Source organism: Dendroctonus ponderosae, unplaced genomic scaffold, assembly GCF_020466585.1.
Source record: "Dendroctonus ponderosae isolate FM_Combo_2020 unplaced genomic scaffold, Dpon_F_20191213v2 Dpon_F_20191213_84, whole genome shotgun sequence".
Lineage (NCBI taxonomy): Eukaryota > Metazoa > Arthropoda > Insecta > Coleoptera > Curculionidae > Dendroctonus > Dendroctonus ponderosae.
In genome coordinates, this window is record NW_026019055.1 from 1 (window position 1) to 57,808 (window position 57,808).

Here is a 57,808-nt window from a genome sequence, read left to right on the forward strand (position 1 = left end):
CAGAATATCTTTAATTTTGATACATTGAATGCGTTTTCTTTTGGGGTTTTTGTTTCAAAGAAAAGATTTTCCATCCTTTTCCAGTTAAATTGATGCATAGCCCGACAATAACTCATCATCTTTAATTTAAATTTAGGACAGTCGACCACTACTGAATTCATTCTGAGAGGAATCGGCACAGGAAAAACCAAGCGGAACATGCAAAACACTGAACAATCGGACAGCACAACTGAAGAAATCGTACTCAAACTAATGCAAAATTAGATTTATCATTGCATAGTTCTTCAATCCAATTACTACATGAACGTACAAATATGATGAAAATATCAGAAAAAAACTGAAACACCAGACAAAATGAAAAAAAAACAACTATTACAAGACGAATTTACATGTCTAAATAAGTGTCGAGAAACTGTAAATTCCCCACGAAGAAAAGAACAAATTAACCATCTTCCACTTTTATCTCCATGTTTTGGTTTTCGAGATACAGGGTGTGGAAACAAATTGTTTTTCTGTTTTTTTGCCAATAGGTTAGGAATTGTTTGAATTATAGGTAGCAGGTTTTGTACATACTAGTAATAGCTACTTTTTTAAACCTTTCTAGAATTTATTGAATGTGCCCGTGCTGGAGATTTTTAAGTATTGTGTAGGTTTTTCCTTAATTTATACGCCACTGTAAGTACAAAATGCAAATACTAAAGGGCCAATAAAATATACACAAAAATATTTACCGTAGCTTGTTCTAAAGTTAATCGTTTTTGAGGAAAGTAGCATTTTATGAAAAAAATTAAACATTTTGCAAACGACATCCATCCAAGATCTTAAATTCCGGCCCAAATATTTCCCATCACTGGCACATGATGTAGCGAACAACAGCTCAGTTCTGTAGTTCAAATATACACAAAATAGAAATTAATTTTTGTACACTATGTATCTCGGAAACAAATACACGGAAAAAAAATGGAGGAAAATACCATTTTTGAGAAATTGAAAAAACAACTTTCTCATTATCTTGCAAATGCATAAGACTTTAAATAAAGTGAGTCAGTTTTTAGTAGCACAACTTTAACGGTAGATATAAAATCCAATTTTACGATGAAAATATTATACAGCCTTTGTGCGTGGCACTAATACGTAGGTAAACCCGGCCTAAGATATTTAGAGAGCCATCTTCTCTAGATGTACTTAGGCAATAGGGTGTTTTCACTTTCTTTTAAATGTTAATATATAGAAAGTAGTTATGGCAAACATTACACTAATACAATTTTTTTTGCAAAAAAAGTCTCCATAATAATTTTAAAGCGAATTTAAATGCAAATCAGATATTTTCCGCCAAAAACGCCGAATCCGTATTGTCGGTTGCCTATCCCGATTGTGACGTAGCAGGTCATATCAACAAAGTGTCGCGTGTTTATTTTCTTGTTTTCGCAGCTTTGTTTTATTATTATTATTATCTTGCATAATGGAAAATAGTGACATTTATGGATCACAAAATAAGGGGTGTTTTGTGCCAGGATGCAAGAATACCTCAATAAGTGCTCCAAACAAACTGTTATGATGTATGTAAAGTTTTATGGTTCCAAGCAGCTCGACGTGATGTTCCTAAATCAAAATCAATGTTTTTTTGTTGCGAGGATCATTTTAATGAAAGTACGCACAAAAATCTAATGATGAGGCAGACAGAATATGCCTTCGATCGTACTCTGTGCTCTGGGCAAATTCTACCTTGTACAGTGCACAAAGAACCCTCGCGTTTCAATTCTACATATCCGATATTACCATATTGTTCTCGTGATGCACTGCAAAATATAAATTTAAGAGTTTATTTTACTTTTAAAGCATCCTTGTGTATAGGTTAGGTTAAGTTGAATAAGTGAAATTCTATATATTATTTACCTAATTTAAACCAATACAGACTTGTTGACGCTTTAAGGTATCCTTCTGAAGCCATTTTTTAGTTTAACACAAAATATAAATGATTTAAATTCACAAAATAATTAATTAAACACAACCAAAGAATTAAACACTATGCACAAAACGTAAACGATCCGCCATTTATATGACCATAGACGTCACAACCAATAGCGTTTTAGAGATTCATGAATAATTTGAAATTGAGCTGAATTTGTTTATTAAATATTTAACAAAATTGCAATATATAGATAGTATAAACTTATTTATTCTTTCATTCAAGTTTATTTATTATTAATTTGTAAGCAATTACGAATACTGCATTTTTCTATGCGTCAGTGAACCACCCTAATCGGCATTGAATATTCACGATATTGCAAAGTAAATCTACCATCCGGCATTGTTCTACTCGAACATTTCCTAAGCATTCAATGTAAATAAAAATATTTGTTACCGGCTTTCAGTTTCGAAATAAGCTTAATTTGCCTGTATTTAGCATGCAGTGATTGCAACTTTACAAGGAAAACATATTAAGAAATTAGAATCAAATACACAATTTTTTTCGCTGCATAATTACCATCGAGATGCTGTTATTTTTTCTCTTAGTTGTTGCTAAACTACATTAGATGGGCGTTTTTATTATATAATATTTTTTTTGAAATAGTCGATGGAATTCAGGTCAGCACCTGAAGAAGTACGTTACTTTTACGCGACTCATCATCGAGATTTTATTAATTTTAAGGTCATTGTAATGGCTTAATACTTATTCTATTAGTTTACTGTCGTAAGTCACAGCACGATGTTGGTAAATAATTTTTAGTTTCTTTGTACTTGGTATAGTTTAGAAGCCTTTCAATTTTTAAATTATGGTCAAGTGGAATAATAAGCAATTGAAGGTGAGGAAAGTTGCGGCATTTTTATTAGGAAATAATTCAGAAGCAAGTTAAACTAGTATGTCGTTTTAATTGAGAAAAGTTAACAAGGTATGTAGTTGTAAAATTGCTGGAATGCTGAACGTTTGATTGAAATATCCGTGGTCATAAATTAAATCAACTGTTTATATATAAAATGAATTGATGTCATATACCCGGTAGCTTTGAACTTTGCTATTAGATAACAGACTTTGGCATGAGAAATGCTTTGAATGGTGGATTTTCTAACGTAAAATTTTGAAAAACATATTTGCGTTGAAAGTAGGCGACATAGACCAGTCTAAGGAGTGGTTATTAATCTCACACTCATGTAAGTTAAAGTAATAGATAGACACCGGATGCTTGATTGAGTTACACAACAGAAATTAGACAAGAACGTGCTTGTGCGGTACAGGAAAGAAAGTCCTAATGATGAAATATGGACTAATATTTATTTGCATATAATTAAAAATAGCTAGTCATCAACTGGTCCAATATTGGTTTAGGTTTTGAAAGCTTTTTAAATCGATTTTTTTTGCAATTATGAACGTGCTGTTTTGTGCGGCTTTAGGTATGCAAAAATCTAGTTGAATTTTTAACCATGATGTTCGAACACAGTATGCAGATTAGCCGGTGAAAGGATTAACATGGGACCATATGAAGAACACGATTATATTCGCAAGTGCTTTTAGCAAGTAGTGTATGCGTACCTTGTGATGTTTCTGGTTTTTCACTTACGCTCTTAACCGATCTTGGATAATGGTTACGAAACATGCAACGGATATACCTACGTGAAGATATGGTTCGCTTCAAGCGCCTGCTGTATGGTCAACCAAACGAATAAAAATCGACGGAAAAATAAAAAAAATTCTAGCAAGAATAGCTTTTGAGTCGCGAAAAATGCCGGCCTAAATTTGAGTGAAATTCCACAAGGTTGTAGCTGAAAGGTTCGTTAAGAGTCTGCGAATCTGCAGATTCGAACTGATTTTTTTTGCTTTGAAAAATGCACTTTCCAGACCTTAGTTTGCATATCGCCAAAAAAAATCAAAACTTAGCCCTGAATTTTAGTGAGATTCTATACGACTGCAACTTAAGGCCTCATTAATTGTTTGCAGATTTTGCGGATCCGATTTTTTCTGCTGTTCTTAAAATGATAATTTCTATTTTGACTAGTTGCTTGCTTCAAAAACCGTACTTTTTAGAAGTCGTTGAAAAATCGACACCAACCTGGATTTCTATAACATGCGGTTCTGTAGTACCTTTAAGGCTCAACAGTTTATCCATTGAGCAAATATTAATTTTACTTGTTTCGAAATCACAAGTTGTTTTCAACATTGACTAATTTTTTTCAATTTATTTTTAAGCACAAGTTGGAAAGTCGATCAGAAATCAGTGCTGGCTTGGATTTGGATGGAGTGTGTAGATACTAATTAATCGTTTATAGTGCGGCTGTTTATTGAATTTCTTCCAAAACCGCACTTTTCAGGCTCAGGTTTGAAAGTGAGTGAAAAATCCACACTAGCATGGATATGTTTGAAATTTAATACTGTTTCAGCTTAAAAAATCGATAATCTTTTGTAGGGTTTGAAGACCTGGACTGCTGCTGTTCGGAACTAATTTTTTGCCCGACCGGTTGCTTATTTCAAAAACTATTTTCTCCAGGATCAAGTTTGAAAATCGACGAAAAATCAACGCAAACCTGGAGTTAAGTGTAATTCACGGCCTTGAAAGCTTAACAACCTAAATTTTTACTTCTTTGGAAATTCGAATTTGTTTGCAGACTGGTTCCTCGCTTCATGAGCCGCACTTTTCAGACTTGAGTTTGAAAGTCGGTAAAAAATCAGCACAATTTTTGTCGAAATGAGTAAGTTTTCTCGACTGATTGCGCAATATTTTTCTCATACTCTCCAACTGAGCCCCTAGAACCTCTTGAAAGGAGTGCCGCCAACTTTGAGTCAATCTATATAAATAAATACGTAAGATTTTTTTGTACGGTTACAATTAATTACGAAATGGTTCCATATTAAGTAATGTTTACACCAACGGCTTGTCCCTTCATTTCTTCTCTTTGCAGTATTTAGCTTCTAAATAGCTCCATTGTTCAATAAGCCCAAATTCATTCTTTTCTTTTTCATCAAAAAACGTGAATTTTCCCCCAACTTTTACCAAAGTAGATACATTCATAAATGCATAACTGTTCTTCACAAAGCTGATTTGCCCAAACAATTTCCCAGTTAAATGAGGCATGATATTGCTTACCTAACCAACTGAATTTACCAAGCACATATTTGCACAATACGCAAAGACGATTTTATTAAATAGTAATCAAGCACTCGGACTCTCTGATTACACTACTTGATATTAACCATAATGTCCATAATGTAGGTCATAAATAAAAACACGTTCTTAGCGCAAAATGACCATAGCAAATAGATTTGGTTGCTCAATTTACGCATCATTAGATAATAATAATGCATTATATAAGCTAGACAGGCATTGATTTGCCCGTTGAATGGAATAGTAATAAACACTTAAAGTAATAGTAGGACGTAACAAGAATGGTTCAATTTGCCAAATTTAATTTGGTTGGAAAATGTGGGTCAACGAATGCAAGGTGGATAAATGGCCAACTAAATTAGCTGAATTGGTTTGAACTGATTTCAAAAGATCTGTAGTTCAAACTATGAAAAAACATATAGAGTTTTGACTTTACCGTAATTTTATAACAAAGATCTTGCTCTATAAGTGTTAAAACTTGCAAATTTGCATAAGATTTGGCAATTTTGTTGGAAATTTTTCAAACACATATAACCTATTTATATATAGGAATATAACGTCATTTATTGGGCTAATTTTGGACAGAGATTTGGCGCTAACGCCATTTGATAGAAAATATATTCTGCTATAAGAAATAAAATTTTCGCATTTTACGCAATTTTTCGTTACATTTAAGGAAATTTTGAAACACATAACTAGGGTATGGACTTATATAAAACCGCTGGTAACCGCAGAATTTTATCATCAATWTTTTTTCAGTCTGGCCAWTTTTCTTCCTGAAATTTTATTATTTCAAAATTAATTGATTTCTAATTRTTTCGTAAGTTTTGRATGRAWTTCCAAAYTARAAAYCAACTAAWYTRGWRRATTTATGAATWRATGTTTGATGATGAAAAAAATTACAGATAGAAAACATTGATATGGGGTAGAATAGCGAAATTYCTAATCAGCACCCAAATGAGAAAATCTCAAAATAATTTCTCATAGTGATTTTCAAGTGCATAGAGAAAGGTAATTAGCAAGGAAAATGAAATCTTCTTTGCGTGTATTCATAGATTTCCGGTTTCCCACCAATTGCGCAATGCGTGAGGCATGGAAACCACTAATTAGCGTTTATTTGTTCAGTTTGCTTTTATTGCACAATAATGACATTATAGTTAATGGTAGAATGTAATTGATACGCAAACTGCTAAAAATTTATTTTATACAATGATCATCTGACCAATTTAAATAAGAAAGGCAACTGATCATAATGAATGGTTCTACTTAAACATAGTTTTTGTTAATTCATTCTTGGAAATGAATGCATTTTACAGCCGGTTGTTTATGAAGCTATATAAAAATAAGAAATTTATTGGAATATTTCTGCTTAAACCAAGAAAAATAAGCAACACATTAAGATAAACTTGAGCAACACAGAAACTTTTGCCACCATCCAAGTCGTTAAAGAGTTCTGATGTACGTAAATCCATTTTTTCCTGCTTTTTACCAGTATAAATTATTTTATCTTATACTCTTACTTTAATACGCAGGCGAAACAGTGGTTGCAATATCGGGTTCAACATGAGATAAAACTACTCACTACATTGCCCTAGCAAAATGTAGATGTAAATCATCATCCATCATTAATTTCCATTTCCTTACATGCAAAATACCAAAACTGAAGCTTATAAATTTTGCTATCAATAAGGTTCCGTTAAAAGAAGCGCGCCAAGAAATTAAAATACTACAATACATATACATACAAGAAAATATAATAGTTGACAATGGACAATAATCTAAGCTGTTAAAAGCAAAAATACGTAAATTAAACTACTTTATCTACGAGATATTTTGTGTTTCAAGAACATAATAATTATAGACTTACAAACCTTTAGTATTCAAGATACTCAAAATTAAGTTTAAAAAACAGCAGATGTGGGGCAAAAATTACAACTTAATTTTTTAATTATTTGCCGACGTTTCGACCTTTATTGGAGTGTGCTTCAGAGTTAAGAGAGCGTCAAGAACAGTTACACCATTTAAGGTGTAAATAAAATTGACAGTTAGCTTAACGGTAAAATAAATAAATAAAAACAAAAATTCATAAATATACATGGAAAGATTAAAGTTTAGATCTATTGCTTTCATCTCAGTCTGCATGACTGACATGAGATAAGTTTTCCTTTGCCATTTTCTTTGTCATATAAATGTTAATAGCACATTTCCAATATGGAAGGCGTTCTTCTCAGCAGTTTTGAAGACACACACGATTTTCTTTTGTTTCTTGAGGTTCTTCCCGAATCAGGAGTTTCCTCAAGCTTGAAGTAGTTTTACAGTTTGACTGGCGTCAAAATTTATGCTCCTTCGGGAAACAATATTCATTGAACTATTTCTTAATTTTCTCTGACCTTCCAGCGTTAAGAAGCTGTGGACCTGATTCAATAATATTTGAAAAATGTTACTTTTGTGCATGAGATTAATTTAACACATCTCCAATTCTGTATTTACATCAGATAATATCGTACGTGTATTTTGTTGGTACTGTTTCCTCAAGTGCTGGTTTACTACCGAAATTTTATTAGCAACAAACGTACAGCAAAAACCATTTATTGCGTAAATTAAAACAAGGTTTATATGCCATTAAACTTCCGTTGAGTGAAAACTAGATTAATAAGGAAGTGCGAAATTGTCATCAAACCGGTGGTAAGTACATTCCAAAAGTTTAATGTCTTATTTCCTTGTCGTCCGTCCTTTTAGCACCCAAGCAATGCTAATATGTTGGTACTACAGTAGCCAAAATAATGTATTGTAGACTGAATTGAGCAATTAAAGAAACAGTAATCAGCTTCCCAATAGCTCCAGGAGAAGCAATTCTTAAAATATTCAAAGAATAGTTCAATAACAACAAGCTAATTTTCCAGGTAATGGTAGATGAAGAGTATTAAAGGTCGAACTGAATATACTTTCACTCTATCAGTTCGTGCGATATGGCTAGTCAAAATCTCGGGCTGTGTGAAAGGTTAAACAGCATCAAACATTTGGCAGAGAAAGGATGTGACCTTTCACTTTCGGTTTCACATTGCTGTTATAGAAGAATATGTCGGAGAGTCACTGAAATTTAATTAACAATACTTTTATATACAATAACTATATAATAATAAAAAACAGCAGCAAGCTTAATTATACTAAGTTAAAGATTTAGTCAAAATGTTTTGTGTCCACTGTATGATGTAAATGAAGTTGTATTTTAAAAGAAAACCGTTTTTTTCACTGAAACTTTAAAATATTTCCAAACACCACTTTTTATTGATAAATCGGCGTTTCTTCACATCTAATTATGGCTAATCCGCTCACAGTAATAACAAGCTTGAAACTACTAAACCTGCCCTGTTGCTCCAAAAAGTGTTCTCAAGAACGGGTAAAAGTGTAAATTTTTGCGTACTTTTCAAAATTTGTCAAATATCTTAACAGTGTATTAAATTTGAATATTTTGCAACACTTTTAGTAAATGGCACCTTTAATATTAAAAAATCAACTTCTGGGAAAAGAAATCGTCCAAATTTCGACAATTTCTTCAACAAAACATAAAACGAATATTTTTTTAGATTTCTGGGTGTCCATTTTTCTTTACTATTTGTTTAAGCAAATTTACTATTTATCCATGTTTTTTATAATCGAGTTTGCTGATTTGGAACAAAAACTAAAATACTCTTACCAAATTTACACATTTTACGTAATTTTTTGTCAATATTTCCTTTAGTCGAGCTGCATTCAATCATAGCAAAAACAGTAAAAGTAAAATGAGTCAGAAGAAGTAAATTAAAGCAAATGTACAAAACTTTCAAAATTGGTGTTATTTTTTGTAAATACTTTTACTAATAACGTAAATACTATACACTTTTGAAGTCAGTGTTCCTGATCACCCTTTCAAGACTTTTAGATCACGTTGATTGATTCTAAAACTAGAATTAATGTAAATGATGATGATAAAAAAAAGCTGAATTAATATTATTATTGCTAGATATTATACGATCTATTTAATTAACATCAAGCCAATAAAAAGTTGAGAATTTTTTTAAAACTAATGTATAAAATGGGGTCATAAGAAATGGATGGCTGCCATTGACAATAAATTATCAAGTTTTACTATATCTAGTTCGTTAACTAAACAAATTTTTATGAGATAAATTTCAAAAAGTCGTCCTTAATTTTTACAAAACGTTTAAGTAATTTTAATTATTTCCAAGCTTTCTTTAATAATAAGTAATACACTAAGATGAACTAATGCTAATACTTTTGAGCTCATTCGTCCACAAATTAAACCAAGATTTTTAAAAATCCTCTTAAGAACTGGTTCTGCTTGTTGAAATCTCGACTTTAAATTTGAATTTGAATTGCAATTCTTATTTATAGCAAAGTAAATTTCTGATTGAGTGCAAAAATAGCATTTTGTAGTTTTTGATAGAAAAATAATTGTGTTCTTTTTCGTCAATTTTAAAATGTTTATTTTATAATTAATTTGTTTTATACATTAAAAATGTATAAAATATAAATAAAACAACTTGAAAATTTAGTAACAATGTTTTGTGTGTGAACTGGAGCGATAGAAAGCGAAATTAAACAAGTTTTCAACGGAAAGTTTAAAATTTTGTCGAACAAACTCTTTTTTACATATGCGACGACAACGGCGTGTTTTCACATCTAATTATGGCAAAACTGATGTTAATTGGGAGAAAATGTAAATAGATCACATTCAATGTAGACTCATTCATTCATAACCTTTTTAAATATACGTTCACAATAATAACTTAAACTATTAAACTTGCCATGATTCTCCTATTTTATTTCCAAAAAGTGTTCTAGAGACGAAACACAATGTTTATTTTATTGTGTTTTCTTTTCGCACTTTTAGGAAATTAGCAGATCTTAAGAGTGCCTCAAATTTGCAGATTTTGAATTACTTTCAGTAAGTTGCACATACCGGGTGTTTTTTAGTTAGTATTTGATATTTTACAGCGTAAATCTCAAGTATTTTTAAGACAATAAGTTGATATAGGCATCGGTCCGTAAGGTCTTACTTTTACAGGGTGTTACATGTAATTTAATTTTTGTAAATTATTTCTCAATTTTTGCTCACAACGAAAATTAATAATGAAGAGTCCTTAATTGTATGCTAAGATAATTAAATTTAAATTTAAATAACTTTAAAAAGTGAGTTGCAAAACTAGTTTTGCTTTTGGCAAAACGAAAGAGTCGATTATTTTCAATCAAAATATCTCAAACAGGGATGTTTATAACGATTTTTATAGAACACCGTTTTTACCTACTTACCAGTCTTGCTGACAAATTTGATACAACCATGCACGACAAAGTTATGACTCTTTTATGGAAAAGCCAACAAAACATATTTAAATTTCTCATGTTATAGAACCCCCAAATATCAAATGTCGTCTAAATATCGATTGTAAATAAAAAATAACTGGAAAAAAAAAACAAAAAGTGAAGTTAAGTTTTTCACACCCTTTAGCTCGATAAGTAAAGTCTTACGCGCACGTGCCTATAGGGACTTTTCAATCCTAGAAATACCCGAGAAATCGCCATACCAAATACATACTACAAAACTCCCAGTAGGTATCAACTTCTGAAACAATAAATCATCCAAATTGTTACCTTTTTGTCAGCTTTTGTCATTGAAGGGCGTCTTGAGCAAATATTTAAAGATATTTATTATGTCGTCAATTTTTCTTTGTTATTTGTTTCAGCAAATTTGCCATTTATTATTCAGAAAATCAGTTTTTAATATTTTTTTATAATCAAATTTGTTTATTTAAACACGAAGTGTGCAAGTAAACTTAAGTAAAAACTATGCACGGAATGGAATTTAACAAACAGAAAACGAAACGATAAAATATTGTAAGTATTTGGAAAACTCTCCAAATTAATGAACTTCATAGGGATTCTGTATGGTAGACCAAACATTTTAACGGTCTAGTAAAACTCATTTACAGTCTAGCCATTTCTTGTGCAGAAGCAATCGTTTCGTCCTCGTTGTTATGGCCTGTTAAATTCCGATTTGTCTATTTGTATTTACTTCACACTTTTACTATCATTTGTGTTAAACGTTGCGTGAGCATTACTCAAGCGTATCAAATTCCTCGATAAAATGGGTTAAGTTTATTGATGTTTTGATTTGCTTTTTAATAACCTTCCTTGTTTTAAATTAAATAATAATGTTAATTCTACTCGAGATTTTTTTCCTTTCATTGCATAATGTTTCCATTTAGATCGGTTGCTTGGTCTACCTGAATAGCTACTCGTCAACACCTACGAGCGTATGTTTTTCAACTGAAATCGAATATTTACTTTATAATAATAGTAATTACATAATTCGAAAACAGTATTTACTAACATATGCATTTCATATTTTAGATCTTGTATACTTTTACTTCCCATATTCAGCAGATTTCCTCAGATTGCTGGTGATCAATGAGATGTCCCTGTCGAGGAATTGCTTGAAGCTTACGCCTACCTACTAAAAAAAAATGTCAGCTTAACTGATTTAAAACCAAATGAAGCCTGAAATCTCAAGTTGCAAAATCTTTCAATTTGCTTCCCAAATTATTTCGAATGTTTTAAAAAATGTGCACAGAGCTGCCAACTTGAGCTTGAAATGGATTTTATTATCAATGATATTTAGTTTGCTGTATTGTTGACAGATTTTATATGTTCACTAGGACATGAACACTGAAAAGTTCTCATTAATGTAGATTTGAAACATGTTGAAACGAGCTGCTTTAAACCATTTTCTCCAGCTAAAGTAACAATCTACAAGTACCAGCTTTACCTCCTAAAAAGCCAATTGAATCCTTTCTATAGAACTTATTATTATTGGTAAATATTTCATTTTGTTGAAGAGTGTACGTTAAACATTTTTTTCATGGCATAATTCCGTCCAACTGTTGTTGAGTACAATTAATTACTTAGCAAGTTTCTAAAGTGGCTTCTTCTACGCTATGACAACTAAATGATCTCAAGTAATCGCCTTCTAGTATTAATTAGAAAATATTTTTTCTTCCTACTGGACAGTGTAATTATTCTTATATAAACGGAGCCATAAATAGCAACATATCCGCAGTGCTGTATAATCTCGATTATGTAAGGATTGGCATGAAGATCTCGACGATTACCCACATTTATTGCTGGCTCATCATCCCACAATAAATTTCTTCTCGGCTTCAGTTTCACTTTCCTTAGATAGAAGATGCCTACAGTGGCAAGTGGAATTCGTAGTTGAAAGATGAAGCATTGTTTCCTGACGGGTTTTCTTGCGTTTCTAATCTGTTTGATTGATATGGAGGAAGTTGCAAAGCAAGTTTAGTTTAACGTGAAAATGATGTCTATTTTCTGTCTAGTTTTAATGATGAGTTAACTTCGTCGGAAACGTTTCAGTACGTCTTCTTGTCAAACATATATATTTGCCCATAATATATTTTGCTATTGGAAAGCTATTTCTGTATCTATTGTTGTGCAACCGTAATGGAATGTATTTTCTAAATGTGCAAAACCCAAAAAGTGTGTCACTGAACGCAGCCAATTTGTTGAAATTTTCGGCACATCAATGCGAAAGAGACGCATGAGAGTCGCTTGAATTAAGGCCTGAGAGTGTGTTTTTCTATGGACGAAGTGCGTAAATAATAAGAACTAGAAGGAAAATTAAATATGTAGTTAAGCTTTCCAGCAAGATACTACGCAGATCTTTATAAATTTTTTCTATGTATATGTTTTTATTTTATATTAGCTAAGTAATCTGCAAAAAGCTAATTATTAAGGCTTTAAGTCAGCTTAATAATGCTACAGTTCGCTTGAGATAATTTTCTTAAATGTGCGAAACATTCAGGAAAGTTTCCCATCATTCATTTTTAGTTCACTGTAGATAAGAAAATGTTAATAATATAAATTAATTTTAAATACAATATCATTTACAATTCATCAAACAATGTTGCTGAAATTTACGATTAAATAGGAGATAGTGATATTTAGGTGGACATTTTCTTATTCGTTCACTAATTGTTAAACAAAACATTCGCCTGTTCTCAAATGTTATTAAAAAAAATTGCCGAATGCGCCAGTTTTATTGTTTTTGCTTTCTCTTTTACATTTCTTCGTGGAATTCCAGGCACAAGAATATACATTGGGCAAAAAGCGTGCTATTTATAAAGTGTAAATTTTAATTTTTGAAATAATTACAAATTTAATTATTTTACTCCTATCGTATAATTTGGTTTTTTTCAATGTGTACAGTCCAACAAAATCAGTTATACATCAAGTTTCGTAGTTGAGGCGATAAGATTTTTGTTACTTGCTGTCATAAGTTACTTTGTATTGAGTTGGGCATTAAACTGAAAAAAATTAAGGTAAAAGCTGTAAAAAATATCTATAGTAAATTTCGTAACACGGAGAAGTAAGTTAAAATAATTTGATGAAATTTCCACGTTTAACATTAATTTTTATAATTATTTTTTTTTATCATTGTGCACGAAAGGACGGAATCAGCTTTCAAGTCAGGGGGGGTCATGGAGTAGCACTTTAAACAATAAACGAAAACGATGCAATGAAAAGTGGCAATTTGCTCCAAATTTTACTCTTAAGTGAATAATTTGCACATTTTCAATTTTCCAAAATTTCGAAATTTCTTGAACAAAAAATTTATTGCAAAATTTTTTGTCAACCATTTAGTTTTTCCTAAAAATACATTTTGGGGTTAAAAAATTTTGGTACGCCGCCAAACTTGAGAACAAGAACAACCGGCGCTTCAGATCTTTGAAAATTTGAACCCTGGAGCTGAAACGGTGACCAAAATGAACATTCCTGAACGGCTCTGAAACAACTTTTTACCCAAACTCTATGGGGATTTCAAGACTTTTAGAATTTGTGAAAAATTTTGATAACTGACCGAGTTACAGGGTAAAGAGTGGAAGTTTGAGAGTTTTACGCTTGCCAATATTTAAAGTCTTCCTTTCAAACTCAAACTTCAAACAAGTTTTCTTACATATAGTGAATGTGTGAATAATACATTTTAAATCGGCGCAATATTAAGGGTTATGTAGAAAATTTCTACAGACAAAATACTGTTTTCTTCAAAAAAAAATTACAAATTAAATCTACAAAGGAAACATTGATCGATTACATTTGTCTTGAAAAATCGCCTTTTCAACCTTCAAACTTTTATGACTTTCAAGTTTCTCAACCGATTTCAATGTTGCAAAGTACGATTTTTAGACAAAATCACTCACTTTAGAAAGAATTTTCAATAATCCAAATCGGGCCCACTTAATTATAATAACAGCATTATATTCATAATATGCCTGCCATTCCCGTGCGTGTTTTCCATCACACAAAGTATTTATTTTCTTAAATTGTCTATTAAATTAGAAAAATTATCATTAGTCGACATAAAGCCCGCACAAGGGGGTGCACTCGTCCTTCAATAATTAACCCTCTAATCGTTCATTAACTAGCCAAATTTTTGTGACGAAAATTCCACTCAATTACCTACCTACGCATATTTTTTTGTTCATCCTTATTAATTGTTCTACAATTTTTAATTAATTTTCATGGATTTCTGTTATAGTAATACTCTTATTTCATATAATTCACCAATTTTCAACTCAGTAATCAACACAATACCCCGAATGATCTTTAAAACTCTCTTTAAGGAGCTCATTACGCTGCTTGAAATCACGCCTTTAAAGTTGAAATTAAAATTAAATTTTTATTTATAATAAACTCATTTTATATTTTCCGTTATTGAGAAAGTAATTTTTGTCGTCTTTCATAAAAAAAATCCTTTTTTTCTATCATTCACAACCATTGCGTAATTTTTTAAAATGTGTAAGTATAGATATATGTATTTGTTATTTTGCAACGCTGAACATTTTGACTAACAATTTTGAGGCAAATACAACATAAAACCGACGTTGATTATGTAATTAATTAATGTAACTCTAGCGATTTTCTAAATAACAAGCGGTATAAAAGGAACAATTTAAATATTCCATTGAAACAATAAAGATATCAAATATTACTCTTTGATAGATGATTACTCTCTGATTTATTTGTTATATAATGTTTTCAAATTTGCTTTTAAATAATATTGTTTTGCCCTGTATATCTTATATTCGATTTTAGATTTTACTGGTTCCTTTGCGTTTTTTGGCAATCGCTTATTGAATCGTTTTATACTTATGACTTTGTAATGATTTTTATTATTAATTGGTTTGTTTGTAAATTATGTTTTGGTCCTTACTGTTTTACTGTTATCTTTGTCTTTTAGAGCCTTCAGCATGATCGAAGAAAAATAACGTTTTATTTTCTGCCGTTTTTTATTGGCCGATAAAGCCAAGCACCTAAACATGTTTCACCAAAAAGAATAAAATTACGAGTTTTGCAAAATGCTGCAAGCCTTAAAAGTTCAGCGATTTTTATATAGAGCTTCTAAAAAATTATGTTTTATGTCAATGTGAAAACATCTTACATCTATCAAAAATGTGAAATTAAGGAAAGTAAAACAATATTTAACAGTATAGAATTGTTTTTTTACTTAAAAATTAGAGACTAACAATTGACATTTAAAACTAGGCAACGTTAACTGGTAATAAGCAGGACACAGATGGAGGGAACTACATAGACTTACAGCTACAGCAGTAGAGACATCTTGCACTTTCCTTCCAAAAGTTGGCTGCTAAAACACCTGAAAGCATTAAAGTTTAGTAAATAAATAACAAAATAATGTATGTGTTATGTTATGTTAATGTTATTACGATTTAACTACCATGTTTTCACCCGTTTACAGATTTTAGTTCTAGCTGCAGCTTAGCTGCGGCAAAATCTTGAAGGTTTTACAGTTTTGTAAAGGAAGGATTTTTTTTGAATGGAAACTTTACTATTCCGCTGGTAAATTAGCACATTTTTCAAGTGAAGTAACGGTAACTGTTGTGTGAAGTTACAGCTCACTTTAAAGTTATTTTATTAAATTCTTCTTCAAGAGAGCGCAGCTGAATTTACTTACTTATTTGGATGTTCTTTGTACAGATAAGCTGGCGCTTCTTCTAGATTACCACCAACCTCCATGGACCTCTTCATGAATATCATGATGACTGTGATGGGTTTCAATCGGAATGAAGATCTTCTTAACGACGGGAACTGGCACATGCACTGGTACGTGAACTTTTTCAATGTGATGATGATGGACCGTATGATGGTATGATGGCACAATAATCTTCACGTGTTTACTGTAAAGAAAATCATATAGGGTTTCAAATGCATTCATCCTAAAGAGCAAGTAATAATAAATAATTATAAATTGTAAGGTTGAGAAATTCATTTGTCTGATTGGGAAAAACTAGATGAAAAGACCGAAAAGAAAGATTTTGAAAATTTTGGAAGGAGGAATAGGTATTATCAGAAATTTCGAAATATTTTCATGAAAATAGTCACTAATGTGTAAAATGAACAACACAATGTTTGAACTCAATGAGTAATTGTTGAGTTAAATATGATAAATTAGAACTTTTGTCTTTGAGTGAAAATAAAAATAACAGAAATACACATAACTAGTAGATATGAAAATTAACTTCAGAAACTACAGTACGGTAAAATTAAAACTGGCGATAAATAAATTGGGTGTTAAACCTATATTTTTAATTATTTATTAATAATTAATAACTTACTGGGATGAATATCCTGGTGCTGCACATGCCAAACCAAGGATGACCGATAGCATCACGACCTAAAAATCAGAAGATTGTTTTTAAACGGCTGCTGAAACTTTGTCAAAATTGATTAGACAAATCTTCACTAAATAAAAAAGTAACCAAAATAAAAAACTTACGAAAACCCGAATGGAGATCATGATAATGTCGTTGATAATCTAATTAACCAGGTCACTAGAACACCAGAAAGTGATACCGAACATGCCGAAATGATTCAGTTTATATATGAAGTGGCAGCATTTTCCCCTACCGAATTAGCTGCATTATGAGTCCAAACTGGTATCAGGTATTACATAAAGCCGAAAATTCCTTTTTAACTTACCCGAACAAAAATACATTTTCGTCAGATTGGTTTGTGTGTGTGTTGTAAAGTGAGAGTCCAAATGTGGCAATTTTACTTGACGGAACGCCATCGGTAGTCCAAGCACGGGAAAAGACACTAGCTATTAGGCGATGTGTTTGTTTAATGGACATTAATTAGGTTCGATTAATATGCATTATTTTTAAATTTGCTTTATTCTTTGTTTACGATTGTGCAATGGTGAGTAAAATGCTGTAATTTTTGCACATCAGGAAGCCGCCATTGTTGCAAATTGCAGTTTTGCTTAAAAAAGCAATATGTCGAAAAACAGTTTTATTGCATAGAGATTTATTATTATAGCAATTGAACTCAAATTTTGAGATTAATTTGTACTGTTTTTTTCTTATTTCTAGTCACATTCTAGGAAACTGTGGGAAACGAAATCAATATTTATCATTTAATTTAAGCGGTTAAGTTAAGTTCATTTGGAGCATTTTGTTCCAATTTTATTCCAGTCAGATAAGACTTTAAAAGGCCTGTTTCGGGTAATAAATAGATGAAGGTAGAAGATTATTGCAAGTGGTTCGGAAAGATGTCAAAATAGTGGGACAATAGTTTGAGCCCGATTTTCGGCTGTGGAAGATTGTTTAAATAATTAAAGAAAGTGCAAAAAACCGTTTTTTTGCGCACAACCTTGGAACATTTCATGCCATTGAAAAACAGTTTTATAATTCTTTTCAAGTATTATAAATACCTACAAGATGAGACAAAGTAAATTAAAATCCGTTCATTTGTTTACTCGAAAAACCGAAATAAAAAAACGCCGATTTAAGGGTTTTTATCAATTATCTATAATTACTTTAATTTTGTTTAAAAAAATCGTACTATAACTGTATACTGTAGGAAGGTCTTTGTATACTTTAAGTAAGTGGTATAAATTTTAGCTTAAAATATTGATTTTTCGTTCATTCCTATTTGTTGTTAAAAAAATGCTCTTGCTAGATTCTAAATAAGTTTTTTTTGAGACGTCGGAGCGACTGCTCTAAAGCTATATTTTACTCGTAAAGAGTTATACTACAGCTTACAGTAAACGAAAAGTTGATTAATAAATGGTAAATTGTTTAAACATTAAGTTGAAAATTCAACCGCGCCAAACTTCAGCCGCGGGGCAACTGCGAGCCCGGCCCACACAGATTCCTGATTTTCAACTTAATGTTTAAATAACTGACCATTTAGCAAAGAAATTGCCCTTTATTGTACGTTGTGGTATAACTCTTTACGCGTAAAATACAGCCTCAAAGAAGTCTCTCCGACGTCTCAAGAACAAATGGACAACATAACAAAAGGCAATGAACAAAAAGGATTGAATATTTTAAGCCAACGTTTATACCACTTATTATTACAAAGGCCTTCAAAAAAAGTTACAGTGATATTTTTTGAAGCAAAACTAAATCAATTATAATTTAAAAAAAATCAGTTTTCGTTTTTTGAGTAAACAAATGAACGGATTTGAATTTATTTTTTGTCTCATATTGTAGGTATTTCAAATATTTAAAAAAAGGTATAATTTTGTTTTAAAAACATCGACGGTCCTGAAGTTATGCGGAGAAAACTGTTTTTCGCACTTTCTTGCTAACTAAATTTTTTATCCGACTGACTATTTGGGCATTTTAAAATAATTTCTTAAAATCTACCTCGTATATGTCAAAACATGTCGATTTGCCTTTTTTAATTGTTTTCTCTATTTTTTAAGTGTAAACCTGTAAAACTGTTTTTCAAAATGTATTTCAGATGATTGTTTCATTAGCAGCTTATTGAACTTTTTTCTAAAAATGTTTATTTTCGAAGTTTTCTTCGCTGCAATACTTTCCAAAATTCCTCAATGCATCTTCAGATGTTTTATGAAAATTCCAGATCGGAGAAAAACTTCATACTCGTCAACAATGACTTTGCGTTTTCTGAAGTAAGCCAAGTTACATAAAAAGACATAACCGTTTATCTTAAACTCTCTTTCCTCTGAATAAATTTCAGATCTCCTTCCCGAACTGACCTTTCAATATTTCAGCTGTAACCAGATGCCCGGATGATTATCAACATAGTTTTATAATCGGATTGTATTTCTTTGGTTGGCATACATTAATGCAATAATTAATATTTTACATAACTTGATCCAACGTTTATTAAAAAAAAAAGGATTGAAAAAAGAGTAACGAATATGAATATTGAGGTTTAAGCAATATGACAACTATTAGTGATAACGGAAAATTAAAAATTCGTGTTACAAACTAGCAGGAAAAGAACATATGATCGTTTGAACCAAAAAAAAAATAGATATGGGTGAATTTAACAGTCATATTGATACTAGAGCTATTTTGCAAACTGCATTTTTTACCAAAAAAAAATAAATTTTAAACTATAAATTCAGTTAATAAGTTAAACTCCTAAACGCCATCCAGTGAAGACAAACATTGTTGCTTAATATCGACAAAGTTAGTAATAGATAATGGTCATCTCAAAAACAGTATGGAAACGGCACTTTTTACAAAAATAAATTAAAAAATATTAAATCAGTCAATAAGTTAAAGTCTAATAAAACTAAAATAACATTTTATTTGGCAATCACATACGATTGATGCCATAAATTCTAAATATTTGTGTAAACGACGGAACTCTTATGAAATAATGAATATTTCAATAACGTTTGAGCCTATTGGACGAACCAAAACGATTTCCCGCTTTAGTTGTGTTCGATTAAATAAGCTGAGAATGAGAATTTTATGTAATACAGGCCATTTTGACTGAAGTAATACTCATCTGAATATTAAGACATGAATATATTAGGCAAAACACCATCGAGAATTAATTAAAGTAATCGATTACTTAAGAAAAGTTTCCACAGTTTATTGGTTATAAATAGTGGATAGCTCGTTTCCAACTTGTGGGTGTTCATTTTCTGATATTTTAGAACTTCCGAACGTTAGAAACGTTTTAGCTTGCAATTATCAAATTTTGAAATAATTAATATCTTTCACAACTGGACCATTTGGTTAAGTTTTTTTGCGAAAACTTAATTATTACTCGAAGTGCATCGGCTATTTTACTGTGTCAACAGGCCAAAAACTGAGATAATATTTGCAATAAAATAATTTTAATATGGCATTCTATATTGTCAAGAAAATGGTTAATTAATGAGAAGTTTCCTATTTCGCATTAAAAGAGCTTTGCGGCCATTGATTGCAACTGGTCCGTTTTTCGGGCGTTCAGACCGCCATCGAAAGAATTTCTGTTGGTGAAGGTTTTCTCTGAGAGGCTTTTACTTTTTTTCACGAAAGCTCAAAGCTTGGCATTTTTTCCACTTCGGAAAATCGGCTCTTAATTGGGCTTGTTTTGAGGTAAAAAGTGTGGAGGATTTCTGAAAGCTTCCAGTGTAAATAAATTCGTCTGTAGCTTTGCTTTCTTAAGAAACTTCAATTATATTGAAACCTGCCTTCCAAAACTGGAGAACCGAACGCTCTTCAGTTTTTCAAAACTACGCGCTTTCTCAGTAAAATCTGACTGTAGCTGCGCAGTTTTAGTGAGTTTCCGGTGTTTCCGCAATCTGCGTTATCCTCACTATTTCAAACTTTGAAAATTGGCCATTCACTAGGGTTTGTGCGATGTGAATAGTATGGATGGATGTTTCCGAAAAAAATCTGCTATAGTCTCAATGTCTTCTTGAAGCTCCCCTGTCGGAAGGCGACTTTCAAAAACGTGCAATTTTCTTTTCCCGCAATTTTTTTAATTTTCAAAATCATTCCTTAATTGAAGTCTTCACAAGCCAAAAGACGGGAGTGTTTAAAAAATAGACAAATCCGGCTATGCTTTCTGCGGCTTTGGGAACTTTTGACATCTTAAGGCTCAAAACCTTCGTTTCTTCTGTATTTTTGAAAAATCGACGATGAAACTCAATTGAGCTCGTTTTGAGATGAGCAGTGTAGATGATTCGAACATCAAACTTTGCGCTGTAAATTAGGCTGTAGTGGAGAGTGAGAAGTGTATCGGAACGCAAACTTTCCAGAACAAATCTGGCTGTAACATCGATGTTTTAGAAACCTGTATTCGAAAAGCAAAAGTCCGTGCGTTTTCCAATTTTTTTCAAAAAATTCAAATTTCAAAAGTTTTTCAAATTAAAAATTCGGCCCTTCATTCGTTTCGTCTTGTGGTGAAGGGTGTGGAAAGTTTCAAAAAAACACTTTACTGAACTTATCCGGATGTAGTTTTACTGTCTAAGAGTTGCTGGCTTCTAAAGTCGATAATATTTGCTTTCTTCAGTTCTTAGAAATTTCAAAATCGGCCCATAATTGCGCTGGTTCTTATGTGGAGAGTTTAGAAAGTTTACACAAATTTCTCGAAATAAATCCGGGTGTATTTTAGGAATTTTAAGAAACTTGCGGTGTCTGAAACCTGCTTCTTTCTGAAATCTGCACTCTTTCATCAGTTTTTTTATGTTTGAAAATCTGCTGTTAATTGGCTCGTTTCGAGGTGAGGTTTTAAACAAACATTTCCGGATTAATCTTTAAAAGTTGTCGATTAATGGCGCTCGCTTTAAAGTGAAGAGTGCGGAGGGTTTCAACAAGCTAACGTTCCCGGATTAATCCGCCCGTAGTTCCCGTTGATTTACGAACTTCTTTCATATGAACTATAAGAACAAGAGCACAGAATTTTTGCATTTTTGGGATTTTTTGAAATTTTAAAACAGGGCCTTATCTGGGCGTGGAACAATGTGGACAGTTTCAAAAACTTCTTCAACCGAGCTTTCTTCAGTTTTAGAAAACTACACCGTTTTCCAGTAAAATCGCTGTGGCTGCGCTGCTTTAATGAGTTTCAGAGACTTCCTTCACTAACTCAAAATTTTAAAATCGGCCATTGACTAGGGTTCTTGCTAGGTGAATAGTATGGATGGTTTGAAAAAAAATCTGCCATAGTCTCAGCGACTTCCTGAAGCTCCGCCTTCGGAAGAAGAAAAAAGGAGCAAAAAATAATTTCTAGCGGACAAATCCGGATATGTTTTCTGCGGCTTTATGAACTTTTGACATCTTAAAGCTCAAAACCTTCGCTTTCTCCTGTATTTTTATAATTTCGAACCGGAACATCAATTGAGCTCGTTTTGAGGTGAGGAGTATAGATTATTCGAACAACAAACTTGCTGTTGCAAATTAGGCTGTAGTATCCACGCTGCAAGAAACTTGGATATTTTGCTTTTCTTCATTTTTTGAAAGCTTCAAATTCCACCCTGAATTGCGCCCTGAAGAGTGAGGAGTGTATAGGATCGCAAACTTTCCAGAACACGTCTGGCTGTAGCTGCTCTGTTTTCGAAAACTTCCTGGTTTAGAAACCTGCATTCGAAAAGCAAAAGTATGTGCCTTTTCCAGCTTTTTTAGAAAAAAGTTTAGAAAACCGACCTTACCGCAGTTATCCGACTGTAGTTTTACCACGTTTTACTGTCTTTAAGAGCTGCTGGCTACTGAGCTGGATACAAACTTTCAAAATCGTCCTATAGTTGCGCTTGTGCCGATATGAGGAGTATGGAGAGAGACAAAAAACAAACTTTCCGGAATAAATCCGGCTATAGTTCAGGAGTTGTAAGAAACTTGCGGTTTCCGAAAGCTCGAAGCGTTCGAAAGCTGCACCAGTGCTCTTTCTTCAGTTTTTTTAAGTTCTGCCAGAGAAACTGCTGTTAATTAGACTCGCTTCAAGGAAAGGTTTTAAGAAACAAATATTTCCGGATTAATCCGACTTGAATTTCCACATCTTTACATACTTTCAACAGCCGAACACTGCATTCGAAGCCCGAAACTGTCACTTTTTTTTGAGTTGTTCAAATTTAAAATGCGTCGATTAATTGCGTAATCTTTAAAGTGAAGAGTGCGGACGGTTTCAAAAAACAACCATTCCCGGATTATTCCGCCCGTAGTTAGCGCTGCTTTTCGAACTTGTTTCATATGAAACATGCGTTCAAAAGGCCCGAATTTGATTGAAAATGAAAAAAAAAATTGAAAATTCGAGAAGACTCGATTTTAGGGAAGATTGAGAGTTCTAGAATATAAGATCTGGGCCAGTTTTGTGTGGAACAATGTAGACGGTTTAAAAAAAACGCTCTTCCCTGGTAATATCGGCGCTGTAGTTTGGCGGTTATAAAAACTTGCCATATCTGATACCTACAGCCGAAAGTTCGAAACTTTTAGTTTGTCCAGTTCTTTGAAATTTGAAATTCAGGCTTTAATTTGATTAGTTTTGAGACGTGAAGTTTCAAGTGATTTTTGGTTTATTTGCCTTCTTGAAATTTCAAAATCGGCTCATTATTGGGCTCGTGACAACGTAAAGAGTGTGGAGGGTCTCCAAAAACGACCGTCTTATTATTTATTATCTCCACAAGCACATTTTTTTTTCTTGCAACCATCTTCCAGTAAAAAAAAGAAGTTACAAAGGTTCTTTTTCCTGCGATCCGTTTTCTTCTTCCAAAGATTTTCTTTTCGGCAAAAATTTGCGGCTCAAAACCCACTCCATATTAAGGAGTACCTGACCGAGAATAAATATTTAAAATGAATAACCCTCAAATAGCTTCAGGTGTTCGTGGTGAAAATAGTATATTACGGTACAAGCGACGGAAGTTCCGCCACTGCTTGAAATTGACTTCATGCACAGCACAAGCTAGACAAGAGCATTTTCTTTTACACGAGAGATTTGCTATCCGCAAGACCCTTGTGGTCAACAAATAATTTCTGGTGGTGCCAATATCATATTTAAATCACCTCATAACAAACTTCTACTCTATAGTTAAACCATAGAGTCCTTACAAATTTAATAAGCTCCCATTTGTTGCTTAATTGGCAGTAGGAGAGTGCGACTCCTTATGATATCCTTCCATAGCGAGATGGTTCAGTCAACCAAAGAATGTTACGCAAATAAGAAAAAATCAAATGTCGAACATGCCTCCTTTTATAAGCGTTATTTGGTATATGTAATTGACTAAAAATGTAATTCGAACATAAAGTTATATCTGTATATATTTGCATCAAGCAAACACCCGATTAACTGAGCAATTAATAATTTTCAGAACTCAATTCACGCATTAAACAAACATTTAGCAAAACTACAAAGTAATTTAAAAGGCGTTTACCGTGGCAATTTCACTCTCAGTCTCAATGTCGTGCCGGAAGGGAAAGAGAAAAGAAGTTATTATGTTTTCGCAAACTTGAAACGTAATCTTGAACCAGTCGCTCCAATTACGCAAAAAGTGCAGCAAACCGTATTGATATTGTTTTATTGCTGCATAATTACGCAACTGTAGGTTCAAATGCAACCGATTTTTCCCAATATTACTGAATTCGCTTTGGGCGTAGATCCGACATACATTTCCTAATTAGTCGAATTTATTGTCTGTGCTATGGCTTACATAGCTATCTTATTCTAATGGCTATTTAGCCTTTTTGTTCATATTTTATTTTATTACTTATGATGATTTTATATACGCTGCAATTGAACAAATTGCGTGTTTTATTAGAAATAGTTTACAAAATTGATTTAATCAGTTGATCTTACTTGCCTAAAGCTGTGCTAAACAAAATAGACGTTACACTGACCAATTTCGATAAATTTGGGATCCGGATAAATTCTGATCCATCAGAGCGAGTTCATTTCTGTCCGAAGCGTTATTTAGTGCAATCCTTTTTCTGTTAGCGCGTGTACTTTTCAAAAAAATTAGTGGTCTATATAAAGTTTCTACGGAATGGTAAATGAAACAATGCAAAATTGGCGAAAGTTCCACTTGTTCTCAGTTGGACACGAAGACGGTTTTTTTAGATCTCATCACCTCATGCATTGCACGAGGTTTAGCTCGAAAAAAGTTTTCGAACTTTTCGATCATCCCGTTTAATTACAGAGTGGTGGCAAAGAAATGAACAGGTTTTGGCCTTTTAGGGATACATTTTTTTCTCTTCAGCCGATTTTCAAAATCTAGGGTTTATGGTGAAGTTGGATTAGCGAAAAAAATTCCGTATGTCAAGTTGTATAAATTAACGACATATTTGAATCTGAACTTAACTTTAGGTGAAAGTCTGCTAGAATCACATATTTCGGTGTGAATTTTCATTTGAGCCATTATTCATGCAACTTTCTTCTCTTATCTATCTTCTTGTCATGTCTTAGCATGTCTATGAAGATTTCGCTTCATCATAGGCTCAAGATCCTCAAAATCCATCAAAGAGCAGAAAAGTTACAGCTACAAGACCAAAACTAAAACAGGATTTATAGAAACCACCCTGTAAATAGAAGAGATATTTATATCTTTAAACATTTGGCGCTGAAATCCAAAAAACATTTTTTATGTCCAACTAGGAGCATGCCGCGATAGATATTTTAATACGTGTTAATAAACAGCACTGAATTTTAAATAGTATACACAAGGAAGTAAATGGTCCCAATTAAGTGAAATAAAAAATGTTTGGAATCGCAACATTAAAACCCGTTAAAATCATAAATAATTCCTATTCATGCTTGGTTCCTAAAAGTTTATTTAATAAAATTACAAAAATTTTAAATTACTATTTACAAAACGTCCTGGTTTTCACTCATATTTTCTGCTGATTTTTCAAAGCACCTTTCAAGCTTTGTTACAGTCCAAATATCAATTATTTATAAATAAATATTTTCCTAAACTACCAACATTGCAAACTAAAAGGCCTGCTTAAGGCCTATGAAATTTATATGGATATCGTTGAACTATTCTCCTTTTCTTGATTGGGCGCTTAGTTTCATGGACGGAATGATGGGCATTTCTCTTCTTCTTGTAGAACGCAGAATTTTCCGACTCCGACCAGACTTCGTCTTCGTGATCATCATCATCATCTTGAATCACAATTGAATGATGGTCCTCTTTGGGTGGCTCTTTTTCAATAATGATTTTTTCCTTCTCGTGAAAATGATGATGGTGTTCGGGGACTTTGATTATTTTCGTGTGGTAAATTGTCTTGATTTTTTGCGGCACGTGAATTCTGTGATGGACGCTGAAAGCATAAAGATTATTAGATTTTTTTAAGATAAAGAATTGTTATTCAACAGACGGTTAAACAAACAAAGTGTGTTTCCTTTCCCAACATAATTTAAATTAATTAAAAGAAGACGGATGATATTAAATGAAAAGATATGTTACTCAAAGGAATGCGTAAAAAATGTCTTCAATATATCATCAAAATTAAATTTCATGTCAATTATTCTCTAAACATGGATTCTCCTTTCCAAATTTTGAAATCTGTTGATAATCGAAATGGTAAGCGTTAAAGTGAAATGACCGAGTTACTAAAGTTACGTAAACATTTAAAGGCAAATAAGGATAAGCATTTCGAGACCATTTCCAATTATTTGGTTAAAAATATCATTAAACATGTAAAGAATGTCGCTTTGCGTTCTTTATAGGACCATTCCGATGGTTTTAAGGCCGTTCAGGAATTTCTATAGCAAGTTCTTAGAAGAAAAATCTTTAGGCAAAGTTACACATATTGGGTCAGAAGACATTGTGGCCACAAGTGTGTTTTCGCACATCATTTTTAAAGTAGCCGAAATAACTTTCTTTAAAAATCTTTGAAAAGATACAATGGAATTTTTTTTAATAATATTGGTATTATGTCTGAAACATTTTTTTGGAGACAAAAATACGGGCATTTAATTGGATTCATTTGCTTGAGCAAGAATCCTTATTACGAATAAGACCTAACTTCGTCTGGGTAAACAACATGGAACTTCATAATTTTGTTCCTCTGTTTATCTGAATTTTATATAGATTTAAATTTTTTACGAACCATATTGAATATATCATGATTAGCTTTAATAGCTTGAAATATATAGAACAATTGTTGCTTTCGGTTTTTGGGCCCTGAGCGTGAACGAGTATCGCTTTAGTTATTTTCATCTACCGAAGTTAACTGGGGAAATTTAACTTTATTTTTGCAATAATTTGTCAAGATATTTTGTGAAACTTCAAGTTATTTTTAATGTTTCAAAATTAAATGAAAATATCGACAATACAATCAGTGAATTTAATGCTTTTGCCACTTAATTAGGCAGAAACGTCGATTCTAGTTCGGATAGTATCAAAAACCGCATAGATCTCGTTTACTTTTTTTTGTTGGTGCATTTTTCTATTTTCTATTCTCTTACTTTCCAATTTACTTTCTACCCATTTTCACATAAGTATATGTAACGAATAACAAGCCAATAAACTGAAGATGTTGTTTGGCAATTTCAATAACCACTTAGGAGAAAATTTTCCAATTTATTTAGTTAATTCATGTATTTAGAAAACCCAACTCTCGCTACGTAGTCAATAACAAAAATATAATGACTCGTTTTACAAATTTACCTACCCATTACCGATAGGCAACAGCATCAATTCGAAATATTAACATTAACATTGAAGTGGAAGAAGTCAATCTTACGCTTGCCATATGTTGCCTGGTCTTGTTAAAAATGGTCACATTATTAATTTCAATGAAGGGATTTGTCAATTGTTGCGTAATATGTGCAATAACTTTCGCTAAAAGAAAGTGTCTGTGTTGTTATTGCTTCTGCATATTTGAAAAATGTTTAAAGTAGCTTAAGTTACTAAAAAGTTTATGGTTTTTACTGCATGATCTTCTCCACTTCTTTGAAGTTAGTTGAAATTACATTGAATTAATATAAATGTTAAGATTCTCACTAAGATCAGTCACGCTCTAAGATCAGTTTTTTTTTCATATTGGAATAGTGAAATAATAATAAGATAAATATGTTGATTTCATTGCACTTTCGCAATCTTGCCTAGTTAATTTTAATTGTTCCTTAGTTGATTAGTTGAATTTTTATTTGTCTCTAGATTGATCTCTTTTAATTATTGTTCGATAATAGTTATACTTCTTCAGCAAGCAGAGTTTTTTTAGATAATTTCCTGCTTTTTAATTATGCCATGGTTTCTAAACTATCACTTAATTTGTGGACTGTTTGAATCTCAGTTTTAGGTCTAATGTGAATGTTTGTACTTACTGGTATGATCCACCTGCAGGCAGTGAATTTACCACAGCAAAGCCCACAGTTGCCATAAAAATTACCTAAAAATCATATAAGAAATAAGAAAAGTTTGTTTTCAGGAAACGCATAACAACAAAATTTAGTAATAGATATGAAATTAATAAATTTGGTTTTTTAAGTAACTCTCCAAAATCTATACCCTAGAACTGCTTCTTGCTAGTTATTTTGCAATGATCTTCAAATATAATAGAAGTTGCAGTAAATAACCTTTATTTGTTATGCAAAAGCGCTATCGACCTATACAGGTCTTTCGGTTTTATTCAAATTTATTTTTGCTTTATGCCGCTTTTAGCTCTGTTTATTTGAGCTAGGCAGCAATGAAGATCGTTCTTAAACTAACAGAGAAATATCAAAGAAGCAAAACTATTAAATCAGTCCATATCTAAATTATATACTTATTTATTAAGCACATTATATACATTATTTATTAATTTTACTTACAAAACTCTGTAATTAACCCAGGGCAAAAAGACCGATAGCATTTGCTAACAAATAAACATTTTTACTACAACTAAATCAGTTGCAAGATTTAAAAAATACATATTGTGCATAGACGATAATAGAATCGAATCGAAATCGTCGCTCTTTCGCATATGCTTTAGAAACAAAATTTGCCCAACATGTTTTTCTTATATCATTTGAAGCGTAAGGCGTAAGTATTTATGATATAACGAAAATTATTTATAGTACATTTGATTAAGACCGAGTTCTATGAGAGAATAAATTTCGGGCTTAGTTAAACCTGTCCTAGTAAATACTTCGAAATCCAATCATTCATAAACTGAAATAAATTGAATATTAGATACTTGTAGTAATCCACTTTAGCCATTACCAATATCAATTGTCTTTCGTCCATTTTCAATTTTAGTGCTTTAATTAAATGGACGAACACATATTTCTATCTAACTAATTAATCACTTGAAAATGTAAAAGATCAAGCATTTAGCTTTTACTGGTAAAACAACATCTCAACTGCCTTTCTTTCTTCATGTACAGTGCCAACATCTTTAAATTAAATTAGCAATTCTCTTGCGAATTTGATCGATAGAGATTTAGATACTAAAAGTGAAACACATATGTAATTAACAATTCACTGCCACACGAAATGTGGGAATGTAAAAAGTCGTGAGTTTGCAAAAATATTATTTTGCTAGTGAAATAGCATTAATCATATTTCTCTCTTAAAGTTACTCTTAAAATTATATAGAAATCAACCTAAGAATTTGTTAAAATTTAAAAATTTACATTAAGCGCAATAAGAAAAGATAAATAATTCAAGCAAATAGAAAAGTTGCTAACAGTGTCAGGACTGATATGAAAATAAACTCTCAAAAAGTATTTAAATATGATACCGAATAGAAAAGCAAAAAGAAGAAAAAATTACACGATCTTACAAGCACATACTTAAAAAATGCAGCTCTTTTACGCGTTTTACAAATAAAAATGATGAAGTTTCATGTTCTAGAGCATTATTTTATAAAAAAGTTATGAAGTAACTAAATATGGAAAACCATTTTATTAAGATCATTTAAACTAAAATAATTATTGAATTATTAATATTTTGATAACGTTTTTTGACGCTGAAGAAACTGAAGGAATCTTTAATTAGTTTTTCGTTTCAATTCGGCAATTTGTAGAAAATATGAAATTTTCTCGCCAAACTATTAGTGAAAATTTGGTGTTAATTACAATTTTCGCATTTTTTTGTAAAGAAAACATGTTCTAAGCGTGTGCATCTGCATTTCATATCAAGACGTTACCATCGGGTCTCAATCAATCAATCAATCAGTCAACATGTACAACTTTGGAAGAAATTGGCAAACACCGTATTTGTAAAAAGATAATTAATTTGCTCAATTGGACATCGATAAGTTCTAAAAGATCAGCTTTTAAATCGGGTTTTGCTTGATTGTAAGTTGAAACATACATTACTAAAATATTTGACGCAGTTCTTCAGCTTTTGCAACTAAGTTTTAATTTATTACTAACATAATAATATAAAAAGCAGCCGTGAGAAAGGCCAATTCCATTTAAACTCACACACCTTTTATTAGATACAAACTTTTTAAAACCCTTGCATTTGTTTAAATTTGTCGGTATCTTATATAATAAGATAAGAGCTAAATTAGCCAAAAAACCAGATCAAGTAGCAAATTCCAAAAAAAAATCCAAAATTAACAAACAAATCAATAATAGATCGACACTGGAAAACAGGACCATTAATCAAAACAATATAAAGTGATTTCTTAACGTCTGACAAATGGGCAACAGGTGCACGATAAACGAAGAATGTTAATTACTTACTCTAATAAGCGTCATGCTGAATCAAATATCCTTGAAAAGACACAAGACCAAGAAAACCGGCACTGACGATTTCTCTGGCTATTATCAAGAAACTCGTCTTATACTTTCCTATAAATAAATTCGGAACTAACTCTTATAGTGGGGCTGTGGCTGATTTTGCGAGAACAAACTATTTCCTGCATTAAGCTGTTATTTCGTAGAAAAAATTGAAATTTTTACTTTTAACGCACTGATTATGTTCTGGCAATTCTACATACAAATTAACAGCAGACTGATTTTTTTAAGCTGAAGCATTGCTATCTGCGGACTGATTGAATCTCACCGACTTCCGAGAGAAATGTTCAATCGGAAAGTGTTCTAGATTAATGCATGCAAAATTTTGCAGAATTAAATTTCAAACGTTTAACAAAGTTTCAAAACGTTACATGGTTTTTTTTGTATGTATATGCTTCTAAATTATCAGAAAATTGTATTAAAGTGTTTTTATTATGCCTCAGTATGCCCAAAAATAAATCAAATAGGAATACTTTCATTACTATTACTATTTAAACCGATTAAAATTAAATTTAAATCAATGATTTTTTATTTTATATTTAGTTGTAAATAGCTCCGTTAATCGTAACTAATAAATTTGTTTAAATAAGTGATGGGCTCGAAGTCTAACTGAGTCTTTTTGCTTTTTCTTATAACTTTTCATCTGTGTTAAGGAAATTTAGGAGCTTATTAATTAATTCCCTGCTCACATTGAAAAATTCTTCAAATATTAAAGCATCTGGAAAAATTTTAATATAATATAAGTAGCTTTCGAATTTAAGTTTTATTTTATTCAGTATGTACCTAACCATTCCTATTATTAATCATTAACATATTTTGCGTATGAATTATCTTTAATTCAAAAGAAATTCCTGGGTTCCAGTCAATTTTTCTGTTTACCATTTAAAATGTCACAAAAACGTTTCGGTGTTTTTCTCCACCATCATCAGTTTGTATGTATGGTTGTTTCTTCCTTCACATTTGGCAAGCCACTGAGGAGAAAAACACCGAAACGTTTTGTGACATTTTAAATAGTAAACAATAAAATTGACTGGAACCCAGGAATTTATTTTGAATTAAGTTGAAATACAGTCAGGAAAATATACACAATGAATTATCTTTAATACAAAAAATTACATGGATGCTAACAGAAGCAAATAAGCAGGAAAGTTCATCAAACTACAGTAAACTTTGCAACCTTCAACAATTTCTATCAAAAACAGCCGGAAAAAATAAAATGTATACAACAAAGTAAATTTTGCTATTGTTGCATATCGAAAGAAAGTCCTGCTATTATCATTGATCGTGTCTATCTAAAGTGTTTCCATCCGTAAATCAGAATAGATCAAGCAACGAAATGTAGTAGAAAATTACATGTTATTCTAGGAACAATTACATGTTAAATCGAGCATAATGACAAACTACTGCGCGGAAGAAACTTTCTGCATTTTTACTACTCAAAGAGAGACGAATTTACTTTCTTTGCAATTAGAATACGTATTTTGCATAATTGTTAGAAATATACGCTTTACTGCCATTGTGCGTGTCAGTAGTTTAAAGGTTTTCCAACTTTATCTGTAGAAGTAATATCAGACAAAGGACAGTCAATTAATCAAAATTTGCTAGATGTTGCCTGAGCAAAATGCGTTAACTTTTCCTTAATTCTACAGAGATTTTTTCTTCCCTAAGTTGGGTGAAAATTTGCCAACATATTACAAATCAATATTGTACTATTTTTTATTAAAGAACAATGAAATACTATTTTTTCAGTCCTGCAGGCGCCAAACCCTTTTCCCACCACCCAAATAAATAAACCATTCGTATAAAAAATATAATAATTTTATTTAACATAATTAACATCCTTAAACGTAATATTTACAGATATAAGTAATAACAACGGACACATTCGCAACCTAATATTTACAAAAAGATGGTATAATATACAATCACAATGAGCTACAGCGGCATTAAGTGTAGTTCTGACCTAAGCAACTTTAATTTGATTATTTTAGAGAGCATTTAGTGTGGTGTTTTTGGGATATCTGAACAACTTTAAGGCGAACCACTTATAAATATGAAGAATTAAACCTGAAAATACATACGCAAAACCAAAAATATACACTCAAACAATGTTTTAGTAGACAGTCCAAATTATAAATTTTCCAGTATGCGCTTAGAGTGTTCAAATTATTTATATTAATACTGACACGACTTGAAAGAACTTGTTTAGAGGTAGAGCTATTTCCGATCCCAACCTCCTCCATGTCCGCCTCCTCCTCCACCACCTCCGTGGCCTCCGCCTCCTCCATATCCTCCACCACCGCCTCCGTATCCACCGCCTCCACCTCCATGGTGATCGTCGTGACCTCCAAATCCGCCGCCTCCTCCTCCATATCCTCCTCCACCACCGCCTCCATATCCACCTCCTCCAATACCGTGATCATCATGGCCACCTCCGAGTCCGCCGCCTGGTTTAATTTTTTCTATGAATTATCGAGTTCTTATTACTTAAGGAAATTGTTAAAGTTACCTCCTCCAAAGCCACCGCCTCCTCCGTATCCGCCCCCACCAGCTCCATGGTCATGACCGCCTCCAAAACCACCGCCTGAAAGCACAACTTATTTTTTTATCTGAGGTATTAATAATTTATTTTACTTTAGCACGAGTTGTGCTTCAAAACTTACCTCCTCCAAAGCCGCCGCCTCCTCCACCTCCGTGATGATCATCGTGGCCTCCTCCAAAACCTCCGCCTGAAAATACAATTTTGTTTCAGCCTTGTTAAGTGTTTTATTTTTTTTTCTGTTTATTTCATTATCTAGTGGAATTCTACCTGTGTTCATGTAATTATTTTAAAGAAAAACAGAATCAGCCAATTAAATGCTGCTTGTTTCGAGCGAGAACATTTTTTTAAGCAGATTTTGTAGATTAAATTTAAAATTTGATTGTATTTGTTTTTAATGTTAAGGTTAAGGCTAATGGTTATTGGTGTTGAGTTTAATAAATTTGTTGCTTTTTAAATATATTTCTTTTTTTTGTCTACCTTTATAGGGTTTATGCACTGTTTAGAAATACTAATTTAAAAAAGGCCAGATGAAAAATGAAGCATTCGGTACAGCATCTTGAATCATTCATCATAATTCAGCATATCACTTAGCAGTCATCCGATAAATATGAAATACATTTTAGCTAGCAAAACTTTGAAACATCTTTACTTTTTCAATTCAAGTAAATGTTTTTCCGAGCTGTTACGGCGTTTGGGACTGCCGTTTACTAATAGGACTTAATGTGAAAATGGAATTCTCAAAGCCAAACAAGAGTGTTGAGTAATTTTTTAAGAATAGAAACAATTCAAACCTCCGCCAAATCCGCCGCCGCCGCCGTAACCTCCTCCGCCACTTCCGTGGTGATCGTCACCTCCGAAGCCTCCACCTAGAATGAAACAAAATGTATAACAGTCAATAACATATTTATAATGAAATTCATAATTAATTTTGAATAGAAAATATTTTCAGAAGAAGTCTTACCGCCTCCGAAACCACCGCCGCCTCCATATCCGCCTCCACCACCGCCGTGGTGGTCGTCACCTCCAAAACCTCCTCCTACGGATACACAAGAAACTGTATGAACGCAATTCAGTTTGCTCATGTAAAGTAAATTTTATTGGCATCAAAAATTGCTCAAGAACTTACCTCCGCCAAATCCGCCGCCGCCTCCATATCCTCCTCCACCGCCACCATGGTGGTCGTCTAAACCTCCACCAAATCCACCTTAATTTAAGAGAAATCGTTCAAAAGTCAAATAGAAAGTAGTAGTAAATTATCAACAATTTAATGTTAAATATCATAAAATTTTAAATGTAATAACTGAAAATGAACAGCCGTAAAGTACCAACCTCCGCCTCCAAAGCCTCCGCCGCCTCCTCCATGGTGATCATCATGGCCGCCGCCTACTCCAAATCCTCCACCTCCTCCATATCCTCCACCTCCTCCATATCCTCCACCTAAAAATAATAAAAGGTTTTCATTGCGGGAAACATTAAGCTATTGCATCCGCAATCTTATCGAGAAAAACTGCAAATGTCATGCGATGGAGAAGTAAGTAGTTATTGCTTGAAAATTTCTCAAAATTCAGTTACCTCCACTAGGTAGAGGATCTCCACCGTGTAACTGAATTAGTTGGATATCGCCACCACCGCCATGACCACCTCCATGGCCTCCTCCATGTCCTCCACCACCACCATATCCTCCACCTCCACCATAGCCGCCTCCATGACCACCGCCGTGACCACCTCCATATCCTCCGCCTCCTCCTCCACCACCTCCATGATCTTTCAACGCAATTGTATAGGTTACACTGTCTCCATGGCCACCTCCGCCTCCTCCTAAAATTTCAAATTACTTTGTTAATTAAAATTTGTTTTTTTTTTGCTTCTAGTAAAAAATGCAGTGTACCTCCTCCTCCGTAACCACCGCCGCCTCCATGATGGTCACTGTGACCGCCACCAAATCCTCCATCGCCAAATCCACCGCCACCTCCAAATCCGCCGCCACCGTGGTGGTCATCAAATCCTCCACCGAATCCGCCGCCTCCTCCGTAACCACCTCCACCTCCGCCGCCGTGGTGGTCTTCAAATCCTCCTCCAAAACCTCCTTAAAACCAAAATTTTATAATAATTTTAAGTTTGCTGATGTTGCCTTATAGGGAGTTCTACTTCATTGAGAGTGAATCACCCCCTCAAAACCTTTTGCCTCCGAGAATTTTTTCTATCGAAAAATTAGCTGTTACCTCCAAATCCACCACCACCGCCTCCTCCGTGATGATCATCGTGTCCTCCGCCAATTCCTCCACCTCCTCCATATCCTCCACCACCTCCTCCTCCTCCGCCATGTCCTCCGCCATGATCATGAATCACTATTTGCTTAACGACTTTGTGGCTGGAGGCTGGCTCGGGAACGTGGATTTTAATATGCACACTGTAAAATAAAAATGTTCATATTTCCTTTAAAGATTGTTTGCATACGGTGTTCTCGAAATTTGTTTGTCATTTTTTTCATAGAGCATTATTTTTTGCGGTAAAAATAAAACATAAAGTTTTGAACAATGTCGCTTTTTCTTGCTTCTTCTTAGATTTTCCTAACTTGAGTTACCAGTAAAGTAACTTTGATTTAACTCCGAACTGAACTTGTATTTTCGTTGTGATTTCAGAAGCAAAAAATGTATTAAACAACTCGAAGTTATAGCTTAAAGTACCAACATTTATAGAAGTTCATATTTGGTGTTCAATAAAAATACTTTAATGCATTAGAAAGCGCCTTTTAAATGCCTTGCTAATAATGACTCTTAAGGCGCTTCATTACAAGTATCTTACCATTTATGGGCTTCTTTTGAGTCAACAATGGGAGGAAAAACCCGTGAGAGAATCACGTAAATTTGATTCGTAATTCAGCGCAAACTTTCTTTCTTAATTGCCTTGGGGATCACCAGATTATATATGAAATGTTTGCTTCTGTTTATAATTTACCGTTTAAGTTATATCAATTTATCCATTTGGCAATGTTTTGCCATAACGACTGACTTTAATTTCTAATTAATTTTTTAATCACTTACACTGCTTTAACCGATAATAAGCAGTTGGTAGAAAGTTGCTGCTCTAGAACACATGTGTTGAAGTTTCTAATTATTTCGTGTTGTAAACTTGATAATTATAAGTTACGAATCATAGAAACAGGAATTAACAATTATCATCGATTAGCTGCAACGAAACATAAGTTTCCGCAAGGAAAGTGAAAACGTGACAGATTTTCTTTTCTACTCGTATCTTTTGCTCGTTGTTGGCGATTTTATATTATTTAAATTATAATAAATTATAATCTATAGAGCACTTTTTAGTTTAATTTTATTTTCAAAATTTAGTGTTTGATTTACCCTGCGGAGCTATTGAAAAATGAATGTTAAGGAAACTTTATTTGCTTGCAGTGCAGGATTTGCATTTAAACATTTCGAAAGTCATTCACAATTTGCATAATTATTTTGCGAAAAATTATTCGGTATCTAACTTTAACAATTTTGTTGTTTTCTTTGATTTCTAATCAACTAAAACTAAATAATTTATTAATCGTTATAAATTAGTTTATAATTTTCCTATTAATTTTGAAAAGTTAAGCTTAAGTTTAATTCTGGTAAAAACTAGTGAAAATATCAATTAAACTTACTGTTCTTTCCCACCAAAAGTAGCTCCGGAATAAACCACAACCGTACAAAGCAGTAGTGCGCCCTGAAAAAAATGTTGATTGAAAATTGTTAAGGTAAATAAAATGGTTCAAAAAATGTATCTAAACTAGATCGAAAAACAAAATTAACAGTTAACACATTTTTTTAAACAGCGACTTTTAATTTGAAAAACTATTTACTATTCTACTGTGTAAGTAAAATAAAAATGTATTAAATGTGGAGTTGATTGAGAATTGAGTAAAAAATAATGTTGGCAAAAAAAATCGGCTACATAAACAAGACACAACTAATCTTCACAAAAAATAAAAACTTACAAAAATAATTGAAGCCATGGTGCGTATGACTCTGGGCGCACCTTCGCGTTTTTGCTCGCTGAATGCGGTGACCAAAGAAATCCACCTCGGATTTATATAAATGGCCAAAACAAGAGACAACACCCCGTATAATTTTACTTAAGATGTGGGGATGGGAGCAGTATGACTACTTAGTAGTATTTTCGCGCGCCTTCTTACTATATCTTCTTAAGTACCGCAGTGTTGCACAATTGCATACTTAAGACACTGAAGATGGTAAATAAACAACAAATTTTCTATTTGAAAATAGAAAATTGTGAGAGTGTTTATTTGCCCCATTGCTCCAGTGATAAGGAAAACGCGTGCTCACTTAAATCATCATAATCCAAAAAAAACAAAAACATCTTGCATTTTAAATGTATCTATTTCATGTTAAACTGCTTTGTTAGAGTTTCAAATTGTGTTTTATTTGGTTGTTATAGTAACAGTTTGAAAAATAGAAATTTTTTTAAATTTTAATAATTTTTTTCAAACATTGCTTCTTGTTTACTTTAATTAATATTACCTCTGCCAATACTCCCTTAAATTAGCTGTATTATTAATGTTTTTATTATATTTTGCATGTAAAGTCCTAATAATTTAGTCAATAAGTTGAAAGAAACAAATTAAAATAAGTAACAAACAAACTATTTTGATATTATAACATTGATTTCAATCAAATAACACTTATTTCTAACTATAGAGCCATAAAAAGTGGATATTTAACAAACATGTTTGTTGAGACAGTTGCATGAAAAGTTGCGACATTTGCATAAAATGGTAGTTTAAAGAGAAATTTACTGAGAAACAAATTGACATCAATAAACTAACCGATTACTTTAAAACATCCAAAAGTGTCTTCCTTTGTTAGCGTTAGTTCGAATCAATGCTATGAAAGAGTGACGGCAGTTGAGCTTCCGTGTGCAAAGTTTGCTTTAATTGAAAACTTCAAATTACTTTTATTCCTCCTTTTTAGTCATTTTTTTTAATGATTTATCTAATGCTGCTTTACTTAAATTGATCCTGAGTGTTATTCCAAAGAGCTTGATGGACGCGCTATACGTAAATACTTCTAGATCAGCTTATGACCGAGAACATAATATATTTTTTGTTAAAATAATGATAATATTAATAATAATAAATTAAACTCAACTGGCAACATGGTTGCTGGCAGTGACCCAGAGTCATGTTAGAATCTCTGCAAGAGTGAAAGGGTTCAAATTGCCGACATCATTGACAACAGACGTGTCTGCACACCGGCAGCAGGAAACACTTTCTTCCAAGGCTAACTTCCACGTGCATAGATAATGTGGGAATTTACCACTTGAAATTGTTAATATTAACTTTAACTAACAGACTTTTTACATTTCTTTTGACCTCAACAGTATAAAATAAAAATTTTAAATCTTTTAGTACGAGTTTCTCTTAATAAATTAACCCTTCAAATTTAGTAAAAATATTCTTCAAATTCTTTGATTTCAATCCACTTACGGAAAATTAGGAGTTCTTCTAATGTCAACGGTAACTCGCTAAGCGAAATGCTAAAGAGTTTAATAGTCGCATAGGCACGCAACTTTATTGTTTAGGTTGAGACGGTTGAGAAAGCACACCGAATCTAAATTCATTTGTAAATATTTTTTTGGAATTATAACATTTTATCAGGGTTTTTATTATTATATCAAATATATCATAATCACCCCTTTATCCCCATTAAATATCTTAAATATCAATTGGAGCTTTCATAAACCCAATAATTTCAATTGGAATCTGTTTAATAGGAACTTTTCTGGATTTTGTTTTTTTTATGGTGATTTTAATTTGCTTTAATATATTTTACGAATATTTTTAATTTCAAAAATTTCAGTTTTTTATTAATGTTTTTTTCGCTAATAAGTAGGACTAAGTTAAAAAGTGTATTTTTTCGCTCTTTTCAACGTGTTAACCATGTGCATGAGAAAAAGTTTAGCAAATTAAATTAGCTGTTATTGCTTTAAATTGGCCTTTCGACTCTGTTTTTCTCATGAATTAGTTTCTTGAAAATTCCAATTTTATGGAGTTTCTACCTCTTTGCGAAATACTTTCGTTTTTAAACATGAATATTATTGCTAAAAATGCACTAATCATATCATTTACTTTCTGATTTTCAATTTTTTACTTACCCTATTTTATTCCTTTACATTTATTGCTACTTTTTAATATTCCTTCTTTGCCTTCTGGTGTTACCCTTAGTTATCCTACTAGTTATTGCTACTTTTATCGTTATTAATATTATTACTAAGTATGTATTGGTCAATTATCCTCTGCCTTCCGGTGTTAAAACTTAAAGGATTTTGCCAAATTTAATTATATTTTTTCGCTTATTCAAGATATTTAAATTCGTTTTTACTTGAACCCCGTAAAATTTCGTTAAAAATATTTTTAGTTCATTCGTCTTAAAAAAAAATTCTTATGAAAAATTAATAAAAAGTTTCAAGTAAAACTTCCACGGCCCAAAACTTTACTGTTTTAATGGGAAAATCATATATCAACATATGTTTGTCGTTTAATAAATCAGATAGATTTTTTTAAATATCAAGTAAATAAACATATATTTATAAAAATCTGTAAATATTAAAATAAAGCGAAGAGGATTTAATAATCTTTAAACTTAAAAAAAATTAAACATGTCTGAGAAATTTCAGATTTCATTGAAATAAATCCAAAAACATCTTCAAACCTTTGACTGAAAATTGCGACAAGACAATAAAAAATGCGCATTTCTGAAAATATTTAACATTTCACGTCATGTCATTTATAATCAAAGAAAATGGCTTTTAGTTAACACTATTTTAATTCAAGTTAATCTTTAAAATCCTCAAAAAGCATATAATATTTTCAATTAAAGAACATCAGGAAAGATCAACAGACACACAGACCAGTAATTTATGGGATCACCGCTCATTAAGAGGCATTGCAGTTCACTGATATCATATAAAGAAAATTCGTGGAAATATACAAACATGAAATTTGACTAAGAGATAACAAATTATATAAATTTTCCATGATTTCCTGAAAACATTCGAAATAACAAACTCTTGCACGCGAATTACCATAAATTATGATTATTCGACTTAAACAAACACATCTACATAAAACAAGTCGTCTTATTTGTCAATTAAACAAAAGAGTTTAAAAATGTGTTAATAGTTTTCTCCAATACCTTAAGGCTCAAGCGGTTCTTTGAGACATTTGTCAATCAGATTTCCTCACTGGCGGTCAGTCAATAAAAGTAAAAGTCCTGTTTTAAGCGAAATTGTTATTGCATTATCGTGTATACATTAAAGTGCTACGGAGAAGTACTTATGGACGTACGAAGTAAATAAATAAATTGATGCTCTGAAAGTGTCGCATGTTTGAAGCATATTTTTTGCATGCATTGTTTCTATAAAAAGTAGACCAAAAATTGGCGAAAGTATTAATCACAGTTTCACTAAAAAATTATTTCAGTTTAGGTCTAATTTAAACAATTATTGTATTTGAATTAGTTTATACGGATGGTAAGACAACAGAGGTTTTCAAAAGATCAATTTTAAGTAGTAGGTTTTGATTAAGAAAAAAGAAAAAAATCGCATCTTTTGTCAAGTAGATATAATTAATAAATCACGTTGCCAAATATTTCAGGCAAGATACTAAATTATATTATATAAAACATATATTTACATTGATGCCATTACATTTTTTCACGAAGAAAATAAGCTCAACAACTTCATGACAAGACTTAGTTTAATATTTATTTTTACTCAAACCGGACAATAAGACGTTTTACCGAATGAATAAAAGTTCAAGAAGCTTTATAATTTTAAACAAAGTTTTATGGAAACTCCAAACAGTAATTCTATACTAACAAATACTTGAAAAGGTAAATTTTGACCATGATGAACATTCAGATGACATTGAACTTTCTCTTGTAATAGATAATTTACAAAAATAATAATAGTGGTCCAAAAAGTAATTCACGTGATACAAATAAAAAAAACGAGATACAGTAACTTAGATAATGAGAGAGTTGAAGGAAATACAGTGATAAGAAAATTACCGAAGTGATTTACCAGATGAGAGACATGAAAACGATGAAAATTGCAACTTTGAGGAAAAAAAGACTCGGACAACCGAATAAAAAACGCAAACACAATAAAAGCCGACTATGTAAGGTGACGGCCGGAAACAGATGAAACAGTAATAGAAGAAAAGATAATTAGAAAAAAGTAATAGGAAAGAAAAGGAATCAGATTTACAGTAAATAATGCAGAAAAGGAATAAAAATCGTTCCATATTTTCAAAAAAAGTTACGATAAGCGCTACAAAATTAAAGAGGAAAACCAGAGAACGCATTTTCAGAAAATTCTGAATTTTTCATTTTAGATTTAAGAGCAACAAGAGCGAAAACCGCCAAAAATTACAGTGTAAGCCGAAAAACTACATCCAACAGTTAGTTATATTCGAGTGCAATTCCAGTTTTTCGGAGCAATTCTAGTTCTGTTTGGAGACTTTTAATGAATTAGGACCACGAGTAATTTTATTCCATTAATTAATTACGATTTTACTTTTACAGTTTTTTACACTCGGGGCGATTGGCGATTCGTTCTGATGCATCAATAATTTTTATCGGAATTTTACGTTCTCCGATTGGAGCCAAATAAAAAGGAATGTTTCGGATCCATGACTGATTTAACATATACTTCCTACTACGGTCTTAAAAAACGCATCCACGGGTGCAATCGAAGCATAAACAATTCGACAAACGAGGGAGACGGCAAAATCGAGCTAGAATTTGACGAAAATTGGGTTATTTTGGCATGGAATCCTGGTCGCACCTTTTGTCCAAACTAAAAAAAAACTTTACGCATTCTAAACTAGAAGGTATAGAGGTTGTCAGAAAGTTGACCTAAATATGAAAAACACTTCTAACCAGGTATAAATGTGATCTGAATCTTAAATTTATGAACTATTGTCGCTCAGTTTCAGAATACTCAGGCAAAATTTTGGACAGAAAAGGAATCACATTTACAGCTAAAAATGCAGAAAAGGTATAAAAACCTTTGCATGTTAAAAAAAATGCGTTAAATGCTACAGAGTTAAACAGAGCTGATGAATGTTTTAACGCTTTATAAATTATAGCTTTTATAGAACATGTTTGAATTGTGAATTGGTGTTTGCAGTTTGTGTCAATTTTAAATCTGATGATGGCGCTGTTGCCTCGCCGAAACGTAACCGCCCCTGGACCCAGGAAGAATAAGAATATAATAAAAATTAAAGGGGAAAACCAGACAACGCATTTTCAAAAAATTATCAATTTTTTCTTGGAAGGAAAAGCTGATATGTGTTTTAGAAAGAACTACGGTATCAGAAACAACAATAGCTAAAATGGCAAAAATGACGGTGTAAGCCTAAAAACTGCATTCAGCAGTTATATTCCAGTGCAACTCCAGTTTGTCGGAGAAATTCTCGYTCTTTTTGGAGACTTTTAATGAATAAGAACCAGGAGTTATTTTATTTTATTWATTAATGTCTTAGATTTTACTTTTGTGTTTCCAYCACTAYRCACYGAATTTTAACAAAAAAGTTGGACCTTTATGTGTACAAAGTTGAATTGGCTCAAGAGCTAAAGCGGGAAGATCATGGGCACCATTTTTCTTCGAAAATGCAGTTGGTCAAGCATCAACCGTGAGTGGTGTTCGTTATCGTGAAATGTTAACTAACTTATTTGTGCCAAAATTGCAAAATATGGATCTCAACAGTATGTTGTATCAACAGGACGGTGCAACATGCCATACAGGCAGAGAAACTGTTGAGTTACTACACGAGTAATTTCCTGGTAGTGTAATTTCTCGTTTTGGAGATCGGCATTGGCCGCCCAGATAATGCGATTTAACGCCTTTGGACTTTTGTATCTGGGGGTTTTTAAAGCCACAAGTTTAGGCGAACAAACCAACAACGATTGAAGCCATAAAAGATTAAATTCAACGCTATATCTCTGAAATACTGCAAAATTAATGCGCAACAGTCCTTGAAAATCCTCCTATATACTCCGCTAATTATAATTTTCCCTTGCCTTTCTTTTTCGATTGTGACAATGCACATATATCTATATTATCGTTATTGAGCTCTATTATTATTTCTTGCTCTGTAGTCATTAGTCTTGTGGCATTCCAAGTGGATATTCCTAGGTGTTCTCYTTTCCAAAATCGTCTTTTTCTTAATCTCGCYGGRTCGACWTAAGTTTTTTCCGTCCTCTCCGAGGCTACTCTCTTTGATCTGTTAGCCTTTTTCAGTTTGTTACTCAAGGTAGGTTGCTAGTCTCACCTCAAAACCCTCCTCACTTTATCCGGGCTTAAGACCCTACACAACATGGCTGCTGAGCTACTCAAGTCACCCAACAGACATGCAGGCAGAGGCAATACTTTTTCCATTCCACTTCAAAAAAATGGCAAAAATTGGCCAGGCCGCAACAGATTATTAGGTTGTAAGGAAAACCACTGAGAGTATTTGCTGGCTATTAAATTGGCACTCAGAACTCTTCATAATGCTGTTACATCAGTATATTTACATTCAGGGAAGACTATCCCGCTATGCTAGTGAAAGGACTATCAAGGAACACTTCAGCTTTTCTTATTATTAAAATACGTGTGTGCTTTGTCGTCTTGAGCAAATGATGCAACGAAGTCGCAACATACGAGAAATGCGTTTCACCTAAACCACAAGCGTGAGAAGATCATAGATAACGGGAGTAATGGGAACGGCCGGCATAAACAATAATATAATCACGGTTTTTGATTATATATTTTTTTACTAATAACCCCAGCCTATAAATATCCATTAAACACTTTTTATAAAGATGGTTTAGACGAAGTTTCGTTATTTTCAGAGAATTAACTACAAAATCTAAGAAAATGGCCTCAGGCGTTTAAAACTTACAATCCTTAATGATGTCCTGAAAGCGATAGAAGAACTAAAAGAAACGTTTTCCCATTTAATTATCATTTATAAGCATCTTTCAATATTTATGTCATTTTAATAGTTTCCTATTGTTTTTGCTCAGTGTGAAAAATTCTCGAAAGCAACAACTAATACTTTCACTTAGCAATTACGCACTTGAAACAATTAAACTCTTTTGGTGCAATTGTTCTTCAGAGAACAAAATTGTTCACTTTATTGCGTAAAAAAACAACAAATCAGCTGCAGAACTGTGAGCGGGAAAAGTTCAAATTTTTAAAAACCAAAACGTTAATCCATGCTTTGAAAAACGAAAATCGATGCCTACCTAAATGCGCGAATAAAGGAAAAAGAAAGTAATAGAGGTTAAAGGCTAAGAAGATGCATATATTTCCTGCTTAGTTTTAGTCTGGTCTTTGCTCTCTAATTGCGTATAAATCCTTTCACCTCATCATTCTTAGGAAGAAATTACTGTATTGGCGGGATTTACATAATCATTGATAAATTTGAAAACTAATCATTATTTAATTGCAACTGACACGTTTGGCTCAAACCGTGTAAAACCGAAATACCTATGCGTATACAATTTTTATTATACTTGCGTATTTCTTCTCATTGTAATGTATTTTTATTATACTTTTTAGCACCTATTGGCTTGATCTTTCTATCAATATTCTCAATATCTCCAATTGCCCAAAGCATACGCAAATCCTTTCAAATCTTCAAGTGTCCATTAGCATGCATATAACACAGCTATTTCTATTTGCATTGCGAATTCATTGTAATGGTTGCATCTAAAATTTAAATTTCCGCAAACTACACTTATGTACATATATATCATCACGTGAAAGTGAGTTCGAAGATTAATCTGACATTTCTTGAATAATCAACGTTTTAAGAATTTCCTCAGGTAAATCACCAATTCAACTGATACTCTTCGAGGAAAAACGGCGCAAATTTGCATAATTTTAGCTGCCTCGGAACTGCATAGAAAGTTGCTGGAATTTTAGTTAACATGTTAAGAAAAGTGCAAGCAAATAACCAGTGCAAGGAAAATCATCACTAAAAATAATGCCACTAGACTAGGCTAGAAGAAAGTGAAATGAGACTAGTTACATGGGAGAATTTTTGTACGAAATTTGGGGCGTTATCTTAATAATGAAATAAGCGTTAAGCAAAAATTTACAAAAAGCTCTAATAAAATTAATGAGGAATTGCCAAAATTCTTTTAGATATTTAATGACGGTTTCATTTCACGTTTTTTTAAAATCTAGTAAAAAATGACAAAGAAACAATGCTAGGACTGGAAATAAATAAAATGAGAGTAGTTAAACACAGGAATTTATTAATGGAATTAGAGTAAGTATAAACCTCCAGAATTTGCCTTGATAATGCAGCAACCGGAGACACTTTAAGGCGAAGCGCACGAAAAGTTAATAAAATTAACAGACACTGACCATCAATTATTGCCAAATTGTTGAAAATAATAATTATTAAATAGTTAAACGACTATTATGAAGTCTTGTTAAGGGAAGAGTAAACAAAAAAGGCTATTAAGCAAAACGAGAACTAGAAGAAAGTGAAATTAATTGAATTATATAACTACAGCAATTTAATAATGAAATTCAGGATATAAAACCTCAAAAAGCTTCAGGTTTTTCTTTGATAATAAAATATCCGAATACATTCACAAAAAGAAACGAGCACAACTTTCTAAGCTAACGTTTTATTGAGTCTCGAAAAAAAGTACTAATAAATAATGCTAGAACTGGAAGAAAGAGATTAGTAATACGGGAAGTTTCGTAGGAAATTTTAAAAATAAACCCCTAAGAAATTACCAATTTTGCTTTCATAATAAAATAACGGAAGAAACTCAGCTGAAGAACGGCAATGCTCTAAGGACTGATAACTTTTTTTGATAAATTAGGGAAGAATCTTATTAAATAATTAAACCAGGATTTAATTTAAGTAATTAGTTTTTCAATAGTGGGATTTTCGGTCAACGAATGGTGGCAAAATAAAACAGTACTTTTTCGTGGGCCAACGTTTCGACTTTATTCAAGTCATCCTCAGGGCTCTAAAATCGAAAACAGAGGTTTTTAGCCTAGAGCCTGGTGGAGTTTCAACACTTGTGTGTGACATCGTTATACAATACAAATTTAAAAATTTAAAGAGCACACATCTAATCAACCACAACATATTTAATTTAAGGTTTTTTCAAGTCTGACAAAAAATACTAAGAACCACTGCCAGGACTATAAGAACGTGAAAAGGGATTTTTGAATGAAATTTGGACCATAAACCACACAAAAGCTCCAGATTTTGCCTGAAATTGAATTGAATGAAAAACTTTGCTGAAGTTTCTTATTAAATAATCAAACAACTATTTAAATTAAAATATTGGTAAAAAAATAGCCAATGAGCAATAGACGACTAGAAGAAAGTGAAATAACTTAAATTACATGAATGAAATTAAGACCATAAACGACCAGATTTTGCTATATTAATTTAAAAAGAAACTGGTTAAGCTCAGAAAAACTAATAAACTTGCAAATAATACCCTGCAAATAAATGTTTGAAAAACCGCTTAAATCTCTTATTAAATATTTAAACAAATATTTTAGTTGGAACAACTTATTAGGCCTGAAAAAAATGTCTGCGCAACAGAAAATGCGACGACTGGAAGAAAGTGAAATTAGTTTCGTTATATGCGAGACTATAAGAACCAAACATAAACTATAAACCCCCAAAAAACGCCAGGATTTCCTTTTATAATGAAATAACTGGATAAACTTTAAAGCAAAGCTGACTAAAAGCATTAATAAAACTAACCGACACTGCCAAAAAACTGTCGGAAAATCGGAGATAATTCTCGTCATACCTAAACGACTGTTTAAGTTGCAGCTTTATTAACGCTACTATTAAAAAAAGACTAAGAAACAATACCAGTATTGGAGAAAGTAAATGGGGATAAATGAAACTTGGACTATACATCCCTAAAAACTTCCAGCTTTTGCCTGTATGATAAAATAACTTGGAGAAACTTCAAGGCAAAGCTCACGAAAAACCCTAATAAAATTAACAGATACTGGGAATGAACTATTGAGAAATCGTTGAAAATTCCTATTAAATACTTAAACGACTATTTAAAGTTTTATAAACCTAGCAAAAAATGCATCATGTCACATAAAATGGGAGAAATTCGCGTAATTGCTCGCCAGCTGATAGCTTAATTGGCAAAATTCATGTTCGATATCTCTTCAGGATTCCATACCAAAGTTGCATTTTTATATTGAATACTTTGACTCTAGTTGTTAGTAAAAACTAATGTAAAATGTTTATTCATTTAGTCCAGTTCGTTAAAAAAATTACGGCAAGGTTTCCGGGACCACAAAATAAATTTGAAAATATGGAAATGTTACTACAGAACCAGTTCCGAGGTGTGTTAGAATTATGGCACAAATAAATGGCCGAAACACAGCAACTTCAATGGGTTTTAAATATGTATAGCCAAAAGCGAATTGATAGAAAAGCCAGTTCGTTAAAGTTCAAGCGATTTGGTGAAAGTTATTTATTCCAGTGGAGCTTTAACTAGGAAACCGTCGATTTCGCAACTGAAACTGTTATATCATTCATAGATGAGTTAAAGAGCATCCGCCTGGGATAAAGAGTGAACTTTATTCAGAGGCTGAACAAAAACGTTTTAGGAATTTAAGCCAATGGTAAATGAATTTAAAATTTTGAGCTTGATAAGAAACCCTTTGTTGGTTGGCTTCTAATTGCTTTTGCTTTTAAAACTTTAATATCACCCCTAATAAACTGTGTGAACTTTTTGTGGTTGCCGAAATTAATTCTTTGCATCACCCATAAGGATATTTTCAACAAATATCTATGATGTTGCCTTTGTAAATTTTATATTTATCTTTAATTATACTTGAAAATTATCAATAGCCGGTAAACACAAAAGACGTAATTATTTAAAGGTTTAGAGACAAACATATCAGAAAAGTATTTACATAAAACATATTTTGCCTGCTATAAACGAGAAAATTTTAAAGTAAGAAAACAACTTTCATGTTTTACCTCTGAGCAGAGCTTTAACTAATAATTACTCTTTTCTTTCGCGTGTCTTTTCAGAAAATATTCATAAATAATAATAATCGTTCATAATTTTTTATAAATTTCAATATTAATCATGTGATGTAAATTACTGTGATTCACAAGCATTTTTCTAAACAATTAACATTGTTGATTGAAACTTTTAGGCAATCGGCGATAGGAATTTCTTCCTGACGTTTCGCAAGCATGAGTTACTTCCATCTTCAGAAGCATGTTGGCTCCCTGACCAAGAAGACCTAAAAGCACGAAAAACTCATCAGTTTCAAAAAGCCGCTAGCTTAAAAAGTTTAGTTTTACAAAGAATATCACATCCTTTCAACGAAGGCAGAAGCTGGCGAGTTTTTCAGACCGTCGTGAAAAAAATATTTCTGATGTTTTCCAAGCACGGGTGTTTTGGCTCTTTAGAGGTGTGTTCGATACGGATGCGAACATACCTCTGAGGATGCTCTTGAGCTTGCGAAACGTCCAAAACAAATTATCCTTGAGCCGGCCTAAAAGACTGAAAAACTCTCAAGTTTAAAGCAATGGTCACGGAAACCTATGGTTATTTTCTTGCTTTTCAAGCTTCTCAGCTTAGAAACGTCCTATAAACATTTTCAAACAAGTAAGTTTGTATTTTACATATGTCCAAATGAATTACATTTTTATATCAATTATTTGCTTGCTTAAATTTTAATTAGATTAATTTTAGTTAAGAAAAACAATTATTGAAATGCAAATAACGCTTGGAAAACCACGAAAAAATTGAATTTTGTCGTCCAACGCGACATCTAAAGCTACTTCTGTAAAGCATCTGGTGCGATTTCTTCAAAAAATGTTCTGGGCGTTTTTCAACAATTCTTCATCTACTTTCTTCGCTGAGGTAGAGATGGCGAGCGCTCCTTAACTTGTTCTAGACAGGTAGGTTTTTTACTAAATTTTTCTTATTTTGTCCTTATAAGTAGGTTTGGACATACTTAAATTTATCGAACGTGCTAAACTAATTCAAACATTCTACATAAAAAGCCTCAGTATAAGTTAAAGAACTTATTTTGATTGTTGAAACTGGCACAGTATTTATTTAAGAAATTAGATAATCAAACAATCGTTTTTCAGAATTAGGTCCTTTCAATATTTATTAAACATTTTTTACTGCCTGATTGTTTTCGACATGAAACATTTTTTAAATCACCATTTTACCTCGCAATGACGCTCTTAGAATAACTTCAAAAAAATTGATGATCAAATTTGTCAATTGCACAAATACAAGAAAGCAAATAAAGGTTTTTTAACCTATCAGTGCTTAGATCGATTACCCATAAACTAGCCGCAATCTAAGAAATTTAATCTGATCTTACACCGATTTCCACTTGATAAATTAATACCTGCTCGATGAAATATTATCCTAATAAAGCCGAAATAAAACCTCGATCTACGTGCCGAAATGCACGTGTAAATTCACCGTTAAAGTCCATCGGATTTGTCCTAAATCAAACTAACGTTAACTGCACATGATAAAATCAACAGTTGATTAAGCACGAATCCCGATTAAAACTGAACGCCGCTTTTTTCTGGAGAAATCTTAATTTTCTGGTTTCTAGTCGAATTCGAATTTCAGATTAACCGTACTAATTTTTTCCATTTCATTAATGATATCCGAATGAGATTGGCTGGCGTTCTTGTGGTCTCTTTCATTTAAATTTGTGTAGCTTCATTTAAATAATTGCTTCATTTTGCTTATTTACATACGCAGGAGAAGAACTGAATGAAGATACGTGAGTTGAACTAATAAATGGACAACTGAGCTCTTTTGGATCCGTAAATTGGCTAAAATTCTAAAAAAAATTCAAGTTCAATAAGTTGCGTCTTTGTGATCAGTCAGCGGTTGAACTCAAAACTATTGAATATTCTAAGAAAACTTAACTGATTTTTTACCGCAGCTGCCTAAATATATTTTAACTATTTCGGAAAGTTGTTGACGTTCTTTCACAGAAATGTTTTCCTGATTTAATCAACATTTTTAAGAGTGGGTGAAAGCTTTATAACAACCCATACTAAAGATGTTTTAAATTCCTTATTACACTTTTCCCGAAAAAAACATTGTCGGCATTTTATCTTAAGGACATTAAAATCCAAACTAAATAAGTAATTATAGTCTAAATGATCTTAAATGAAGCTATTTTACATATAATTTTCGGTTTATTTTAACAAAACTTACTTAAACACTATTGACTACTTCATATTACAAGACCTTAAAATAGGAGCTAATTTTCAACGCAATGAGTGCGTTTTTGTGCGGAAGTCATACTTCAAGTCGTCCTCTAAATGTTCGGTAACAGGTTTAACTTGCTCGGATTCCTGGAGGTTTACACCTTTCGTCCAAGCGTTAGGCAGAAGGAAGATCGGCAGTATAAATTTGCCTAAAGAAGCTGGTGGCTGTTTAGTAACCTAAAAGTTCAGATAATTGCTACTTTGTTCACTCAATTTACATTTATTAGCTTCACTCATTACCCCAATGCATCTTTTTAGGAGAACACAAAGACAATGGTTTCCCCAATACCAGCGTAAATTAATTCTTAAAATATTTAAATCCCCATTAACTTAACTAGAAAACCCTGAAATTACGTATCTTTAAATCAAGATTGTGTTCACTTAGTAAAGGGCTTAGCAGGTTTCACACACGATCAGTGGTCAAGTCGCCCACGTATTCTTCTTAGGGTCAACGTCTCCCCAATTAAAAATTGATCTAATATGAACCACTCGGTTTTATGGTCGATTTGAGATGGGTTCTGGAGGGTTTCTTAATTAATTTCCGATGTCTATTGATTAAAACTGAAGCACAAGAGCTTAGCTGGGAGCTTTAAGATGGGCATAACCATACGCGCTTGGAAGAAGCAAGGAAATTGGTTTTGTACAGGGTGATTTTTCAATTTGTGTTCACATGTTTTTTTGGAGTTTTGAGTTTGCTTTCGTCATTCGCTTTGTTTTTGCCGATATCGTTTCAGCTCTTTGCAGCTGTAGGAACCTGAACATCTCACAGAGAAATCGAACTAAAGAACAAATAAATTAATTGCAAACAACTGAAGTGACTGTGATCTGACCAGTAAAACAAACTGCAGCCTCAACATTTGCAAGAAATCTTTATAAGACAAACTAACCCAAATTAACTCCATGAAGCAGAACTTTTTTATTCCCTTCCTTCATTTTCTTACTGATTTGCGTAGTGAGAGAGATAAAATTTCAACAGCTCTTCAAAAGTAATGAAGCACTTTTGTTGAAAACTCCAATCAAACCCTTTGAGTTTAGAATGCTTAACCGCGCCTAATTCCAGCTGTAATGTATAAAATACAAGTTGTTCTTCCACGTTCCTCTTTAAATAACATGTTCCTTTATCGGTACCATTAATAACCATTTGATCTATAAATTCTTCATAGCGGACCGCAAAAGGTACCGCCATGGTTCTAGTTCAATTCGATCGCCCACACACTCCCAGACACCCTGCTGTTTAAAAAGAAGATATATGGTGGTACTTTTCCTAATTCTAATTTTATTCATTTTATTGCCTGCTTCGTTGTTACAACTTCCCATCGCATTCAAAAAGTTACACAAAACGGTTCTGCCTTGTCCCTCTGTATGGTTCAAGTTAAAAGTTACTCCGCCTGGGAAAATGACTTTATTTGTGGCTTTTCTGGTTTGGGAATCGGTTAGATTCTTGTTTGTTCCTTAATTAGGTTTGTATTGCTGAATAAATAATGTTATTTTAGTATTATTCACCACATGATCGTTGCTTCGAAGAGCCAAATTTACAATAGTCATTTTAAATTGAATATTTTTCAATATTAGCGGTGCACAGTGTCACATTTTGGTTTTTCTTCTTTGAAACTCAAGCAACTGTTCAGTATCTAATCAATGAATCATCGTGATTTTTTTAAATGAAGCTTAGGCAGTCAGGAATGTTGTAAAAATTTTTAAAGGCCAATTAAAGACATATACTTGGATCCGGACAAATTGGCGAAATTGGTAACTCTCTTAATACGGGCCCGATTTCGACCATTGAAAATTCGTTCGAAAGCGAGTGATTTGATCTAAAAATCGTATTTTGCAAACTTGAAATCAGATAAGAGACTTAAATGTATGTTTTATGTATGTAGAAATGTTCAGAAAGAAAACTGGGTTTTTCGAAAAACGTACGATTTTCTATAAAAACTGCATCTCTAAAAATTGCAATCGATTGAAAAATTTATGATGATTTTAAGGTCGAAAAGACGATTTTCTCAATCCCGAACAAAATAATGTTACCTCGATTAACTCATTTTCAAAATAGAACACCAGATTGTTGGCAAAGTGCATTCTCGACACATTCACTGTATATAAGAAAATTTGCATTTGCGACAGTTTGGAACGAAATGGACTCTGATATTGGCAATCGTAAATCTCTCAATCTTGCACATTCTTCCACTCTTTACCTTGTAACTTGGTCAGGTATCAAAATTTTTCAGAATTTGAAAAATTCATTAAAAGCCCATAGACTTGGCGTAAAAATATGTTTCAGGACCAAAGTTCATTTTGATCATCGCTTTAGAGCCCGGGGAGTTTAAATTATCAAAGATATTTGCAGCGCTGGTTGTTTCTGGAAACGGCTATTTTGGTACACGTTTGGCAGCACAAGATTTTTTCAAACCCTAAAACAACTTTTTAGGAGCCACTCAAAGGTTTTAAAAAAATTGTAGTAATTTTTTTTGTATTTTGGAGCGAACTCATAGTGTAAAAACTTTTAAAAAATTGTATTAGATTTATACTTGACTTGCTCATAAACGTTCTGTGACTTTGCCGATTTTGCGTGAAGCCAAATTCACAGCAGATATAAATTGAAGATTCCGCTGTAGGCAGCTGAAACCCTTATCAAAATATTGCCAGTGGTTCTTTAGAAACGCGCTTAAGGAGAACCTGGTGCAGAAAAGAAAACTGCCCTAAAAACATTCAAAGGTCAAAATTTTTCTCTGAAGGAAGCCGTCCCTTTGGGAAACCCAAATTCACACCATATAAACTGAAGCTTTATCTGTCGGTAGCTGGAACTCTTATCAAGATGTTGCCAGTGGTTTTTTTAGAAACGCGATTCCGAAGAACCTGGTGCAGAAAAAAAAACCGCCCTTTAAGACGTCCAAAGATTAAGATTTTTTTATGACCGAACCCGTCCTTTCAGAAAGCCCAAGTTCATAAAAAGATATAAATTGCGGATTCATCTGTCGATAACTGAACCTGTATTAAGATATTGCCAGTGTTTCTTTGGAAACACTCTTACGAAAAACATGGTATAGAAACAAAAACCAGCTCAAAATCGTCCAAATTTCATAAATTTCTGTTGATTATAGCCATTTTCTCAAGGAACCCAACTTTACACCGGATATAAATTGAGGATTCGTCTGAAGGAACTTGAAGCCCGCAGTCAGATATTCCCAGTGGTTGATTAAAAACGCGCGCAAGAGAAACATGGTGCAGAAGCAAAAACCAACTCTAAAAACGTGCAAATTCATACATTTTTGCTGATTACAGCCGTCTTTTAAAGGAACCCAAATTCACAACAGATTTAAATTGATTATATCAAGATACTGGCAGTGGTTCTTTAGAGACTCGCTTAAGAAGAACCTGGTGAAAACCCATCCTAAAAACGTCAAAAGATAAATATTTTTTTCCTAACGAAACCCGTCCCTTTAGACAACCCAAATGAGCACCAGATACAAATTGAAGATCAATTTATCGATTTATGCATCCCGGGCGTTTCTTCAGAAAAGAGAAATAAGATTAGGAACGATTTCTTGAATAATATATATATATTGAATATTTTCGAATGACCATATTTAATATTTTTCCAAAATTCTTGGTTGTCTAAGCTTGATTCAGAAGAAATCACCATGATTTATCTATTAGATCAAAAGTTATTTCATTTAAGGTCACGAAAAAACTTTGATAACGGCATATTTAGCACGTATAATAATAAATTTTCTATTTAAATGTTTAAATAAATTTAAAATGTAAAATCCTTTTACATTTTACGAATGTAACAAATTAAACTTCAGAAAAATTAAGGACCAAATTAAGGCAAAAATACCAATTTAGTCTTGATCTTCATCAAAGATCTTGTTTTTCCATTTTGGCTGCTTTTCACTGTATTGAGCTTTTCTGCCAGTCGTCATATTTGTGTTCCCCTCTCAACCTCAATTGCTTTGTTGAAAAATATTGTGAAAATTAACCCAAATCAAGGCAAATAAAATTCCAGAGAATTTGAAAAAAATAGTTACCTGTGGTGTCAACAATCGGTATTTTCCCGCTTTCGGTTTCCTATAAGATGGAGCATATCCACCCAAATATCCACCAAAGTGGCTTTCAACCGGTGCGGATTTCACATTGAGATCCTCCAAAGTAAAGTAGGGTTTCTCCGTTGCCTTTGAGTAAAATGAATGTGCATACGAAGGCTTTTTAGCAACCCTGAAATGAAAATTTTCCGTTAGAGCAAATATTTCCGAGGACGAAGATGGTGCTTCCAAAAGATCCAAAATGTGCAAAATGAACAACGACGGTGCCAATGGAAATGTTGTGCAGACGTAAGGGTTTGCTCAAACCTCATACTTAGTGATATAAGTGGGAAATGTTGGGCCACTCTCAAAGTACTCTTCTTCGCTTGCTTCGCTATTAATCGGATTAATATAGTCGACTTTTGAATCTTTTGGAACCAACAGCTTCTCGTCATCGTCCAGATATATTCGAATGCGCTCGTAATCTTCCGAAGGGTACCTGAAATTATATAAATCTAACTTTCTGTTTTGTATTTTTTGAAGAAACAAACGAGGAAATATTATTATTTACTTATTGGGAAAAGCGGGGAATTATTGAATTATCTTTGTAAACTCCTGGAAAAATCACCCTTCTATGTATCTTCAATACGAAAACTAAGTCCTCTTGGTGATTCCTTTCTGCATTCTATTTCTGCTAGGATTGAAAATTACTTAATAAATAACACACTCTTTTCACACCTTAACAGGTAAAATTAACGTTTATGGCTCTAATAAAACCTGAATTGAGAGACATCGAAATCCCGGAAAAATGTGTGAAACAGCTAAGATAATATTAGCTCATTAAAGCAAAACAGTTTATTTTTAATGAAATATTTCGTTGCCTGCTTAGTTCCAACAACGTAGAAAACCCTGTTGTCCCAAATTCCTTCAAAATTTGATGGTTTAGTAAATGATCCATTGCTTCGAAGCAGTCCATTACGCCATTATTGTTTTTATTACTTGTGTGTTTTCCTTCTAACGAGATTTTAAAGACTTTCCCTTGCCCGCTAATTTCAGTTTAAACGACAACACGAATCACTTAAGCACTTTAGAGATGTGGTGAAAGGGAGATTTGATGCTGATAGAGCCATTACTCGCTTTTTTTTCACTCAAAGCTCACTTTGTGGCATGTGATTAAGAACAGCTTTGTATAAAAAGAATGAAAGCTTCAGTTTAACAAAATCCTAACTTACATGGAATTTAATTAGTTCCTTCTATTGTTCTTATCAGAAAACTAGTGTATGGGATACGCAATCTTTCACGACAATATGTAATAATGCGGGTATTCATGCCAAACAATAAGAATTATTTACTAAAACCTGCTTATTTTTGTGGAATATTTCACCTCATTTCGAAACACATCAAAGAACGCAATCTTACATATGGTATGTCGGTTATTCCAATGTCGCAATGTGAAGTCAAAAGGAACAGAAGATGCGGGTTTTTGGTAATTAAAGGCTTTCCAAGAAAGGAACTTTATTTCAACATATTTAACGAAGGTTCCAATACTTCGCTTTTTCAAAAACCAATGCTTTCTAATTATTTATAAGCTACTTTATCTATTGTGCTAATTTGCGGTTGCACACATCAGGTGAAGATGTTAAAAAATTAAAATAGAAACTTTAATATGTGCTCAAAGGAAATATACATTTCAAATCTGAAATATTAGTTTATTAGCAGAAAGAAATGTTACTACTTACCCAAATCCATATAATGAACTATCGGCCTTATTTTGATGAATTATCAAACAGACCTAAAAATGTAAACATTAAAACAAATATACTATGAAAACAAAGTAAACACCATGTAAAATAACGCGCCCCAGTCATTTTTGGTTTATTTTACACTTTCATGCAGAGAAAAAGGTATTTTCTGAACCGCATGAGATAAAAATGATTGAAATACGTTACAAAAGCATAAAAGTTAACAATCTATTTGCCTAATGAAAATTATTACATAGATGATTAGGCAGCAGATTTCAGAAAGTAAACGAAAATGAAAAATCTATCCCAAAAGAATCTTCAAATTGTACTAAACACTCTGATTTCCAGACAAGTTCCCCTTAATTTGAATTTGATATGAATATTCGAATTATTTACTGTGAGCAATCACAAAAAAGCTCAATTGAATAGCGCCAGAATAAAAGACTGCATAATACTTAAAAATTTAAATTAAATTAAAAATTTTAATGCAAAAAAACGTTCTGAAGATCAATCATTTCAATCTTTCATTTATATTAATGTTTTAATAATTGCCGTAAAAAAGTAACAAGTTAATTACAATTATCACTAGCATGCAATAGCAGATAAACAAATCACTCACCTGCAAAACGAAAACGATCTTCATATTGTTTTAATGATCGCAAAACTGGTTCAATTGTCGATTGTACGCGCTCTTTTATTACACTAGTTAACGAAGAAAGCTTCATTTAGTAAAGTTCAGCTTGTCGCTAAATCTACCACTTTTTGAAGTCTCAAACCACGAATAATTACTCATCGACGGACATTGTTTAAATGCAACATACGCGAAACTTTGCTATCCTTGAAAAGACGCAAATCTAATAACACTAGGTATCAATGAAAGTGCGAGTTGATCAGTCCGGAGGTAGTCGAGAAGAACTAATTGAAGTCAATTATTCCGCTGCTTTTCCCATAAAACGTTGATCGGTTGTTGAGACGAAAAAAGCCCGGAAACAGGCTCCTGTACCTCGATGGATCGGCAAAAGAACTGCGAAGTTTGCGAACATAAATTTCGTAAAAACTATATGTATTCAAAATGAAACATGTCGCTGAATTTACTTCCCATCACATGAGCACCTGTTGCGTATTGTGCAATCGGCAATATATGCAATAGGTGTCGCAATTGGAAAATTGCCTTAGAGGAAGCATAAGTTGACAAAATTACACGGATGAAACCAGCCGACCATTTAATAGGAGAAATTCATATGTGGCTCTACGAAGCCTAAAACCAATTGCATTTTGCTGTAGGTTTTCACTATCCATTGATAGAAATATGCAATGAATCGTTAGTACCAGGCTCTCTTTTACCAACAAGTTCTGAGCCTTTAAAAGCCATTTGATAAATGATCCTTTGGTACTTGTAAATGCCTAAGTACATAATTTCTAAGTGATTTTTTATATTGTCATATAGGTGTTTCAAGTTTACTACACTTATTTTACTAGCTTGTAAACTTATAAATAACCAAAAACGTTTATTAGTAAAAATTTTCAAATTTTTATGATTGGCACTACCG

At 32.5% G+C, this 57,808-nt stretch overlaps 5 protein-coding genes and 2 long non-coding RNA genes across 7 annotated transcripts; 1 reads left to right on the top strand and 6 right to left on the bottom strand.

The window, feature by feature from the left end:
* Window positions 1–15,654: 15,654 nt before the first annotated feature.
* On the bottom strand, window positions 15,655–17,071 carry LOC125505539. Its single transcript, XR_007282237.1, has 4 exons — window positions 16,972–17,071; window positions 16,811–16,869; window positions 16,150–16,372; window positions 15,655–15,831 (listed from the first exon to the last, which is right to left on the bottom strand). It is a non-coding gene; the product is annotated as an uncharacterized LOC125505539 (long non-coding RNA).
* Window positions 17,072–17,208: 137 nt separating this feature from the next.
* Window positions 17,209–33,608, top strand: LOC109536194. Its single transcript, XR_002171813.2, has 2 exons — window positions 17,209–17,393; window positions 33,251–33,608. It is a non-coding gene; the product is annotated as an uncharacterized LOC109536194 (long non-coding RNA).
* Window positions 23,415–30,962, bottom strand: LOC109536193. Its single transcript, XM_019902306.2, has 3 exons — window positions 30,558–30,962; window positions 28,209–28,273; window positions 23,415–26,197 (listed from the first exon to the last, which is right to left on the bottom strand). Exons 1-3 carry the CDS (start codon window positions 30,570–30,572, stop codon window positions 25,879–25,881), a joined length of 399 nt encoding a protein of 132 aa, XP_019757865.1. The 5' UTR covers window positions 30,573–30,962; the 3' UTR covers window positions 23,415–25,878.
* Window positions 32,408–33,332, bottom strand: LOC125502337. Its single transcript, XM_048669529.1, has 3 exons — window positions 33,275–33,332; window positions 33,121–33,195; window positions 32,408–33,058 (listed from the first exon to the last, which is right to left on the bottom strand). Exons 1-3 carry the CDS (start codon window positions 33,314–33,316, stop codon window positions 32,657–32,659), a joined length of 519 nt encoding a protein of 172 aa, XP_048525486.1. The 5' UTR covers window positions 33,317–33,332; the 3' UTR covers window positions 32,408–32,656.
* Window positions 33,609–33,693: 85 nt separating the features above from the next.
* On the bottom strand, window positions 33,694–37,290 carry LOC109536092 (glycine-rich protein DOT1-like). The gene is made up of 7 exons (XM_048669528.1): window positions 37,136–37,290; window positions 36,803–36,864; window positions 35,376–35,563; window positions 35,042–35,239; window positions 34,483–34,971; window positions 34,115–34,357; window positions 33,694–34,019 (listed from the first exon to the last, which is right to left on the bottom strand). Exons 1-5 carry the CDS (start codon window positions 37,151–37,153, stop codon window positions 34,718–34,720), a joined length of 720 nt encoding a protein of 239 aa, XP_048525485.1. The 5' UTR covers window positions 37,154–37,290; the 3' UTR covers window positions 33,694–34,019; window positions 34,115–34,357; window positions 34,483–34,717.
* On the bottom strand, window positions 33,922–34,515 carry LOC125505538 (glycine-rich RNA-binding protein 3, mitochondrial-like). Its single transcript, XM_048669527.1, has 4 exons — window positions 34,479–34,515; window positions 34,280–34,357; window positions 34,115–34,189; window positions 33,922–34,019 (listed from the first exon to the last, which is right to left on the bottom strand). The coding sequence occupies exons 1-4, from the start codon at window positions 34,513–34,515 to the stop codon at window positions 33,922–33,924; spliced, it is 288 nt and encodes a 95-aa protein (XP_048525484.1).
* A 13,112-nt stretch (window positions 37,291–50,402) lies between the features above and the next one.
* Window positions 50,403–57,795, bottom strand: LOC109536100. The gene is made up of 4 exons (XM_019902180.2): window positions 56,878–57,795; window positions 56,256–56,308; window positions 54,523–54,709; window positions 50,403–50,671 (listed from the first exon to the last, which is right to left on the bottom strand). Exons 1-4 carry the CDS (start codon window positions 56,899–56,901, stop codon window positions 50,495–50,497), a joined length of 441 nt encoding a protein of 146 aa, XP_019757739.2. The 5' UTR covers window positions 56,902–57,795; the 3' UTR covers window positions 50,403–50,494.
* Between the last annotated feature and the right edge of the window lie 13 nt (window positions 57,796–57,808).

Coding starts and splice junctions, on each gene's coding strand:
- LOC125502337 (XM_048669529.1), bottom strand. CDS start 33,316: ATGATCATCACGGAGGTGGAGGAGGCGGCGGCTTTGGAGGAG. Junction 33,196..33,274: donor AGGCGGCGGCTTTGGAGGAG/GTAAGTTTTGAA, acceptor TTGTGCTTTCAG/GCGGTGGTTTTGGAGGCGGT. Junction 33,059..33,120: donor AGGCGGTGGCTTTGGAGGAG/GTAACTTTAACA, acceptor AAATTAAACCAG/GCGGCGGACTCGGAGGTGGC.
- LOC109536193 (XM_019902306.2), bottom strand. Junction 26,198..28,208: donor CCTGCAGGTGGATCATACCA/GTAAGTACAAAC, acceptor TTATGCTTTCAG/CGTCCATCACAGAATTCACG.
- LOC109536100 (XM_019902180.2), bottom strand. CDS start 56,901: ATGAAGATCGTTTTCGTTTTGCAG. Junction 56,309..56,877: donor AGATCGTTTTCGTTTTGCAG/GTGAGTGATTTG, acceptor TTACATTTTTAG/GTCTGTTTGATAATTCATCA. Junction 50,672..54,522: donor ACCGATTGTTGACACCACAG/GTAACTATTTTT, acceptor CTGAACTTTTAG/GTTACTAAACAGCCACCAGC.
- LOC125505538 (XM_048669527.1), bottom strand. CDS start 34,515: ATGGAGGAGGCGGCGGAGGCTTTGGAGGCGGAGGTTG. Junction 34,190..34,279: donor CGGCGGCGGATTTGGCGGAG/GTAAGTTCTTGA, acceptor GTGTATCCGTAG/GAGGAGGTTTTGGAGGTGAC. Junction 34,020..34,114: donor CGGCGGTGGTTTCGGAGGCG/GTAAGACTTCTT, acceptor GTTTCATTCTAG/GTGGAGGCTTCGGAGGTGAC.
- LOC109536092 (XM_048669528.1), bottom strand. Junction 35,564..36,802: donor ACTTTTGGTGGGAAAGAACA/GTAAGTTTAATT, acceptor TTTATTTTACAG/TGTGCATATTAAAATCCACG. Junction 35,240..35,375: donor CGGTGGTGGTGGATTTGGAG/GTAACAGCTAAT, acceptor TTTGGTTTTAAG/GAGGTTTTGGAGGAGGATTT.